Source organism: Patiria miniata, unplaced genomic scaffold (assembly GCF_015706575.1).
Source record: "Patiria miniata isolate m_02_andy unplaced genomic scaffold, ASM1570657v1 HiC_scaffold_22, whole genome shotgun sequence".
Lineage (NCBI taxonomy): Eukaryota > Metazoa > Echinodermata > Asteroidea > Valvatida > Asterinidae > Patiria > Patiria miniata.
Window position 1 is genome coordinate 10,398,430 of NW_024037061.1, and position 59,436 is coordinate 10,457,865.

The window sequence follows — 59,436 nt, forward strand, 5'->3', positions numbered from 1 at the left end:
TGTTCACAGAGGTTAAATAGCAAGCATTAATAAGGTAAAAGTACAAGTTTTTTACTGCATGAATTTGAGGTTTGTCAACAAAGAGGTTTGGCAACACTACACGAGGAAAGTCGGGTAGGCTTCGAAGTGCGCCACGTTAGGGAACACCACTAAAAATATTCAAACAAATTGTACATATTTTGAGAGAGATGGAGTCATGCATAGATACTACAAATGACCGCAATGAGAAAATATACAAATATTTCAGAATTGCATCAATACATTTTGTATATTAACATATATTTCAGATGACGCCAAACTCATAAACATTGATGATCGTCACAAAATCATTTTTCAGTTATCTATTTCTTCAAACTAAACCACCAAACTTTCGTAAAGGTAAACGACTGGAAAATTATTTCTCAACCCCCCCCAAAAAAACCATAACAAATAAAATAAAATAAACAATCTGTAAACTGTATTCACTTTTCACTGTCCCCGATTCTATAAACGTATTATCAAATGCACAACTCTTAATATAAATAATAAACTAAAGCAATATCTTTGATTTGATGTAATGGTTAACAACCAGACTATAAAGAATACCTCACACTCTAAAAAGTCCCGGGTCAGATTTGACCCGGAAAAGGGTCATGTGGGGCCTGACCCTTTTCCGGGTCAAAAAATGACCCGGGACATTTTAGAGTGCAGCAGCACAAACAGTGTGAGGGCAATCCCAACATGCCGAGAAAGTTACAAATCTCAGAGATGAAACTGGCCTTGGCAAAAAAAATCTGAAATTGGACCTTGGGTCCGAGCCGCCACAGCATCACGCAGTGCAGTGCAGCACAGCGCATCAATGTGGGACCCAGTGAATTTTTCCATGTCATAGGTCAGTATTTAACCTTTTCTCCAGCCGGAAAAGGCTCTGATCAGCGTTGGTCTTTTATGTGCCATTTTCATCGACTTTTCATGGACTTTTTTTGGAAATTATAATGAAAAAAAAAAACATTTTGTGGAAAAATCGTTAAATAATCATTTTTGTGGGATCGCAAAAAAATCTGAAATTTCATTGGAAAAGTAAAAAAAATCTGATTTCAGATTAAAATCTGAAAAGTTTCATCTCTGAAATCTAGTATTTGATTCTGTCAACAATATTTCCAGCAGCCCATAATAAAAGAGCCACTATGTGAAAGGATGCCCCTCTTTCCACCACCCTGACCCTTTCCTATCACCCTCTCCCCTCCCCTACTCCTTAATACTTTCCAGCGACCTAATAACATTTTGCCAACATGGTTTTTCTTGTTAGGTATCTAGCTAGGAGGCATGTTCTAATCATTCGGTGACCACGGGACTTAATTTCATGTCATAAGCTCCCGGACTATAAATGGAGTACCCTTCAATGCAAGTTCTACCCTTCACCATGTTCACGTGTACACGCCTGCATAGGTACTGAGTCCATCAACAAACCAGCATACATGTATATAAGGATGTAAATGCACTGTTAACTCTTAAATGTTCCTGTTGGATTCGACCCGGAATTTTGACTCGGAATCGGGCTTGGCCTGACACACTTGTGTCAAAATAACCGCTCTGGTGTCAAACGACGCTTTTGTCAAAAAAGATAATTTGTTCGGTGTCAAAACGTCATTTCTCACCCCTCCTCCCTCCACCTCTTTCCAATCTCCCTCTCCTCTCCCCTTTCCCTGAATACTTCCCAGCTACATGAAGTGCTCTTTCAAGACAATGCTGCTCTTCATGCACTGGCGCCGATTCCATCAACAAACCAGCATATAAGGCTGTAAATGTACCGTGCGCTCTTAAACGTCCTCGTCGGATTCGACCCGGAATCTGGATCAGATTCGATTTGATGTCTTGTGGGTCAAAATGACACTTCTCTTTGTCAAAATGGCAAGTGTCGGTGTCAAAATGACAAAAGGCTCTGAAGTGCGGGTAATGTGAAATATTACAAATCAAACCGCCCAGAGAAGTTCCTGTTTACATCGAACGCCCCGGATGTCGAAGCCGGCGTACAAATATGTCTTTCATGCTAAATCCACGGTGGATTGGTACATGAACTGCACTCGTGTATTCTTGTTCTTTGCTTGTAACTGTGTAAGAACCATGTCAGAATTGTCATCAGAAAGCGAAGTTGAAGCCGACTTTCGGAGGAAGAGTTTTTCATCTCTGACTTAGGATGAGGCGCATGCAAACAGAGCCGGCCAGATTGTTCCGTACATGAATGAGCCTGAATCGAAAGTGGGGACAGCAACAATGCTGATGAAAATGCCATTCCTGGCGTAAGTTGGGAAGATTTGAGGAAAATGTGAACCTGTTTGATTATTCATGTATAGGTACCCTACAAAATGAGATAATGGAAGAAGATATTTGATGTGTGTATAAGAAAGGAGAACTCAAAGACACCGAACCTTGCTTATTTTCACTGGGAAGGCTAAATTACTGACTTGGGTAGGCAATAGGTTACTGTGCTTTTAAGGATAATGATTATAGTCTGAACCATGTATTATGATCCACATTTTCCCTTAATAAACTCCTATACATTTCAACTTTCTAGGGAAAATTGTTGTTCCCCACAGATCGAGTAACAGAGGGCAACATAACTGAAAACCAGTACATAACAGAAGTTGACAGCGGAGATGATGGCCGAAACTATTTGACTGAACTCAGTGCTGATGACTGGGGTAAATACTGTGCTTAGACCAAGGCTGGTGAACATGGTTTAAACCAAGCACTGTAACATTATAGCTACTCTTTGGCAGCCACATTTCTATGCAGGCTTGTGTAAAAAAATATTTCAAAACAAGCCAGTTTTGTTTGAAAGGTACTGCTAATAAGTGTAGCTTCTTGGACTGGTTTCAAACAAACAATCGAACTGCTCATCAACAACAGTCGCAAAACTATCAGCATTGTTAGCTGACATATATTAGCTAATATCTGCAACAACTGTTATGGCCATTTCTAAAAAAGACAATGTTTCACTCTGCTAGTGCTATCATCGAGGAGGTGATGGCGGGAACTGCCCCTGACGCTCCCCCCTGCAAGCTTCCGGAAGCCAGCCAACTTGATCCAGGAGCTGACGTCTATACCATTCCTGCCCCAAGAACACAACCGAGCTTCGTTTGACAAGATCAAGTCCAAGGTCACTGAACCACTTCTGACGCAGTTATTCAAGTACATTCAAGATACGTGGCTTGACAGCAATGTCTAGCCACCACTGACTGGTCAATCGTCAAGCATAGCAGCAGGACCAACAATGATGTTGAGGGATGGCATCGGAGGCTCAATTGCAAAGCTGCTAGAGATGGACTACAACGGTACAAGCTCATCCCCTGCTCCACAAGTGGCCAAGCTGATCAACCTTAAGATGGTGCTTGTACGAGAGTCTAAGATGTGCAGAAACCAACGACAGAGAGCAAGACAAGTGGAGGGGCGAATCGTCAAGATGCTGGACTACATGCACAGGACACTCATGACATCGGCCCTCCTTGTAGCATGTAGCCATCTCCACAGACGAGCCATGTAAACTCAACCAATCCTCTGCAGGACCACTCAAAAACAAACGGTCATTTTCAGGACCAATCAAAAGCCAAACGGCCCTTTTCAGGGCCACACATTTTCACAAAAGAGAAGTTGATGTCCTTTGTATCAAAGAGGATGTGCAGTCCAATAATGTCTATCTACTGGATCAGAGTGTTAGATCTTGTGCTAGAGTATTTCTAATCAACCATCCACAACCTGTTGTACTTAATGGAGAAGAACCTCTGATGAGAAGAATGCAAGAAAAAAAATGTCATCTGGTAATGAGTACATGTTGTAGCAGGAACCAGAGGTTTGATTTGATTGTCAAATTTGTGTTGAATGTGTCAGATGATGAGGTAAACACCTGTGCCCTTTCAGCGAAAAGTGTCCAGGAGGAATGTGACAACAAAGGATTATTTCTGATCAACTTTTCTGCCATGAAAAGGATCAAGTCCACCTTGAGAAATCGGATGGGAGAGGCTACGCTACGACATCTGCTGATGATTGCCATTGAGGGTCCAGATGTAGCAGCTTTTGACTACGACAAAGCAGCTAACCTGTGGGCTTCCAGAAGGAAGAGACGACTAGAAATTTAATGATCTTTGTTACTTTCAATGTGGGGAGTCACTCTCAATGTGGGGGTGGCTGGGTCACTGAGTGTAGAATCATCGTAACACACAATTCTTATTAAGAAAGAAGTTGAGAAACAGTCGAGTTAATTTGGTCTCAAATGATACATTTCTTAATTGCAGATGTATTTTTTTTTATCTGCGGACAGGTTTACAGACGATACGAGAAAAAACTCATGGGTTAAATACATACATGTACATGTATTCATAAGTTAGCACAGACTGTATTGTGTTTTTGTACATTTTATTGTGATTTTCTTCCTTGCCAAGACAATTAAGAGAAAATCTGAGGAAGTAATTAAAGGCTTGAGAATTATGTTCAAACTTTGCCATTGCTGGACTTGTCATTTTGATAGATTTTTTTCACAGAAATGCAGAAAAAAAGGTAAGAAATATTCCCATAAATATTCAAGTATAAGCTTCAGAAATGCCTCAGAATGCACCACAGAGCATCTTGGGGTTCAAAATTTTTCGGGGCCCTTAGGCGGGCCCCGGACCCCACGCCGTAAGGGCTTTGCGCTCGCAGATTCATCTCGTGCAAATACCCCTACGCTATAATTTCATCCTGGCTAGAAACCTGATCCACAACCTGTTGTACTTGATGGAGAAGAACTTCTGACGAGAAGAATGCAAGAAGATATGTTATCTGGTAATGAGTATCTGTTGTAGCAGGAACCAGAGGTTTGATTTGATTGTCATTTGCGTTCAATGTGTCAGATGATGAGGTAAACACCTGTGCCCTTTCAGCGAAAAGTGTCCAGGAGGAATGTGACAACACAGGATTATTTCTGATCAACCATCCACGACCTGTTGTACTTGATGGAGAAGAACTTCTGACGAGAAGAATGCAAGAAGATATGTTATCTGGTAATGAGTATCTGTAGTAGCAGGAACCAGAGGTTTGATTTGATTGTCATTTGTGTTCAATGTGTCAGATGATAAACACATGTGCCCTTTTTGCAAAAAGGTTCCAAGGAGGAATGTGACAACAAAGCTCAAGTGGGCATGTTGGTTTAGGAGGAAAAGCCCGTTGCAAAGTGGTATCTTCTACCGGTATATCATGAATGCAGAATATACTACAAACCCTCAATTTATCAAAGACTTCACATATGATATGATGTACATGTAGATTTCCAATGCCCAGAATCCTACGTAATCCTGGAAAATGTTCTTGCAGAAGAAATGGAGAGCAAACATCCAGATTCTTTGTGATCCAAGCAACAAACGACAAAGAACAAAATGGCGGCAAAGGTTTGTTTCAACCTTTGAAAAATCCAATCACATTGTCACTTTTTCAAAAGTGGATATGTTGCCACCCCTAGCCACTGAAGCGTAGTAAAGCATGAATAAAGTCACTGAAGCATGGCGCAGCTGGGTGTCTCCTGAGCTGCCCAGCTGAACATGTGTTAGTCTTGAGAACAGCACCTTCCAGTAAACACCTTGTATTATTGTATCCGTTCCCTCGATTCCAAAGACTCAACCCAGCCAGCCTTGTTGGAATCTCCGGTAAGACAGCCAAATACAACATCTACTTCTGTCGAGGTTGAACCCTCAGTTGCTAACTTTGACATGCAACAAAAGTTGCTTAGTGAAAGCCAGCCAAATGTACACTGGTCGGAGAAATGTGGACATTTAATATTCCAATACATGTATTTAACAATTGTTGACTGCTGTGATGTGGGATATGCCGTTTTTAACACATGCAAAGCACCTAAGGAGAAGCCGGCTATGTGCCCATAAGGGGAGGAGGGCAATTACAATTAAAATGTGTAGCTCTTGGCTTGTGAGGGAGATACGCACTGGTAAAAGTAAAAAATAACAAAATGTCTTCAGTCCTCCAATTTAAAAAAAATGAGGCGGGGGGATGAGGACATGGCCCCCTTTGACGTGATGCCCCCCCCCCCCATCCACCAACAAAAGGGCGGGCACAAAAGTATTAACCTCATCTTTAGACACATTCACCACTTTCTACCAAACTGTCTCTTTCTTCATACACTTCTTTCCAGAGTCGGTTTTTCTTTGCTTCTGTCATTCAAAACAAAATTGTTATTATTGTTACTTGATGATTAAAGTAAGTTCACAGCTACGGAGAAGCCGGCTATGTGCCAGACTTTCTTTGTTTGGTACATGATGTGTCATGGGACAGGAGCAGTCTGCTCCTGCCTAGTTCTAGAGCCTTGTGTAGCATTTTCTGTGAAACATTCCATGGAGGAGCGTAGCACACAACAAGCTCAAGTGGGCCTGTTGGTATAGGAGGAAATGCCTGTTGCAAAGTGCCATCTTCATTATCATGAATACATTAATATATTACAAAACTCAATTTATTAAAAGACTTTACGTCCGATATGATGTAGGTTTCAAATACAAAGAATCCTACGTAATCTTGAAAAATGTTCTTGCAGAAGAAATGGAGGACTACATCCAGATTCTTTGTGATCCAAGCAACACGTAAGAAGAAACAATTTGGGAGAAAGGTTTGGTTCAACCTTTGACAAATCCGATCACCTTGTAATGTATGTCACTGTTCCCGCTGTGAATATTTTGCTGGCTCTGACAAAGTGTTCTGAAACAAACCTCTTCCAGCATTCTCCTCTTTATTGTGTAATACTGACATCATCCGCTACATACACTTGTAGGCAGAATAAACCAAGTCAGTAATGCATATATTGGTTCTCAATTCTCTACTTCTGTAGAGGCTGAAACCTCAGTTGCTAACTTTGCAACAAAAGTCACATAGTGAAAGCCAGCCAATGTACACTGGTAGAAGAAATGTGCACATTTAACATTTAACAATTGTTGACTGCTGTGAGGTGGATATGCCGTTTTTAAAGGGACACTGCATCCTGGATGCACCCAATTGGGCTAAAAAACGCGCTTTGAACGAACTGATGTTAATCTGAAAGAACATATAAAAGTAGGATATAAACATCCACACAACTATCCTTTAACAACTGGGCGTTGTTGTGTTATTCTTGTGTTAGGCATGCGAGAAAGACTTTCTGGGTCCACTTTTGCGACCCCAAAAAGTTGAGCTGCTTGGGTGCTAGTTGTGATTCCAGTCGGTGAGATATTCCTTGGAAAACATTCACCAAAAAAGCGTGTGCGTTCATCGGTTGAGTGAAGAATAAAATAGGGAAAAACACCGCCGCTGTTTTAGATTAATGAAAATAATGAGAAATATCCACAACTACCGAATTAAACGTGCATACTTCCACAGCCGCGTGCTGCGCTTAGCACTTTAGCTGCAGCAGCCGTTCAGCCTAGTGAAGTGCGGTGGGACTAGATAGGCCAGGTGAATGCGGTCATATGCAGCGCTAGCAGTGTATGCACGTAGTCATACATCAAAATGAACACGTGCTTAGAACATGCACTAGAAGGTGGACGAAGTAAAAGAAAAGTTGGAAGACCCCTTCAATCTTCAGCTAATAAACGGAGGTCGATTGACAAAAACGAGATAGCAAACATCTTAAGCTTGTGTGCGGCGAGGAATATGCCCGGTGGCTGGCTTTAAGAAATGAAAGTGGCTGCCTGACGGATTAGTGAAGCTGTTGCTAGACAGGTAAACCATTAGTAATTGTCAAAATTCGGAAATGTTGCATCCTGACGCCAATATTTTATCATGATATATTATCTCCATGAAGGTCGGGCACTGCCAAAAGGTAAAAGACATTAATTCGGCACTGAGAAACATTTTAAATTGTCTGAAAATATTTCACGATGGTTGGAAAATTTGTGTACGGATAACCGAAAATGTCCGCCGCGTCAAATGTAAACAACATGTGTTTTTTTCTTTTCTCAAGAACGGTAAGACATTAGGTTGGTTTCCTTTCAACCAGATGTTCAAAACAGGATAAGTAAGCAATCCAAAACATGAAATTTTTGAGAATTTCAGGACGCAGTGCCCCTTTAACACTAGCACCCAAGGTAGAGAGTTTTGGAAATGTCATCCAGTATACAGAGGTCTGTGGATATTTATCGAGTATGACATCATAATTATTAAAGACAAGACGGCTTACGCCATTTGACAAACTGTGCACCATCTTGTATTGGACGTGTGGGTACGCTAATTTGTGTACCGTACACCATGGACTTGTGGGTATACCAACTATACCATATACCATATTGTAATGGACTTGTGGGTTAGGAGGAAATGCCGAATGCAAAAGTGGTACCGGTACCTTCTATATCATCAACACACGAATATATTATAAACCACATATTTTTCAAAAAAATGTACGTCCTATATAATGAAGGTTTCCAATGCCCAGAATCCTACGTAATCCTGGAAAATGTTCTTGCAGAAGAAATAGAGGACAAAAATCCAGATTCTTTGTGATCCAAGCAACAAACGACCGAGAACAGAATGGTGGCAAAGGTTTGTTTCAACAAATCCGATCACCTTGACAAATACGATCACCTCGTCACTTTTTCAGCGGTGGATATTTTGCCGGCTCTGGCAAAATATTCTAAAACAAACCTTTTCCAGCATTCTCCTCTAATTGTTTAATACTGACATCATCCGCTACATACACTTGTAGGCAGAATAAGCCAAGTCAGTTACACATATATTGGTTCACAATTCTCTACTTCTGTAGAGGTTGAAACCTTGGTTGCTAACTTTGACATGCAACAAAAGTTACATAGTAAAAGCCAGCCAAGTGTACATTGGTAGGAGAAATGTGGACAGGGTTTCAATGAAAGTATGATAATTTAGCGCCTGTATTACACTGTGGATTGTATATAAACAGTATACTCAGTGTTGCCCTTAAGTGATTGTAAGAAAAAAATCACTTGGGCGGGACTCGAACCCAGGACCTCCAGCTTACTAGCGCAGACGTCTTACCACTTTCTGAAGAGTCGACTATGGGCATTTCTACACAAGAATGGCATTTCAATATGCTCACGTGCTCACACAGGGGGAAACATTCTCAAATTTGAGCCAGCAATTTCTGCAGCAGTATGGGTCGATTGGGACGAGCAGTGTACAAAAGGAAGAAAAGCTGGTTGCAGAATGGCCATAAACAAGTGTAAATCCCCAATCTGTCATTTTCAGATGAGCTCACCAACAGTCTTCATCCAATGAGCGGGAACAAACCATCACTGAGGGTCTTGAGCTGTGGAAGTCCATTCTACCTGAGCAATGTTTTGGAGGCAGAGGAGAGCAGGGACCGGCAGTGTTCATCACTGATGACTGTCTCTCGGAGAGAAGTCTCTTCACGCAGCCTTTTTTCATGCCACCCTTCTCCTTCGCAAGAGCCCCACCTGACTCTTTTGACGAATCGGTCCTCATAAGCACTCTGCTGTTCCCCCCGCTGCGTGATGACCTGTTGCAAGAGGTCATTGCGTTCCAGAAGCAGATCTTGGCCCGGCTTGCCACCGTTGAGGCAGAGGTTGCAGCCGCAAGGAAATCGTCCGATTTGAACACTGCAGCTCTGGCTGAGGCCATCAAATCATTGGCAGCCGCACAGCAGTCCCAACCATCCATCTGTCTCAAGTAGGGTCCCTCAGTCATCGAGACTGGCCCTGACACTGTACACATTGGACACGGGAGCAACACCCTTGCCATCTCCAAAGCATTGTACATGGATGCGTTCCACAAGTCGGCCAATGCCCAAACACTTTGCCTCAAACTTGTCACCATCTTCTACACCGCCGATGAACTTGCCGAGCGGTTGTAACCTTTGGGTTAACTATTTTTAAGCTCAATTTTAATAATAATTTTCCTTTATTTCTTTCTAGCTCTAAAACGCGGCAGAGAGGAGTTGCTTGAGTCAGACTCAGAGGATGACATGCCACTGGTGTCATTGGTAAAGCGACGAGGGGGAGTTCATGAAGGGGAGTCGTCGCCACCACCACCGGCATCTTCGCCTGCACGAGCCACACCAGCACTGGCTCCCGTCTCTTCGCGCAAGCAGTGTGGAGATGGGTCTGGCCTGCAAATCATGGTATCGAGAAGGAGCATTGCAAGAGCTTGTTTACCCATGCCAAGCTGATGGTTTATGCCCCAAGCATCAGTGCAGTTGAAGAGGCCTTCACCAGAGCCCTTGCTTGACCCTCTTCTTGTCCGGTAATTTTGCGGGTATTAATTTTTTCCCCAGAAAGCATCAATTGCTTGTTAGAAACCTTCGCTGTGTAAATGTAATCAGCAAGGTGCAATTTGACGCAGCTCTTTGCATGGGGAAGACCTCAGTTTTCTCAAAGTTAATAGGTACCAGTAAGGGACGACTACTTTGCCAGTCGTCCCATACTAAATCGGTGTTGACATAAAAGATATAAATTCTAGGTCTTTATGTCAACTCAGATTAAGAAAGCTTTTGTTTATTTTTTTTTACCTGGTCAGGTATTCCAACTACATTCAATACTTGACCGTTGACCAGCTTATTTGAAAGACGTGAGGTTTGGGCTGTGGCATTTCGGGTGCATCTGATGATCAGGGGCTACAACACCAACAACTATGCTGAGGCGGCTATGCGGATTCTGAAGGATTCCATTCTAGCGTCACCTACGTAATCCTGGAAATTGTTCTTGCAGAAGAAATGGAGGACCCTCATCCAGGTTCTTTGTGATCCAAGCAACAAATAAGAAGAGACAATTGTGACAAAGGTTTGTTTCAACCTTTGACAAATCCGATCACCTAGTCACTTTTTTCAAAGGTGGATATTTTGCTGGCTCTGGCAAAATATTCTGAAACAAACCTTTTCCGTCATTCTCCTCTAATTGTTTAAATACTGACATCATCCGCTACATACACTTGTAGGCAGAATAAACCAAGTCAGTTACGCATATTTTGGTTTTCAATTCTCTACTTCTGTAGAGGTTGCAACTTGAGTTACTCACTTGGAAATACAACAAAAGTTACATAGTAAAAGCCGGCCAAATGTACATTGGTAGGAGAAATGTGGACAGGGTTTAAATGATGCTGAGCTTTTAATTTAGCGCCTGTATCACATTGTGGATTGTTTATACACAGTATACTCAGTGTTGCCCTCAAGTGATTGTAAGAAGAGAATCGCTTGGGAGGAACTCGAACCCAGGACCTCCTGCTTACTAACGCCAGATGTCTTACCACTTGACCACCATTTTCTGAAGAGTCGACTATGGGCATTTCTGCACGAGAGTGGCGTTTCAATATGCATTCTGTCACATGCTCACACAGGGGGAAACATTCAAATATGAGCCAGCAATTTCTGCAGCAGTATGGGTCGATTGGGACGAGCAATGTACAAAAGGAAGAAAAGCTGGTTCCAGAATGGCCGTAAACAAGTGTAAATCCCCAATCTGTCATTTTCAGATGAGCTCACCAACAGTCTACACAAGGCCAACACAACAGCAGCTGGAATTTACTGATGTGCGATTTCCTTTACTTTGAAGACAGACGTTCGACAAAGAGTTCTCTGTTGGCTATGCCGGTGTTTACATGTATTCTAATTATTTAAGAAATACATTTTCTGAGGGTAGGGCCTATATTTAGATATGACCGGTTCATATCTGATTGATCCACCGAGAGCAGACATTCAACTTACTGTTTCCACATTATGTCTGTGCCTTGGCAGAGTCCTGATTACACAGACAGAAAACTGGACAAAATTCAACGAATCGCTGATGAGATGTATGAAAACGTAAGGATATGTTTTTTAATGCAAAAGGTTTGCTTTTAACATCTAGCCATTTAACGTGTACCGATAAATATTGTTGCCGTAGTTTTAATTTTTTGGTTGAAGTTTCTTAAAATGTATTTCGTTATTGTACTTTGCCAACTACAACTCCATTTTGTTAGAACTTTTTAGAATCTTAACCTGCTTTACCAATGACAAGGGTCGATACCAATGACAATGTATTGATATTTCTCATTTTGAAACATCGTTTAAAGTTGCACCTCTTATTACTAGTTTTAATGAAACTAAGAATCCTCTGATGTCGTGCTTAGAAAACACGCAGACTCTGCAAAAGCCAACTTATTGTCCCATGTTGCAATAAAAAAAGTCAAGAAAGCCACGGAAACACATGTTAATTGTTAAATTTTGGATTTATATAAATTTGAAATTTTAGGAATTCCATATACTGGTAGATATTGTCCACACATTTCGGGGCCTACTGTTTTAATTCATTTGTAAGTATGTTTTATATTTGTAAACATGCGAGCATTGTCCTACATGTATATTACGTTTTGATAGTATGAAAGTTTGTCATAAGCAACACAGTTGGGATATTTATTTAGACTTGCTTTTCTTTGTGTATCAACAGGATGGATGATTTGTTTACAATCCTGTCGATATCCCCCTCAGAGACCACTTGAACAAGCGTCTGTACACGAGAATCAAGTGGATGAGGTATGTAAAAGTTCTGTTCCTTTTTTTTCCAGTTGATCTACTGAAAAAAAAGAAGAAAAAAGAAAGACTGCCGACAAATTCAGACTTGCCTATCGCTGTCCGTGACATAGGGCTATGTTTTTGGGCCTTCCAAATGGCTTGAAGAATGAGATGAAAATGAAGATGATATATCCCACATCTACAGAGAGAACTCGGGGACCTTCAGATCACGCCTACTCACCGAAAGACCGATACAAGACATTTATAACATCAGAATGACGCCACCTGGCGTCAATATGAGAAACATTCTGGAGTCAGTTTTCAAGCGGTTGAGTTGTCGTGCAACAATCAGCATTTCCTTTGGATTTGTATTGCGCCATACGGAAACGGGTGAACTGAAGTACTTTCATATAGTGACAACAATGCTAGTTTCACGCGTACTCCGTTTACTGTTAGCTCTCGGCAAGATCTTGAACAGTGAATCGCTCATTTTGAGGATGTAGACATCTTGGAAATCCTGCTGCAACAATGCCTTGACACTAAATGGACAGTAGTCTCTCTCACCAATGTGGCAGTATGCATGAACAAAATGCCTCAGTTCTACGTCAGTGCTCATGTAACCCTGCCGGAATACATTGCCAAAAATCGAGTTGTTATGGGGCATACCCACAATGCCCACGACGGCCAACTATATGATGGCAACCTCCGTTTTTTTTAAATGCTTGCACTCCATCAAAAAGGAGATCTCGACGCACTCCAGAGATGCACTCCAGAGATGCACGCGGCATTTGGCAACCACATTTGAACAGGTTATCGGTAAGAAAGTAGACAAGGGAATAACCTCAGATGATCTGTCCAAAGGTGAAACTCGAAACTGATCCTGCCGACGATGCTCCCCCAGAAAAGAGTTCACCTGGGCCCTTTACCCTGTGCAACTACCCCAGTACCCTCTACATGAATTTGTACAAAGATCACTTTTCATACATTTGTGATCTGCATAAGTACAGCAGAAATTACGAGTGTGCAAAGTGCAGAACAGTTTTTACCAGATCATCCAACCTTCAGCGTCACCCACGTGCAATTTAAACGTTAAACACAAAATCGCAGGTGGAATGTCCCTGTAACTGCTGGTGAGTGAGTATAAGCTTGCCACTTGGTGGCACTCTCCACTTCTCTTGAGGGCGCTCTCCATTTCTACCATAGACACATGGTCCTTACTACTGATGACACATTGCTTGTCTTTGTTCTAAATTCTTGATTCCTACTCTTGCCAGTATAATTTGATCATCCCTCCACCCCAGGACCCGAGAAAGTTTGATTATTGGGGAATTTTATATGATTACAGTTTTTGTGCCATATAAGTGCCATTTAGGTGAATTTAGGGCCAGATTTTCATGACATTATTTGCATGAGATGATTATTGCTGCGTGCACTATCACTGTTCGGATGACCTTTGACCTTATATTTTCTAGGGTTTATTGCTACTTTTTCAGATGCACAGTATAGATTAGTGATTTTCCTATATTATAAGACTCGAATTATATTAGTTGTTTGCATTCTTCTAAGAGTTAGTTTTGTTTTGCTTTGTTGCAGTTTTTATGTGATCTGTGATTTGTGATCCGTGAAATTGAACCTGTGATTCCGTGAATACATGAACCAGAATAAACAGAATAAATCAAGGGAGCAGCTACAATGAACAAAGTGCATAGACAGAGTGGACATTACCAATTTACTGATTGAACTCTGAGTATATAAATCGAAGATGTCGGTCCGGCAGACGACCTTCAGAACGACACGATTGGTCGACAGGATGTGGTCCACGCCGAAACAAGAAACTATCCCACAAACTACAGACGCGCTTGGTCCGATGAAGAAATCCATAAAGCACACTGTGTGAATTATACAAACTGCAACGGCCACAGTACCACTTGCCCCCCAACATCTTCGAACTTCTGGATGAGGAGGGAATCCGCTTGGACGAAGACTTCAAATTTTTTCCGTATCGCTGTACCTGCAATTTTGAGTACTAGTTTGAACAACTGTCACAAAACAATGACCAGGCAACAAGACTGAATTGGGGGAACAGCAACCAGCTGCTCAGTGTGAGTCTAGCAAGTAACGTGCCAGATTTTGAAAACGCAACACGTGTTTCGTGTTCGAGGAACACCCTTCTCACCTGTATAGACGAGATCACCGTATTAGTGATACGGCCTACGTGGTACTTAAAGAGAAATACCAACGAGTGTTTGAGGATTTGGACGAAATGATCAATTGTCAGCAGCAAGAACTGGCACAAAACCAAACCCAAAAAACAAGATGTATACTTTAGCCTCATTGACGAGACCAACAAAGACCTTTACTACACAATCAAGAAAAACAACGTGGGTGGGCCATCCATCGTGTTCCAGCCACACATGAAAAAGGCAAGACCTACAACTGCAGAGGCCAGGAGCTGTGAGAAAACGTCGTCGGGTTTGACGTGAATGCACTTTACTTATGGTCTCTTATGCAGCCAATGCCAATAGGAACATTCATCAGAAGAAAGGAAGCTGACTATTTTAAGCCTGTAGGCGCCATAGGTTTGGAGTGAAAGCAACTGAGTGGTTGTTTTGGAGAGGGCATACGGAGGGTGTGTTTGTCTGGCACTAAGCTAATCGCGAAGAAAAATGCTTCGGCCAGAGAAGAATTCAAGTTGACAGATACTAACACGACACCAAAACCGTGTACCAGTATCACGGGTGTTATTGGCATGGGCACGTATGCGAACTCAATCTGCTTGCATTCAGTACTGTCAAAAACCTTTAATTTATTTTTGATAGTTTGAATGATATACATGTAATAAAAAGCCAGGGATTTTGTGTCATAATGTCACACAAACATCCAGTTCCTGCTTAGAGACCTTATGAGAATGCCTTGAAGGATGGTGAGGCAAGGCGCCTGAGTTGCCGGTAGTGGTGAGGCGTGGGGACGAGACGTCACCGTTAGAAGAGGCCCCAGAGCCAATGCATGTTGACACGTCAGTGGCAAAGAATGGAGCAGTGGTGGTGCTGTCACTTTATCTAAGTCCAGTTTCACTTTCAGAGAACGGGACGCTGGCATCACCACCGAGGACTAGCTCAGGAGGAAAGTCCACCAGGGCACTCAAAGCCCTGAGGAGGGAACCCCCTGCAGCCCCGGAGACAGAAGAACTCATATCAGATGAGAGTGATGCTGAGGTAGAACAACAATGTGACCCTTCCAGAAAGGCTCCGGTTGGGTTTCTGAACAGTGAAGCGTTGATACCGGGTCAGGTGGTGAAGCTGACTGAGATGTCCACCTTTTCAAGCTCCACAGGGCAGACAGAAAACGGGACGCCGGCACCACCACCGAGGACTTGCTCAGGAGGGAAGTCACATCAGATGAGAGTGATGCTGAGGCAGAGTGACAATGTGACCCTTAAAGAGAGGCTCTGGTTGGGTTTCTGAACAGTGAAGCGTTGATGCCGGGTCAGGTGGTGAAGGCGAAAGAGACGTCCACCTCTTCAAGCTTCACAGGGCAGACATACCCTTCATGAATCCAGAGAGAGGGAATACCAGGCAGTATTTCTCAAGGGGCTTCAAGCGGACAATTCACCGTCCAAACCCACCAAGGTGTTCGAGATTAAACTACAGTAGGAGGAACGAGGGTTGGCAGACATTGCCAGCACTACAACGTCTGGTACAAGGAAGAGTCCATCGCATCACAGAGACTGCCAAGCGTTCAACCTACTACCCGAATGGGACACCAGCGACAACAAAGGTATAGGACGTGTTCTTTGCCGTTGGACTGGAGGTTAGTCACCAAGGATGGTATCATGAATAAAATAATACAAGTTCCAAATTGGACTATAGATGAGTTCATGCTTTAGCTTTTCACTTACGGTAAGTAAAGCTTTCTTTTATATTAAAGTTTATCAATGATAAAGTACTTGATTGACAGTGAAATTCTACAAACAAAATGTTTTTGTTTAATTTCATCTTGCCGTACAAAAAATCAGTACGATTGGTGTTACTTTTGATAAGATTTCTCATATAATGTGGTGCTGAACTACATGTACTTTATAAAGGATAATGTAAATTCCAGGTACTTTATGTGTTCTTAAGAATTTCAGTGGTTTCAAACTTTATACCAGAAAACTTTGGAGATTGGTTTAATTTCAATTACACATACGGATGCATTTTTAGAGAAGAAATATTGCTTTAATTTTGTGTTGCTTGATTTTGATTATAATACATATATTTTACAAATGCACAAGCAACTTGATGACGTCTAGGAGGGTTGCCGGCTTGACTCGAGTTTTGAAAGAAACTTTTTAGAAGTGATATTTCGACGGCATCAAGATCACTGTACCGTACTAGTTTTGCACTCAAACAAGATTGCCAACATTTATTTTACTTCAGGGCGATGATTAGTGAATGAAGATTTCCTACCAGGCAATTTTCTACAAGAGGACATTGCGAGAAGTAAACAACAGCATTTACTGATGGCTTGAGATTAACAACTGGAGTTGCTGTGAAGGTAGTAAAGGCACCGTTCAAGCAACTAGTGTCCTTTAATGCCTATGTGTCTAAAGATGGGGAAGCAAAACAGATTCCACTTGCCTTCACCCTGATGTCAAGCACAGTGCATGCAAGTGCATACATGCAAGTGCACGAAAATAGGGGTGGGTGGGTGTGTGGGTCAAAATAATTTGAAAAAAATTCGCAATTTAAAAACATTGAACATTTTGAATGGCCCCTTACACAATAATTGGTAACTCGAATTTTTGGTCATGCCGGTAGCTCATGATGGAGCACCTATTGCCAATGAGGTGTTAGCTCGGCCTGAAGGCCTTTCATTTCTCCCTACACGCAAAATAGAGCAAAGGCTGTGACCTGGTAAAAACAACACAGAGAATCCCTCGCAGAAAAAAATTGTGATTTTGACATTACAGGCTCAAAACATCAACAATGTTACTAGTTTTCAGTCAACAAGGTTATTATTTTTTTCCGTCAAATGTTTAAAAAGAGTTCAGATATCAGTCATGGAAACCGACAACAAGATAAACGGTTGCTCTCACCTGAAAAGTTTGTGTTATTTTATTTACAGAAAAAGCTGTGTTGGTTTAGAAGTACATCACTGCAGCTGAAGAGGTGCATGTCATGAGTGAGGACTATTCTGCAGACGGTGACGAAGGGGACGCTGTGTTTTTGAGGAGTAGCCTCCACAAACAACTCAAGAGCCCCAAAGGAGCCAATAAGACTACCTTAGGTTCTTCATTGTTAGTGTAGAGGGGACAATTTTAGATTGTGCTCTGTTTCATATATTAAGTTAACCTCCCTCCCCCTGGAAAATGATTTTCTTAGTAGATTTCCCCCTGGTAAAACAACACTGTAATTAGACCCTTAAAACAATGAGCCTACTGATAACAGGCCATGTGCTCTGCAATCCTTTGCGAGACCCTATTCACTTTGCAGACCGGCAGTGGAGTGCACACTACTCACTTTTCCAAGTTTTCTATTCCTGCCTTTCCAACTTGGTCTGTTCATTCTTTGGTTGTTGAAGTTGTTGTGTATTTGATTCGCAACCCACTTATATATCGTGTTGGCCTTTAGTTTTTTTCGTTTTCTTGTTTTTCCTTATTCCATTGGTTTGAAAGTTTGTTAGGACTCTTCGGGTTAAGAACATTTTTTTTGTGGTAATTTCATCTTTTTAGGGACTTTTCTTTTTTTGTTGGAACCTTGTATTTAGGAACAATTTTCCTCTTTGACGCTTGGATTAATTTGGTTGTTGGTTTTTTTGGTTTGTTTTAGGAGCTTTGTTTTTTTAAGTTCAGTTCCTTGGTTGAATTCCTTTTTTTGGGGGGTACTATTCGACAGTGTTTTTTATAATTACATTTTAGAATAACAGTCTTGTTTGTTCATAGGTTCACGCAGTTGCTAGTCGCAAGTCATTTTTTTGTATTTTAAAACCTTCTAGTTTTAGCTTATCTGGGTTTTGGACAACTTGTTTTTCTTTTGTTTCAACTTCATTTGGCCGATACTTTGTCACACTTTGGATTTCTTTTTTTTTGGTTTGTTGCCCTCAGATTCGTTAAAATTTTTGTTGTTTTTTTGTCGAGAATTTAATATCAGTCGTTTGTCTCTATTTATTTATTCTCCTTGCGTTTTTTCCCTACTTGATCAAAACAAGTTTTTTTTAGCAAGCGAGTTTCCCAACTCTTTTTATCGTTTTAGCTTGATTTAGTCTAGTGTGCCACTTTTCCGGGCTACATTTTTTTTTTCTTTTTGGTGGAGAGTCCGGGTAGGGATTATTTTCTTCTAGAATTTAGCCAGGATTTTATTTGAATAGAGGCAGTTTTTTTCTGGTAGCTTTAAGGCCAACACAGTATCTTAAGTTGGGAAGCGGAGCAGTACCAATGACAGAGAAGCCAAAGATGTTGGTGCCAACACCCATGACACCAAGCACTCCTCCGAGACTAATGCCCTATTTCTACGGCGAGACCTCTCCTTCCCACCAAAGCCCTATGGTGAAGGAGACAGACAGCTCCCCAGCTCAGCACCATCAGCCAGCCTGTCAACCGATGACCACTTCACCCTTACACCTTGCCAACTTTGACCCCGTCCCTGCCAGACCGACAGCCCCCCACTCCTCAACCGAGGATGCTCACCACCCACCAAGTGAAGAGCGTGCAAACTTTCACCGGTAAGGAGAAACATGGTCCCCGCCTGGAAGATTGGATTCGGGATGTAAGATTCCTTCTCGAGTCTAAAGGCACTACCCCAGGAGCCCTCCAATTTCACGAGGTGGTACGGCACACCGGAGGAAGAGCGAGGGACGTCCTACTCAATCTGGAAAGTAGGACCCCCAATGGCGTAGACGCAGAGGTGGCTTTCGCCGAGCTCCTTGAGGAGTACGGAGAGGATAAGAATGCCCTGTCTTCCGTGGCAAAATTCTACGCCAGGGTGCAGCGAGGGAACGAGACTCCAATGGAGTACGCGATTGCATTGGAATCCACACTGAGGGAGGTCGAGAAGGCAAGGCGACGCCGTGGACAGAAGTCAACTGAGGAGGAGAGCCGTGACAGAATGTTGTCGACACAGTTCATGGTTGGTTTGAAAAATCTGCGATACAAACAGAGGTTGGCGCCAATGCAGCCCAGGTTCATGGCCTTCCGGGATGTGCGCCGGGAATTGCACATCATCGATGAGGAGGAGAGACAGGCAGCGGAGATAAGACGACAGCAGACATCCTTGTTTTCGATGAACGAGGTTGCTCAAAGCTTGGCCCAAGTAAAAGCCAGTAGTAAAGATGTAGAGAAGACAGCCCAACCTGTGAAGCAGGACATCCCGGTCCAACCCCTGCCAAGCAACTCCAACCCACCCCTTCTCCAGCAAATGTTGACGCAGCAATTGGATGAGATGAAATCGATGTGTCGTGAGCAGATGCAGACACTAGGCCAGGTTCTGAGCGAGCAGCGGCACCAAGGACAGCGACTAGGGCAGCTTGAAGCGGCAGTATTTCAGCCAAGACACGATTGAAGAACCTTGCAATGGAAGCGCGGCCCTCCTGTGTTACCTTCCACCAACCTGTTGAGGTTCAAGTCATGCCATCAGGGACAGCAGCCCATGTATCATGGATAAGTAAACTCTAATACGTTCCAGCAACTAGAATCCTTGCATGCCATGGTGTCTGAAGATGGCAAAACAAAGCAGGTTTTGCCCTGATCATGTCAAACAAGAAGAAACGAGATTAAAGGCAGGCTTATGGTATTAACGGCATGCATCCCTGACGACATCAAGGTATGAGAGTTCATGTTAGATTTTGAGGCTGGTCCACTGCTGACTGATCGTGCAAGACCTCTCCTGCACTTCCTAAGAATATTCTTGATTAACTTATGAGGATTTCCTACCAGGCAATTTTCTACAGAAAGACATTGTGAGGGGCAAAGTCTGGCAAACAACGGCACAGATCTACTGATGGCTTGAGATTAACAACTGGAGTTGCTGTCTGTGGTTAAACAGTGGTACACTGATGGAACATTCAAGGTAGTAAAAGCACCGTTCAAGGAACTAGTGTCCTTTCATGCCTTTGTGTCCAAAGGTGGGGAAACAAAACTGGTTCCAGTTGCCTTCGCCCTCATATCAAGCAAGAACAAAAGAGCTTATGAGGCAGTATTCATGACATGTTTGTAAAAAATGAAAGGCGTTTAAAGATCGATGTTGTTTTTTTCTGGAAAGGTAAAGCACAGTTCACAAGAGAGGCGGGAACGATTTGTGCGTAATACGAAACGAGAGTCCCTCAAGGAGCTACTAAAAAAAAAAAACCAAGGAGGGAATATCTTGACAGCCTCAATCGTTTGACCGACAGAGAATTTCAATCAGGATGCCGGGACAATGCTCCAAATAAAGACGTCTTACGGAAAATAAGTAGCGAGGCAAAAACTTGTACAGAGTCAGATAAGAATGAAGTGCAAAGCGTCATAGATATGTACTTAAAGCAGACTGATAATAACAAGAAAATTGGTGGCATCATTCGATTCTTTTCGGTTTGCCCACCTTCTATCATGCTTTTTTCCGAAGATAGCCTTAAAATCTATCACTATATTTGTCAAAAGGATGTGATTTATTTTGATGCAACTGGCTCTATAATGCAGAATAATACAAAGCTAGCCGGCGGAAAAAAATATCAATTGTACGACTTGGTAATTCGTCACCCTCTTAAGGGATCTCCTCCTCTTGTCCTCACATCATTACTAACCAACAGCCACAATGCAAGCACAATTTGTAATTTTTTGTATTCTTTTTTGCAATCCGAGAAAAGCCTATACGGACACAACAATGTCCAAAATCCCGTCATGATAATGATTGACGGAAGTGCCACACTTTTACTTTCTGTTCTGAACATTGTCACCCGCGAGACAGTGCAACAATATTTACAGAGATGTTTTAGAGTAGCTAACGGACAAGCGGACAGCGACGACTTAAACAAAACAATAGTACACTGTTGCGGCAGCCATTTCATGAAAAATGCTGCCAACATCTGCCAGAAACATTACAGGAAAAATGTCAAAGATTGGATGTACTGGCTCGGGCTTCTATTGAAATGCACCGATCTAAAGGAAGCAGAGGAGATCATAGAATCACTGACAGTACTAACCTGCTCAAATATAACAACCAATTTTGTCAGGATGCACTTCCAAAGGTTGAAGTGCAAAGTTGAGCAAACTCACGAAAACCTTTGTGACATTGTGCATGAGAATGAACTAGACGATTTTGAGAGAAACGACGAACAACAAGTAAAAGAAAATGAGGAAAACACTGACATCACTCAAACAGACTACATTCTAACAGCGCCAAATTCTCCGTTCAAGCAGCAGTTTGAGCGGGTCATTAGGAAGGCCTTGCTTAAGGTACAGGAACATAACAAACTTATTCCAGACGTCACAAAGCACAGCCAAAATGCTTACTTTTGCAAAGCATTTTTGAATCACCTCATAGAATTTGTGTTGCCCCACATACCGCTTTGGTCTGGTATTATGTCTAGGGATTTAGGAAGACATGGCACTTCTGAAAAATACCAAACATACACATCCAAGTACGAATTGTTGAAAAAATATAAATTCCGGAATATAACGTCGGACACAAGAACACAAGGTACTGTTGAAAAAAGTATGCAAGAAGTACAGAGAGTTAAATTGTTATATGGGAGATGCAGAAGACTCGACGAATTTGTGTTGAAAAATGAACAGGATCTCTTACCATTGCACAGAGAATTTGCCGAAGCCTTCTGCAAAAACAGGAAACGAGCGCACACAAAATCCACAAAATTAACGCAAGAAAAATGGTGTAAGAACAAGTACGCCCAACAATCAAGGTGTGTATTTGACAGTGCCTCCAAAGAAACTACAGTTCAAGAAAAAATATCAAAACATCCACTAAAACAAAACGAATGAACAAAATCGTCTTTCATGCGAACGATGCAAACACATCTGCCCATGTAAAGGTACATCCCACAAAGCCACGAGATTCTAACACTGCTGTTTCAGCACTAGGAAGAGGAATTTCAAATAATGGAGTCTCGTGTTGGTGGATATCGTGCGTTCAAGCCCTACTACCTTTCCTAGATCAGAAAAAAATAAATGTTCAAAAATTTCAAGGGAGTGACAATTTTTGTGGCGAAAAATTTGGGGAACTCTTTGAAACACTGACATTGAGGACAAACAAACCAGTGTCCTTTCATTCAGTTCAGGATATAATAGAGGAAAGTGCCATGAGAATGAACGCTAATTCCAATCCGCAACAAGATGCAGTCGAGTTCTACACCAAATTGATTGAACCCTTCTTATCAAATCTTCGACTTGATATGACCGTGGACTTGCTGGAAGAGAATAAACTGGAAGCAAAGGATCTGACCAAGGCCGGGTACTCTGCATAATATCGAGTTTTGTGAACAGCTCAAAAATGAACACAAGGTCAAAGTAGCAGTCCTTGGAGAGCCATCGGAAGAAGAACATTCAAGATTGCCGATAGCAGCCAAGCATTCAAGAGCTAGACAAGCAGGGGAAATATTAGAAATCAGAGAAAAAAAGAGAGGCAGCAGCAGAAGCTATTTTGAAGGACACAGAAAAGATGTAGAAACTGAAGCGGGGCCAACTAATTTATCATCAGAATCTTTTTGCTTTTTTTTTTTGGCTTTTCTACTGTGTTATTATTGTGCACTTATAGACTGTTAAGCTAGTTTTTAAATTTCACATGTACTTTATTTTCTTTAACTTCATGAATTTTTTGATTGATTTTTTCACATTGTTTTTCTTTATATTGCCCTTGGTTTCGGTTTTGCCATCAGAGGGATTGGTTGTGGCATTTTGGTCAGGCTAGGGAGAAGGTTGTCCTTGTTTTCTGTTCTGTCTTGGGGTGTTCCACTTGTGGTTTAGGCTTTTAAATTTCTTTTGTGGTTTGTTTTCAATTTTTTGTAACAACAGAGTCCCATGTTTCTATTTGAAGAAAGCATACACAGTCAATATGTTTCATTTGCAGCAAACTAAGAAGAGGAAAATGAAAAAAATCACAGTTTCTATATGAAAACCCAACCAGATTTGATATAAACACATTACCGCACTAGTTTTGGTCACAAACTTTTGGGTTAACATTTACATACTACATGCCCATGTTGATGGACCTCAGTACCATTGAATTCAACGCTGCTGGAATTTATTCCAATTACATCAATAAGCCATTTGCGAGTTGAATTTGAATAAAATCTGGAACACTGGCTTAATCCAATGCTTTGCATGTGTTAACTTTGCATTCTCCTATAAACCAAAGAGACTCTTAATGTATCACTTGATTCTGGGCAAGTCTTCATGCTAGCAACCCCCAGCTCTGGTACGGTCTGTGCTGTCTGTGCCATTCTCATCCACTGTGAACGATGTATTGGTGCTGAGCGTCTCTTACGTATAATGCAAGAGTTTGCCGCAAATCATGTGATTAGCAACAGTGTCTTTGGTCTGGAGAATTCAAACTTAAATTGTGTCAAGCATTCTGAGCAAGTCAGTGTACCAGACGTTTTTCAAATTTAAATCCCAAAGGGTGTAGGTCACTTGCAAATGAGTTAGTCATGCGATTCACTTCAGAATCAACTCCAAAATTACCCATCCATAACACTGCAAGAAAAAAACAGGTTTGGGGGGTAGGTTGGGGAAAGGGTGTTTAGCTGCCGAGAGGGAGGTTCAGCAGGCATGTGCTATTTTTGTTGCGGTTTGCCTTTTTTGCAGCTCCCCCTCCCGAGAGGGGGGGGGGGGGGAGGGGTGTTTAGACTGTTGCTTAGTTTGTTCATTAATACAAGTATGTATGAGGTGTAATAATAGTACATTATCCTGACAGAGTAAGAGTTAAGCGTAGACTACACAAACCATATGTAAACCATCGGTGATTTGCAGTTGGCATGGACACGAGATGATGATTGACCTGGCTTGACTTGGCTCTTGACTCCTTTCAAAATTTGGTCTGCTCGCATATGTGGTTAAAATTCCTGGAAAACAACAATAAAAAGTACACTTTTTTTTTAAGAAAGACGTGATGTATGAAAAAAAAACACTAAATAATGAACAAAAAAACACTTGGTAAGCATACAAGTTGGCAAATGACATCAAATGGACATAAAATTACAAGCGACTATTATTCACAAAGCTTGGAACTTTTCAGCATCATTTGGAACTCATTTTGGGACTACCCAATTTATGAAAGGAACACACCATCTTCCAAATTTGGAGCATTCCATTCTTGTTATAAAGCAAGCCATATATGTGAGGCGTTGGAGAAAATGAAAAAAAAAATTGGGGATTTTTCTTTTCTTTACATCTTTATTGATATTTGTAATCATTGATACGTCTACTAAACATACCTTAAAGAAATAGTATAAAAAAATGTGGAATAAAAGTGTCTAAGTAAAAATAATTCACATCTTTCATGTTCACGAATATAAAATTTGAAACTTTAAAGGCCTTTTACTTGCAGTATTTTACTTTTTCGACATGCCGATAAATGCTAACTTTACACAGCCATCAACAGAATGTCAGAACGCCTCAAATATTTCAAGGTTATTGGACAGTGCAAAACAAGAAGCGTTCTGTACAATGCTGTGGCATGCAACTTACTTTGCATGTTGAAGCTTGTTGGCTTGCGTCCGGCACTTACTTCCCCAGTGGCAGTCAGGCCTTGAGGCAATTTGACCTGGAATTGAGACATGAAACAGCGGTCAACATGGTGTAATGCGAACAACATGAAATCATCCAATCAAAGCAGATGCAATCCAAACCTCATTCCCAACGATCCCAGAAATTGTTCGTAATACGCGATCATTCGGTATAGCGATTGTTAGCTGCTGGTGTTCAGGTACTGACTTTTCAATAAATAGCGCCCTTCAGAACTTCACCCTGCACGCCCTGGTACTGAAAGATGACTTGAACACGTGCCGACTATTGAATTATGTAATTACACAGTCTTTGAGCTTACTACTGTACCTACAGCAATGGGTGGCTTTCCCCTTCTATTCCTTGCCACTTGCCACTCTTTTGTAAACGTTTTTCAAAAACAATGTTTGGTACGTTTTGTGCACAAAAATCGGGAGCCAAGCACGATGTTCGGTATAGCCGAATGTTCGGTATAGCGGTGTTCAGTGTTGCGACGTTCCACTGTACGTGCTGATGATTAACTAAAATAAGACCCATCAATAGGCAATGCCAAGTTGAGTGTATTCTTAAATTTCAACCTGTTCATTTTTATTTCTGTGAAGCGCCTCGAGCGTCAATTTTGACGGATTTGGCGCTATACAAGAATGAGATATTATTATTATTTTATTATTATGCCCAATGCGCGCATGTGGGCAACACACGTACACCTTTCCAATGCCATACTGCATGGTCCAGCAGCACGCGTCAGACGCATGTTGGGCATTAATCATGGCTGTGATTGGTCAAAGCATTGCAGGGTGAAGCTTATTGTATCGGGTCTGATGTCATCAACACTTGACTGGAATCTCTTCATCATTATTATTAAACTTATTTGCCATGGTTAGTCAGCGCCACAGTATCTAACACAGTTGATATCAGTTCATGTGCCCAACATTCACACTAAAAGCTGTGATGGGATTAAGCTTAACCATCCTAAGGTTCGTCCAAAGCCTAGCAAGGCATACGGTGATCGTGCTTTTACCCTATGGAACAGACTTCCAGCATATTTAAGAAACAATAACGAAGTGGGAATTTTTAAATCACAGCTTAAACATTTCTTTTTAAAAGGCATTATTTTTTTAACTACAACTTTTTCTAAACTAACTGGTTAAATTTTTATGTAGTTTTGATATTTTGTAAAGCGTTTTGAGATTTTTATGTAAAACGCTATATTAAGAATAAATTATTATATTATTATTATTATTCAACTTACGAGGCAGATCGGATTTTGGAATGTCCCTGCGGTACTGGTAAGCAAGTTCCTGGAAGTTCTTCAAGCCGCAGTGATAGCACAGAACGTTGGCCGAGGAGATTCTATTTATAGCTCCATCTGAGGAAATAACACGTGCACAATATTTAGGGTCTCGTAACTGGATTCTGTTGCTAACGCATGTGAAAAAAAAACTGTCTGTAGAAACAATTTCTAAAACCAGCTTTAACCCTAACACCTTGAGTGATTTTTTTTTTACTAGGAACCTTCCTCACTCTTGCAAAATCCAACACCATATGGTAAACTCTACACCCAAACTGTTGGACGCTGGTTATGGTGGTATGCCTAACCCCTAAAGCATAATCAGTTGACTAGTGCAGTACTCACTCCAACAGATTCCAACAAAACACACAGTTGGATTTTGAAGGGGTGGGGTGGTTATTGGGTTAAAGATTGTTTTCTTCCTTATGATACCATTTCAGGCGCACAATGGAATTATTTCACAACGTATTTGGTACCAGTCCTATCTTCACTTTGAGCAAGGACTTTCTCATAAAATGGGTAGGTTTCCAGGTACATGTATGTATATTATGTAGTTGCCTTCACCCTTTGTTATTGCTTTTATGACACTGGGAATTGATCATTTTTAAATATCCCTCTTTTTTTTTTATTGAGAACACACATTTTTTCAAATGTGAACACCAGGTTTTCCCAACGCAGGATGCAAGTTCTTGTCCAATTTGTAGGGAACATGCCATTCTGATACTGTTTTCTCACATGATGTTTTTTTCAGATGATGTGCTTTTTTGCTGACAAGATCAAGTTATTGGTTGACCAATTTACACTAACCAACTTATTCTGAATTTTGTCCAAGCCTGTAATGCAATACATGTATCTTCAATATGAAAGTCACATCCAAATCTGTGTTCATGTTACATAATATTATGTGCGTTTTGATATAGCATACTACATCAAATCCACAGCCAAAACCATCAATGCTGTCTTACCTTGGCAGACGTATTCCCCAGAATCTAACTTGACCATGCAGGAATCTAATACATCTTTCCAGGTAAGGTCCTTCCTTTTAAGGTAATCCTAAGTAAAAACAAACAAACAAGAAGTTAAACGATAGCAAAAAAATATATAATATTAAGGGCCCATCTCAATTCATATCCAGGACAGATTCAGACAACTTCTGGACATTGTATCGGGTTTAAGTTGCAGGATTCTCAACAATTTCCCCGCAATCTTCCTGCAATGAAGTTATCAGTATTGAAAAGTCAAGCAGCTGCAAATGACAATTTCCCTGGAACATGTTCGGGACAAATGCAGAGCTTCTTCCAGACAAAGTGAATGATTCTATCCACAACTTGTCCAGAACTCGTCCCTGATATGAATTGAGACAAGCGATTCCAGCGTTATGTAATCTCTAAGATATTACATACTAGGAGTTTTGGATAATTTCTCTGAATCTTTAACTAGATATCACGGTTACTTGGCTCCATTACAGAGATTACATTTACATTACAATTAATAACCCTGAAATTGCCCAATAAATAAAACTACTGTGTAATAGTACCGTCTTTGCGTTTCTCTTCATCAGAATTATATTTCCGAATCTAATTTGTCAGGTGTGTGTCCTTCTCAGAAGAAGTGGTTAAGTCAACATTTCAAACAGTTTGCTGCGTGTGTTGTCAAGATTTAAATCAAAAGCTGTGTCCTCTGTGAGTGATCTCTGTTTGCTATTTCCTGGTGTTGCAGCATTGTTAATGTTGCTAGCATCATGACTTTGGGCATGATCCCTGGCTACATGACATTACATGACATATGGGTTTATAGCTTCTGTCCAGCCCCCTCCCCACCCCCAACAACACAATGCTGGATGGCTCAGTAGGTAGAACACCAAAACGTCAATCCAGAGGCTGCAGGTTCAAACCCCGCTCTAATCAACTTCGTTGTGCAACTTTAAAAAATCACTTTAACATGAACAAAGAACTTTACTACCATGGAATTTGAAATTGGGAACACAGATCTTTGGAATGTTAGTGAAATTTGTCAATTATCTAAGCTTGTTTCTGTGAATGGAGAAAGTACAGGGCAGCCGTACTCCAATTTCCTGGTCACAGCTTTGTATTCTTACCTTTAATATTTCTGATTCGTAGGTATTTTTGAGAATGAGATTATCCAGGCACTTCTTTCCAAAATGCAAATCTGAAAGAAAAGAATAAAGTAAAAGTGAACAACACCACAATTTTGGTGCTTTTTTCCAAAACTTATTTCTTATTTGCGTTTAGCCTGCTGTGTCAATAAACGTCAAGTGTAACTGTCACTCCTACCCTGAAATTCATTCAGGCATCCGTTACAGTCTATCTTCTTACAGCCCCAGTAACGATGACAGAAGAAGTTCCCACAAACATCACCTGAAATGAAATGGCGGGAAAAAAGACGTGTCTAGTAAAGCTTAAATTTGAACAAATCCTAAAAAACATGACCGCAAAACAATGTTAAAATTTGTAAAGAAATAACAAATTGATGTCACATTTGTTAAAGAGGTTATGGAATGCTCGAAGACATTTCTGTCATTTTTCGGGTATATGTAGCCTATTATGAAATAAAAACGACTATTGTGTCTGTCATGAAATGAGTACAAAAGGTACTTTTGAGAGCTGTTTTTTAGGTCCTGTTTCGACCTGAAAGTGCAATTTGTGTAAAAGTCGTCGTTGGGGGCACCAAACAAAACATGGTAAATCGTGACGTAATAAACAGGACTCCTGATGCAGCGTAGAATACATGAGTCCTGTTTATTACGTCACAATTTTTCTCATTTTACGAAGAACCCGACGACTCTTGATTTCAATTATGCGCTCGCCGACCAACAAATTACTCGATGAATTTCAGTTTTATAAACATATAAACGCACATTACAAAAGAATGGGACTTTGGGGTCACGGGCCCACTTACACTTCTGCGACGGTACGCCGTACGGATTGTTAAAGTACTCGTGTCGTCTGTCTGGCATTTGCAAATGGCAACACCCACACATGAGATGATTGCTGCCTTGTTGACACTGAAACTGTGGCACCTTTGGCATCGGTATGTACTCCCCGTTAATGGTTCGCTTGTAGCCTCTGCAGTTGATGGCCCATGCAGGGGTAGAAGGCTGGGCTGTTGCGCCGGTGCTTGTGGCCGTAGATGTAGATGCTTGATCCGTTGTTGCTGTGTTGGAGCTTGTGGACGTAGAATGAGATGCTTGATTTGTCGTTGCTGCGCCTGTTTGGGGTTGTGTTGCTGAAATGGCTGTGCATGGCGCATCTGAAATAAAAAAATGAAAAAATGAAAAATACAAAAAATAATAGATAACTTCAACACAAAAACCACCAAGCACTGTATATCATCAGGCTCCGCAACACAAACAGCAACATGCTATCAAGTTAAAGCAAACTTGGCCATACATTGACAACTCATTGAAAAGGATGCATAAAAAGAACAACTTCATACAGTTGAAATTGAACAACAAATTGCAACTGTGGAACCCTGAAATTCCATTGCGTGATATTGACGAGTATGGACATTTCCAAGGTACATGTATAGTTGTGTGTACATGTTGTATATTTCAGAGATGCCACAGGGTCTGCTTGAAAAAAACGGAACTGGGTCTGCTTGAAAAAAAACGGAACGGCTGCTTGAAAAAAAACGGAACGGCTGCTTGAAAAACCGAACTTTTTTGTGTGTGAAAAAGCCACTCCGTGTCCAACACAAAGTCCCCGTTGTCATCTTTATCTTGTAGCCAAGCCAAGTTCTGTTTATTTTTTAATTTTGCTTCTATGGCCTTTAAAGCTGTCGGTTCGTTCAATCACTTTGACTTTTTCCATATTCCTAATATTTATTCTGCCTACCCGAATTTCCAAGGTAATATTCGACACGAAACATGCACGATTCCACAACACTGCTGTCGGTGTACGTGATCCTTGTACTACGCGATGCGCTCAACGAAAACATGGTTGGTACCCGCATTTTTTTGTATACACATATTTCACTGCGATCTGAAACCACCAATAGCTGAAATGATTGACTTGATTTTTCAGGCTGAATGCTACGTGTGCTTAGCACACAACACGCCTGCACGCGGTGAAGCACGCGCGAGGCGCCGTTGTATACTGCGTGCAAGTACGTTGGCTGCTTGTATCGCATGCAGGCTCGGCAACAACATACACAAAGACTGTTTTTAAGACTACTTCAACGAACAACGTTGTGCCATGCGTGCGCCTAAATGTACTACATCGAGGTAAAAATCAACGCATTTCCACAGTTTTTCTTCTCTTTTTCTGGTTAATTTGACGGCCGGAAAAAACGGAATTTTGTGAGATTTTTTTTAAAAACCGGAATTCCGGTTAAAACCGGAAAAGTGGCATCTCTGTATGTATGTTCAATGATCTTTCCAGTATCCGTTATCATTTCCTGATTTTATGCATCTATTATTTTTTATGGTAAACGCCTTCTTGAGCCCAAATGGGTGCTTACGCCTTCTTGAGCCTAAATGGGTGCTTACGCCTTCTTGAGCCCAAATGGGTGCTTACGCCTTCTTGAGCTCAAATGGGTGCTTATGCCTTCTTGAGCTCTAATGGGTGCTTTCTTTCTGCAGTGCTTGTAGTGTGTACTCAAAACAAGTAGGGCTAAGCGTCAGGAACCGGTTCTAGATAATGGGATCGGGTACCCGTAACCAACTTTTCAAATTACTTCTTAGGCAATGAAATAGAAAGGTTTTGAAGTCATCTGTGGGAAATTTTCAAAATGTAAACCAGACACTTGTACCGGTATCTTGCTGTATTGATACGCTGATGTGGTAGTATTATCATGCGGAACTTTGTAAACAATCTCAACAGCAACTTCCAAGATTTGGCATGTTTGGCTTTGGGTTTCTTCAACAGGTACCCCGGTACCACTGATCTCTATATAAAGCTTGGATAGCTAATAAAGAGCCGCACAATGAATGAATTTGACGCCATATTGGTGAGACCGGCTGGTGATCTACAAAGGACAAGTTGCCGTCTTTATAGACAGCATGATTTCTTTTGTAACGTCGCGGTTCACTTGACTTATTTTGGCCACCACCACTGACCAACTGACCAAGGTTTACTACAATTTTTGTAACGTCCTGGTTACTTTTAAAATGCTGCAAATCACTTTTTCGGCGTTTTTTGAAATAATAATCACTACGGAAATGTCTCCCTTTTAGAACACCATAATATGTGTACGAGACCAAAATGCGCGTCAACTGTTGATACAATGCGCGCGTATTTACGCGTAGAACGTTCGTATTATACGCGGCCATCTTCGTGAGACCGGGGACGAATTGGTCAATATGCAAAGTCTACTGTGTGAATGTTGTATGCATATCCGCTATCCAGTCTTTATATAGAGATCAGTGCCCGGTACCCGTGTTTTGTTTTCAATCGGGTAACCAGTTCCTGTACTATCCGTAAGTGCACACCCCTAAAAACAAGTGTTTTCACATTTGACTTCATGTTCTGTGCTTGGATATGCAGGGGGCATCTTACTGTTAGTAGCTGCTGATGATGACGGTGGAATAGGAGGATGCATGGTGATGCCAGTGTCGAATCCAGGGCCAAAGTAGCCGGGACACTGCATACAAGCAGCTACTGGAGCTACTGGCCTCGGGAGGAATAAACCCTGCATGATATTGGGTCTGTGGGGAGAATAAACAAAGTAATAAGAACACAAACAGTCAGCAAATGCGTATTTTGTTAAAATGCTGTGTATTTTTTTTCACTATTAAATGTTTATTTCAATTCATGCAGACTGAAAGGTTTACGAGAGCAAGTTACACCTGCACTGGATTTTTTAAAAAGTAGCACTGGATGTGCTAATTCCATTTCACCCTCAACTTTCTTGGCATTTTGCCTCAAAATCATCCTAAATCCCACATGCCAATGCCAATGGCACCCAACCTCGTCCCCAGGGTGTCGAGCAATACGCGCCCACCACTACCTGCTCTCTCACCCTGGTATTGGATCATTTGCATGTGCAAGATTTTTGCACACGTATGCAAATGAGGAACAGTCTGGTGCCTGGATATGCGTTACACATTAGCGTTTGTTTTTGTATGCGGTGTCTTGGGTAAAAACAGAGTCAATTCGTAGCAGCGCGAGCATGGCGTGAGTTACGAAACACGATTTTTGAAATCAAACTGTTACAATCTTATCAAGACAACATGCAGTATCATATTTCATATTAATATGAGCAAATTGGAAAGGAAATTAGTATTTTCGAGAAGGCGTGGACGAATGATCGCGAAAATACGTACTGCACGTTGTGAATATATAGCACCAAGTACACGATAAAAATCCATTACTAGCCAATTGCGGTATCCAATCAGGATACAGGAAGAAAGTTTCCTATCCAGGGTTTACTATTGGAAACGCAGTTGGAAATAAAGTAATCACTGGGGACGAGGTTGAATGGCACCTTCTTTGCACGTACAATTTTCAAGGGGAACCAAGCCCCAAGTGAAGTAATGCCATCGTCGATTGTTATCCCGGCCCCCAGGACCCGGGGATAGCGGGGACTGGGATGTCATTTTGTGAAGAGTTACAAACCTGTTACAGTCCCGGTTTAATAAGTCCCTGCTGGACCGGGTACTTGTTTTTTGTACACCCCAGCCCAGGTTCCCCACCCCCTTGGGCCGGGCATCATGTCGTCGCGTCAGTGCAACAAGGTTGTAACTCCTTTCTTCAACAAAGTCGTATCTCGTGCAAATACGCTCCATGCAACATTAGGTCGTATCTCGACGTCCATTGACTTTGCGTGTACATCCCGGTTATTTTAAGCGAGATACGACCATTTGACATTCTAAAACTCCTGTTTTGCGTCGTTCGTGCCATTTTAGGAGATACAACCTTGTTGCACTGATGAGATGATGTAAGAATCCCTGCACACTACCAGGGCCCACGCCCGGCCCTGGAGTCTAGGCTCCTGTGTACGCTATTGCTCTCCAACTTGCATAAAAACAGCACGAGTATGTATCAATCCGATACTATAAAACCAGTTTACCAGTTGCCAAAACAAAAAAAAGACAGATTCAACAGATTTTATAAATGGGTTTTTAAAATAGTAACGGCCGGCACAAATTGTAAGTACGTCTCACAATTAAACTTCCGAGGTAGTACCCCCGTCCGTTCCCCAGCCCTTTTGGGATGCTGTACGGCCTGGTATATGGCCTGGCACAGTTGTGAGTACGTTCTAGGTACACTCCCGGGGTACATCCCTGTGTCTTTTCACAGCCCTTTTGACGCGCTGCACTGCGCCGCATAATCCCAGCGTGGTCCCCGTAGGGACAGGACACATTGAGCTGTTACATCCCCAGCCATATCCTGGCTAGTGTCCCGCTTTGCCTGGGTCCTCGGGGGTGGGGGGGGGGGGGGGGGGGCTACAACCGACAAGTGCATAATAATGGCTTGTGAATCCTAGGGAGCGTCTCATTAGTCGGTGCACTCAGAACGTTCTGTTGACGGACAAGTTCCCGGCATGAACTGCATGTTGACAGACATGTTCCCGGGCAGGAACGCTCTGCGTTCCATTGGCAACAGGCCATTGTTCCGTTGGAACGGCACAATCCCTTTGCGAGAACGATCCAGTGGAACGATTGGGACTACGCGTTCTATTACGCGTTCCAGTGGAACGTTCCCAGCATTGCTTGTAAATCCTAGCATGTCGTCAATGTAGCTCCAATGGAAATACCGGTAATATGGTGGTCACTTGCCTATTAGGAATATAGCCATATTCATTTTGATCTGAATTGTAGTCCTCTTCATCTTCATCATAATCATCATCACTATCTTCATTATCCTCATCATCGTCAAATCCGGCTTGATGTTTCCCAGACAGAACCTAATGTATCACAAAAGGCAGATAATATAATTTACCAAATGAGGTCAATTTGGAAGGTACAAACAAAAGTCAATGTACTTTCGCTCCATATTGAGCACTTGTACCCAAGCTAAACAAATGAACATTAAGTTGAAGCACAATATGGGTCGTTCCACCGGGTTGGGGAACAATGCGCGACATATGACCATATTAAGAAAAGCATGAACGCCTTGCTAGCAGTTGCTCTACATAATATTTGTTGTTGGGTGTTTCACGACTGTAGAAAGTTTGAAATGATTTCGATGTATTTTGCCAAAAATATGAGCAAAAAATGTCATTTTGGATGTAACATTGACACCGTCTCAGAGTTACGTCCAAATGTGACATTTGTACCTTTTTAAAAATTTCTGCGAAACATCACCCAATTCACTTTGCGTACTTCTTACTATACATGCAACACAATAAGAAAAGCTTTTATGACGGTAGTCAGGTATCAAATGGAGCAGAAATGATAGCTTGGTTGTGTGGATGTAACATTGACACAGTGTAAAACCCAATGTCACACTTCCATTGAGTGATTTTTACACCGTTACATCCACACGTGAGGTATTGTTTCTGCTATATTTGAACCCTGACTATACAAAAACAAAAGCTTTTCTTGGTGCTTAGGTGTCCAGTTGTAAATATGCAATGTCAGTTTGGGTAATATTTTACATACGTGTAAAAAATGGCAAAAAAAGGATATTTGGATGTAACATTGACAAGGTGTCAATGTTACATCCGAATTAATACATTTTTGCTCATATTTTTGTCAAAGTACTTTCAAATGATTTCAAACTTTCTCAAATATTGAAACACCCTTAGACAAATATTATGTTGAGCATTTGTTTAGAATGCATTGATACTTTTAATAGTATAACCAAATATATGGATGTAACATGCACTGCTTCCCAACCCGGTGGAATGACCCATATGCTAAATGAATTCACATAAACAAAAGCTGAAATCAGGAGAAATCCTCACAAAAAACTCTTAAATAAGCATGATAAGGGAAAAATCCTGATAAAAAATCCTGAAATGAGGAAAAATCCTGATAGAAAATCCTGAAATGAGACAAAAATCCTGACCAAAAATCCTAAAACCAGGAAAAATCATCACTAAAAAGTCCTGAAATGAGGAAAAATCCTGATGAAAAAAAATCTTAAAATCCGAAAAAATCCTCAAAAAAAAAATTCCTGAAATAAAAAATCCTGATAAGAAATCCTAAAATCAGGGAAAATCCTCCAAAAAAAAAGATTCCTGAAATGAGGAAAAATCCTGACAAAAATATCCTGAAATAAAGAACAATCCTGGTAAGAAATCCTAAAGTCAGGGAAAATCTTCAAAAACAAAATCTTGACAAATCTTGTATCTATTGTAGAGATGTGCAAGAAACATAACCAGCCAAGTATCGAAAAATAGCATAAAATAAAAAAAAAAACCATCAAGACTGGTTTACCATCATATCTCTGGTGATCTTGTTCTTGGCATCCATTTCAGCTTTCTCATCATCAGAACGTTTCCGATCTGCCAAAAAAAACAAAAAAAAACCAATTCATTTCTTAATATGCATGCAATAATCTACTGGCTCTGCCTCAACATATCGACAGAGATTGACAGAGGATTTTGCAGGATTGAGGCGGTGGTCACCCCTCCAAGGACCGTGTCCAAGAAATAACGGTGGATTTTTCAGGATTGAAGCTAAATGCTATTTTTACACGGAGGCAGTTGGAGCAATTTGCAGGATTGAGGTTACACACTAGCAAATATGCGTATTAAGCATTTAGGGTTAAAGGGAAAATACAACATTTGCAAACATCAAAAAATAAAACTACCAAATCATTTTGAAATACCATGCTGGACTGTTAGTGAATGACAGTGTAAAGCATCCTGTAAAATCATGGCACCTTGTATACTGTCATTTTCAAGAAAAGTGGTATTTTTGTATCAGTTTCCAACGCTGATCGGCCGATCAGCGTTGGAAAAAAACTGGCTTTTTTTCAAATACTGGCCCCAATTGACCATCGCACTTGTTTGTAATCTATTACAAACCTATGAACGGGTACGAGCCAGCTAGACTGGTTCCCTGACCTTACAATTCCCCAATGTATGTAAACTGCTCTGTTTCTTCTTATATGGAGTCAGGGAACCAGACTACAGAAAAATGATTGTTTTTCTTGGTTTTTATAGCATTTTCGAACCCAAAACCTAAAAAAAGTCAGTGTGACTATATTTGCTATATATTTCCAACCCCCCAATTCCATCCATTTCCAAAAATTACAGCAAAAGCAAATGATGTATATTCCCTTTAATTACGTCCTTATTTTGAATGCTAATAATAAAAATAATAACGTGCTTATATAGCACTTTATTTCAACGGTCTCAAAGCGCTTTACAATTATTACCCCTGTTCATCAGGCTATGAGACCAGTTATTGTAGCAACTCGAAATCTGCGCATTCTGGTCTGTGCCTTCACAGGTACCCATTTATACTCCTGGGTGGAAGGAGGCAATTGTCGTGAAGTGTCTTGCCCAAGAACACAAGCACCATGTTCCTCGTCAGGGTTCGAGCCCACGTACCACGCCATGTGAGTCGAACACCGTAACCATTAGACCACAGCGCTCCACAATATAGTACTTCAATGGATCTTCCTAATGGATCTTCCCCGTTCCCGCGATTCACATAGGGTATACTTCAACACTAGTCTGTAAATGTTCACCTTCGTAAAATTCCAAAAGCCGCAGACTTTGTCGAAACTTACCTGGGTGTTCCTTGACAAACGCATCTACTAGGCCGTTGACAATGAAGTTGCGACTGATTCTCTCTACTTTATTCCTACACTGTTGATGAAAAGTAAAATATGTCAACTTCAACTGAGCTTTCATTAAGGCCGAGCGTCCTTATTCAGTTACTGGGCGCGCCTCGGCCCGCCGCGGCCCTTTGCGGCGGTTTTTTTTTACCCTCCCGAGTTCTCAGTGAGCCCGGCGCAGTGCAGCGCAGTGGACCCAGCCACAGCTCATTACCGATCGGCTATTGTGTTGGCATCATTGTTATGTTAATTGGGCACTCTACCAGCTAGCCGCTCGGCTCGCTGCGGCGGGCTGTGAAGATTAGTTGTCAGTGCGCCCCGGTAGCCCGAGAAGATTATCTCGTTTAACAACAAAGGCGATTAACTCCCCACGAACAAAAGCAATTGACCCCTTCTATTATACTGGAGTTTCAAAGCAGCACGTCTAAAGCCAGAATTGGTACCTTTCTTTCAGGATTGATAAAAAGTGTAACTCCCCCCGAACAAAAGCAGTTCACCCCTTCAATTAAACAGGTACAAGTGGAGTTTCAAAGCAGTACATGTTCATGTAAAAACTAGAATTGGTACCTTTTCTTTCACGATTGAAAAAAAGTGTAGGCCTACATGTACAAACTTGGTGAAAAGATGCGTAGGTGACATAGGTCTAGTGTATGTTTTCAGAAACAAAAAGTTTTATCTCAAAAACTGGGAGGATGGATGCTCGGAATAAAATAATGCCATCTTGCGGGACGAATTTAATAAGTCTAGTAAATATTGGGGAGGCTGCACGCGTGAAATAAAAAGAATAATGGGATCGGGTGGGGCGAATAAAACCCGTCAATATTTTTGGGAGCTGGATGCTCGGAATAAAATAATGCCATCTTGCGGGACGAACTTAATAAGTCTAGTAAATATTGGGGAGGCTGCACGCACGAAAACGCGATTAATGGTACATATGATCACTTTGTTTTTCATTTGAAACAAAAATTCCTGAAAATTTAAGTAGGGTGCATAACTAGTAACTTATTAAGTTTTAGCTAAGTGGCTATTAGACATTTTGAGAAAACAGAGAGACAAAGCACTGTAGCTGTACGCTTCGCGCTGACGCAAAGTCAATATGAATTCATGCACTTCTAAAATATCGTGCATGATTTGCGTCATGCGCCCTCAAACCAGAGCAAAATGCATTCTGTCCTGCACACGAAGCTCTCAGAGTGGTTTATATAGAGTCCATTGAAAGGACAACCACTTCAGAACCTCTGTAAAGATGTTCTACTTGAAAAAAAATATTTTCTTACAGCTTACACTGTCTGGTTCACTGCTTGGAAATACACTCAACCAAAAAAGAAAGTTCCCCTTAATACTTTTTTGTCTAACTGAAAAACTACTGGGCACATCTTGCTCAAATTACGACTGATCAGTGCTGAAATTCCTTAGCAATCCAGCCACACTCTTTGTTTGGCCCAAAACAGTGATAATGTGTACAAAATTATGCAATTCATGACAAATGGTATCGAAAAAAGTTGCACTTTTGTATACGTGCAAGGTGAGTGTGAACCACAACTTGCACGTATACAAAAGGCCAACTGTTTTCAGTATCATTTGTCATATATTGCATAAATTTGTACAAATTATCACTGTTTTGGGCCAAATAAGTCCTTACTTGAGAAAGAGGTGCTCAGTAGTTTTTGAGTTAGACAAAAAAGTATTAGAAGGGGGGAGGGACTTTCTTTTTTGGTTGAGTGTATAAGGCTACATCCGAATGATGTCTAGAGCTATTGTCTAGGTCTTTGCCCATTACAACTTCATGGGGACATGCTGACAATAGAGTGAGACGTAGCTGTTACTCTGGAGGTCTGTTTTGCAAATACTCTTCTGCTAAAATACTGGCATAATTTAGCACAAGTCGAAGAAATATGTGTATGCTAACCCCACACAGATTAGACGATGTAAACAATTGAAAGATGATACTTACAGAAGGGCAGTCCTTTGATATATCCATCCAGGATGAGTAACATGCCGCACAGAAGGAATGCAAGCACGGCTGCAGACTGCAATGAAAGAAGACAAACCACACACGTACATGAACTGCACAGAACCAATGCAATTACATAAACGCAATAACATGTAGAACTGCAGACTGCAGATTCCAAATAAACATGACATCACACTGCACAGCAAAAATACACAAGAAGGCTGAAGAAAGCCAGGAAAAGAAGATGAACACAACAAGTAAGATGTAGTACATGAAAAAGGAAAACAGTTGCTGTTAACTGTAAAAAAAAAACACAAAAAAACTAGAAGGCAGTGTTTTAATGAATGCCATCACAAGAGAGTCAAGCCATGAACTACATGTAGTCAATAAGCCATTTGCGAATAACCTATACCCTTTGAGATTTAAATTTGAAAAACATCTGGTACAGTCGGCTCCCGTTATAACGAGGTCCGATGGACTTTCACAATACTGTCGTTATAGCCGGAACCTCGCTAAAACCGAAGCGCAGTTTTCCCCATTCGTTGTGCACAAGGTGCGTGTTTTAATCGTGTAATGCACGTCCGAAGACGTGAAAAGACGGTCATTTGTTGGTATGTACGTCTGTTAATAATGTACATGTATATTAAATATTTAACTGATGGTGATGAATAAATGAAATAAATAAAATACCTTTGAGGGAACATTGTTCAATATTTGAGGACCTGAATCCGGAGGAAAAGGCATCATCGCTGAGAAGAATCAGGCAAGTAGGCCACTCGCACAAATCGTGCTGAGTGACATTTTGCTTTCATTTTGCATTTGCTGGAATCAGGCAAGAGAGGGCGCCAATACATGCATTACTTCCGGGTTTTAATGACTCCTGATCCTTAGATGCCTTTTGGTTGTTGACTTTTTGGAACAGTTGGGTATTATTGTTTCTGAAGGGATTCTTTGAAATTGTAATTATTTCGGTTATTTATAGCGCACATTCGTGCCAAGTGACATTTTGATTTCGTTTTGCATTTGCTGGAATCGGGCAAGAGAGGGCGCTAATATTACTTCCGGGTTTAAGTGTCTCCATGTGTAATTTCGCAGCAATTGGTGATTATTGTTTGTCGGGAGGGATTCTTTTAAGATAATAATAAATAAACAGAAGTAATAATTTTGGATTAAAATGTGTACAATGTATATGTGGTGGGGCGTTTGAAGATCTTGGAAACCTGTTTTCATTGGGATTGTTTTTTCGGCGGGGCCGGAGGGGTTCTTAATTTGTTTAAGATGTTTATTTTTTTATTCTTCGGATTCTTTTTTGGGGGTGGGAACCACGGTATGTTTTAAACTTTATTTTTTGAAGACAGACTGAATTATCTCTTTTTGGAAGTTGTGGTGGCTCTGAAAAGAGCCGTTTGTTTTGTGATGCTGTGTTCTTTACTTCGTATTTTTTTTATAGCCACAAGCCAACAATAGGGAGCAATTACGCACCCGATGTTCGGGCGGTAGTACTAAAGGCTATTCCTTACAATGTTAACACTTAACTCCTGAGCGCCCCCTATTGTTAGTTTGTAATAATATAGAAACGTGGTACCGCAGTCGTAAGCAAACTTCAAACCTGGTCACGCTAAGGGAAACCGCAGCGGGGGATTAGCGACTAGACCAGCGGTCCACTGCGCCGATTATCACAGTCCCATTGAATTTATTTATAAAGATCGGCGAGATGAAATAACGTTGGGTTGAAGTCTTTACAAAGGTACATTGATAGGTGAAGCTTAAGTGTGTTGCTTGAATTGGAAGACGGGAGCATGATACCCGTTTCGGGACAAAAGGTCTGTCGTTGACAAGCTGCAATGCCCGTAGTTTTGAAAAGATGTCGTTGTAAATGGGTTGAGAACAATGCTTTTCCTCGCATTGGGTCAGCCAAAATCGTCGTAATAGCCGAAGTCTCGTTATGTCCGTGCACGTAATAACCAAATATTTCCCCATAGTAATGTACACAAATTGATCGGGACTGGGAGAATGTGCTCGTTACATCCGGGTTATCGTTATGACCGAGCTCGTTATAACGGGAGTCGACTGTACACTGACTTGCTCATAATGCTTAGCACATTTTAACTTTGAATTCTCCAGACCAAAGACGCTGTTGCTAATCACATGATTCAGGGCAAGCTCTTGCATAGTTACGTATTAAAAAGAGACGCTCAGCATCAATACATTGTTCACAATGGGTGACAATGGCACAAAGACACCAGACCATGCCGGAGCTGGGGGTTGCTAGCATAAGGCTTGCCCCGAATCACGTGATATAATAACAGTCTTTTTGGTCGGGAGAATGCAAAGTTAAAACGTGCAAAGCATTGGATCAAGTCAGCGTTCCAGGTTTTATTCAAATTTAACTCGCAAATGGCTTATTGAATTGTGACAAAGCATTACTTTATATGGTTTATCCCGTTACTTGTGACAATGACATTGTGTCTTCTGTCTTCAAAAGCTCAATACCCCCAAACTTTTGTTTCTCCCAACAAACACACAGTCTCATTCATGTTTACCTTATGCAGTCATGAAAGATATCCTGGCATATGCTGCATATGAGGTTATCGGCTATTCCTTCCCCAGCGGCAACCTGGGCATCCCCTCCACCCGGTGTCGCACCCACTGGAGTGTCAACAGCAGCCACTGAATCACCCATCGCTTTGCCATTGCCAGGAGCAGTGGTTGCTGCAGTATCAGTGGCTGTTCCAATCCCAGAGGACGCAACATCCATTTGCTTCGCAGTCTCTGCATTGGGAACAGCTGCCGATGTGGTGGTTGGAACATCGGTACTGCAAGAATTGTCAGATAGATTTTCAGATGGAGGGACATCGTCTCTGATAAACAGAACAGTTGATTTTGGATGATACAAACTCAGCTGGACCAAGCCAAAATGCGTCTTACATCCAAATTTTGTATTAAACGGAGCACTGGTCAAATTCAATTTGCACATAAATGCATGGTCAGAACCGAGGCTGTTCATAATAAATAGAACATTGTTGAACATGTTGTACCTGACACTCAACAAAAGTGAACTGTATAAAACGTTCATAAAAGAAAATAACATCAACAAATCTTTTTTTTTTTGTATGTGAGTCATGTTTGTGAGTCCGAGTCTTATTCCGTTATACAGTTCTGCATCAAAATGGTGCTTATTTTGAACTACAGCCCCAGCAAAGATACCAGCATTCATGGGTTTCATTTCCATCCAAGTAAGTTATGACTTTGTTTTCTTACATAGGTCTTCGAACATGAAGTATTTATTGCAGTTTGTGATAAACACTGGTAAAGGGCAAAGAGCAAACACTCATTTTTATTATCAAATTTACAAAACATGTACCTTGGCTGTTTTTGAGGTTGTTAGAAGGGGTGGTGGGTTCGAATCTCACCCAAGTGAGCTTGTGAATTTCTATTTCCTTACAATCCTTGAAAAATACTGAATGTACAGTTTACCTTTTTGGTTCTGGAGGTTGACAGAGTCGATCAGACTGATTGCCCTGATCGGTGATGTTGTCCCGAGGTCTCTTGGTTGGCACAGCTCCAACCTCTGCGGGATCCACCCCGGACGCCGGTCGCTTTGTTGGCGTGTCTCCTGATCGGGTATCAGCCGCTGTCTTCTTCACTTCGTACTCCTCCGTGCACTCTTCATCACTTTCTAAACATTTCAAGCGAAAGGGAAAGAGAGTGCAAAACTACCAGCTCATTAATTAAGCAAACTTTTGTACTGTCGGCACTCCCACTTATTTCTTAACCGGTTCGCGTCGGATGACGTGTATACACGCAAAGGTTTTGCGATATTCGGAACGGATGACAGATAAACAGGCAGGGAGCGAGGCCGGAAATATCTGTCAGCGTCCCGCTCGCAGCGAGCGAGGCCGGAATAACAGGGTGTGCTACCCGCAGATGACAGCCTGAACCCAACTTGGATTGAGGTTCATGAAAAACAATCCCGTGCCTTGGTCCGGTCACTGTCTAAATAATTCGGCGTGAACTGGTTAAGAAAGTTTTTCACTTGAAAAATTGTTCTCTATATGGAAATGAAGTGTAGCAAAGTAAAGACGTACGAGTTCCGTGCGCCACCGAAAGAGGGCGCCCTTTTACCTAGCAACGACGTCCCATGGGCGGGACATTTTGCTGGTTGACGCGCACCGTTCCGTGTGTGTGACGCGCGTACACCAGGGGATTTGTACTATGTACACGCAGTGGCCGCGCTTCGCGGCAAATGAATTGCAGTCAGGCAAGATGGCGTCGGTCGGTCACCCCAAACTGTACTTCCTTTGCCGGTGAGGGGGTACGTGTGAACGGAGCGGATAGTCACATATTGTGCATCCCAAAGATAGGGGTCTTTCTATACATTTAGGGTCCAAAGTGTGACATTTTTCCTGTCCTGTCCGAACTTATTAATTTGTCATTAAAATATCATTAAGAATGACTTCAAAAGATGTTTTTTTTTAATTTTTGTTTGTTGGATAGGTAGTTTGCTATTCATAACCACTCTTGGAGAACGACTGCATTGAGGAGTGCATCAGAATTATACAATCATAGATGTCACGGGGGGAAAAAAGGACCACAAATTTACAGAATGTTATGCCATTGCTTGTGGTATATCCTCATGCCTTTGTTCGTGTGAATCAGCATAGCAGCTAGTACTTGAGTAAAAAAAATTAAAATTGAGCGGTTTCTGATTTTCGTCCATTTTTTTAGATACTTACCTGGGTCCTCATTGACGAGAGTTTCATCAAGGAGTTGGCTCAGGTCTTGAAACATGTACGCAACATCTAATTCAATGGAAGAAGAATAAGAAAATTGAAAATTTAATAAAGTATGAAAAACGATAAAGTAATTCAACTGTTGAAAAGAAGATTATTAAAATAAGAGTGAAAAATACAATAGTATCATCACCTTAGTTTCTAGGAACTCAAGTTTCGAAATAGAAAATCTTGAAGCTGAGTCCATCACAAGTCCAGTCACAAATAACAGGAGGAACAATGACAAAGGAATTATTTTGTAACAGTTCATTTGAATAGCTTGTGACTTGTGATGGACTTGTAAGGGACTTGCAGGGACTTGTGATGGACTCTATTAAAAAACTTGCAAATATATCAAAAAGTTTTTCTAAGCTACCTCAAGTAACCCAGGTATTAAAGTAATTTGATCTTTTAGGATTGAAAACTCCAGCCACTGGTTACATGTGCTTTAAATGTACACTTTGTGCCAAGTTACGGTTTCAGTCAAAATCAGTCAAGTGACTGTTTGTAACAATTAAGAGCTCCCAGCCTACACAATTGACTTGCTGCGACTGTTTATGTAACTTGATACATCTATGCTTTGACTTTAGGTGACTGATAAGCCAGCTCTGTCTACCACTTGCCTGCTTTTGTCTGTTGACTGAATTTGATTAGTGAGAGTGCTTGCTTGAAATATGATCTGACTGATGGTGACTAGCCTGTGTAAAAGGCATGGCAGGGGAAGAGGATTGATGTTTTGACTGTATGCGACTGTTCAGATAGCAGGAGGGTTCAAGGTGTTATGTCTGCACGACATAAAACCTTACAATTTTACGTCTATTGTGTGGTCCAAAAAACTCTAGATGAAGTATTTTTTACGGGTCGAAATGTGTACTCACTTTTAGTTGGGTCTTCTTTTTTGAAGACAAGAAAGATCTCATCACCGTGTTGAAGCTTGTGGCTTCTTCCTTTGGTCACTCTGGTCTTGCTGGCTGATGAACTAATCAATGTCCCGTTGGTACTACAAAGAATCCCAATCATATATTGTTATACTCTCACCACTGCAGTTGTTCTTGTCCATTGGACTCCTTACATGTTTAGGGACTAAGTTATATTATAAATATTTACCCTAAATTAATATCTGGAGTCTGCGCTCTAAACTTGCAGCGGCTTCTTCTGGACTCCTGGTTGTTCGTCAACTTCTCTTGGTTTGGTCCATGATATTTACAGGCATGCAACTGCCAATTTAGAAAAACACGAGGACATTCCAAACCACTCAAGACTTTGTACAGTGTTTTTCAAATTGTAATGGCATTCATGAGAAGTAAAAAACGAGGAAATCAGCGGATCCGAGGAAAAGTTGCATGCCTGTATTTACTTACAGGCGTATATTGTGTCCTTCCACGGGAAGTCACTGTATGGAGCAAATACAACCTAAAGATTCCTATTCCCGTATCCGGACACATATGGCATTAAAATGGCGACTGGAACTGTAGACGATATAACACTGCTAAGTCTCCACACAGCAAAAGTGGGGTGGTGAAAGCATCTGCTCCTGGTTAATATACCAACGCATAGAATGGAATGCCCTGCCCTGCCCAGTCCAAAGAACTGAACACAATGGGCAATAGAACACAAAAATGCCTTCACCACTTGGGCTCTCACTTTTTATTTCTTCAGCCAGGACTGCACATAATATACAGCTGCTGTAGGAATTTCACTACACACAAAAAAGTTGTTTTTTTTTACCATGTTTGAGAGTTCTGGAGGCGCAAAGTACCGGTATGCATCCAACATTCATTCCTTACTAGGCCCTTTTGGCCATGTTGGCTGAAGCATCCTCGATCTAGTCGGAGGATCAGATATTCACTTACTAGGCAAAGCCAAGGGTGAGCGTCTGATTTTTGCCATTCAGCCTCAATCCTCCGAAATCCTCCACAACCACCTGGAGGATTTTGGAGGATGGAGGACGGGCAAGGTTAGGACAAAAAAAAAATAAGTTGGTCTCTGGTCAGCGCGCGCGTCGATTTTTTTTTCCCGAAATGTTCCGCGGTAGCTCCAACAGCGCCCTCTATTTCCGCACCTCCTCTTTTCTTTTTTACCAAAGAGCACCAAGGAATGAAAAATTGCACCAAGGCAAATGATCGAAAGCACCAAGACAAATTATGGAGGACACCAATGTACATGAGGACACCAAAAAAGCAAAATAGTACCTACCTTGTCTGTACAATCCAAGCTTGAAGAAAAAAAAAAAAAAAAAAAAAAAAAAAAGGAAAAAAAAGCCACGTGGCCACGTCAATTCCGGGACTTTGGTCTGACCAGAGACCGAATATTTATTTTTTTTGGCCTTAACATCATTAAGAGATGCATTGATAGATTATTGGGGTTGCAAACATCCAAAATCCAATTGTTTACATTGGCCAGCGTGTCTTCTGTGTAGGCCTACATGGTATTTTTTGGGTCAGTTGTTGCCAAAACCAACCACTCTTCAGTTCAAGCTTGTTTTATACTCATTCCATGCAAAATAATGATGCCCAAACCCGACCCAAAACCGACATCTGGTCGGGTCGGGTCGGGTCGGTTTAGGTTTTGCGTAACTTACATTTTGGGTTGGGTCGGGTCGGTTTAGCCATCTTTTGAAAGAAACAAAAAACTAAATTAATCGGAAATAAACCAAAACAGTTGAGAAATTCAGGTGATGCAATATTATCTAATGTTTCGGGTCAGTTTGGCCTTGTCAAACCGTCCCGATGCACATCATTAATGCAGAATTCACGAGTTCAGTGCAACAAGTGATGCACTTGGTCCAGTTTGATGTATTGGCAACATCCACCCAACTAAAATACTAAAATAGCCTACTATTATTTTGTTTATCAAGGTCTGAGAATAAGAAAGGACATTAGGCCTACCTGGTATCTCTTACAATGACTGTACCATCCTCATTCCTCAGCAGGACACAGTGCTGACCTGATATCAACTTGTTCTCTGGCAGACTGAGGTTGCACCCTACCACAAAATCATGGGATGATTTAATAGACGTTACATGTACATGTAGCCTATGTGTAGGAAGTGGCTATCGTTACGGCAGCCGTTGTTTAGCGCCCTCTACGATACTTTTTTGATACACACGCAGGTATATAATTATTTGTTTCCCCACGTTTTAGCGAGCAGTGCGACAGCTCGGTCGATAGAGGGTAGGATTTTGCACCGCGAGGTTGCGGGTTCGCATCTCAGATTTGCACTCGAATTTTTTTTTCCTTTTCTAACCCGAGGCTTTGGAAGATTTTTTTAAAAGGGAAATAAAGTCCGAATTTCATAACGTTCAAATTCACTTTTTTCCGGAAAGATTTCTATATACGAAGTTCATTAATTTTTCTCTGTATTGACTAACAAGCGCCCAGATAGCAATTTCATGTCATCAAAGTCAATTTGAGCAGTGAGGAAATACAAGCATTTTCTTAGAAAACACTTTTTCAGTCCAATCTCATAGGGTTTGTACACAGAGTGTTGAGTGAACTTCGTATATGGAAATCTTTCCGAGAGATTTAACTTGACCTCACTGAGTTTACTCGCATTTAACTCGGTAAATCTCAATAAAGGTCAATCATTGCAAAAATGATGATAAGAAATGAATCTGGGACTGAATGGCAGGAGTTAAATGACAACCCAATGATAAAATTTCGGGCTGGGTAACTCCAGCTAGTACTAGTAGTACATCATCACCATCCGTCCCGTGTGTGTGGCCTTTATTTTGGAGGTAGTTTATTGTCCACATTTTAAATAGGCAGTGGATATTTTGCCGGAGACGGCAAACCTTCAGTAAACGTTAGTTTGCCGGATATGCACTGAACATGCGCAGTTACTGTTTTTTTGTACTTAACACATTTTTCGGTGACAAATTTTAGTCTGGCTCCATGCCAATATTATCGTTGTAACTTCCTATTTACAAGATGGGAATCAGACTAGCTGGAGTTACCCAGCCCTGAGTTTTATCATTGGGTTGTCATCTAGGGCTGGAGCGAGTTTTTCTCGTAACTTGTAGTATAGGCAAAAATTTTTGGAAAATGTTCAATTTTGTCCCCGTTACACACTAATTGCAACTGCAACTCACCCCAAACTTGCCTGGAATAACCATTACACAGGTCCTTGAAGTAAAAAACGATCCACGATGAAGATTCAGCCTACAATTGCAGTGAAAACAGGAGGAATAACCGCTAACCTGACAACTTTGCTGGCATGGCCAGGACCACAATTGGTTTGTGCACAAAAAAAATTGTGTACAATGAATGGCGGTCGATTATCAGGCACAGAGCGCTGTCAACTACTCGTTTTTGCCGGCTGCGCTGGCTGTTGGCGCATGACGTCACGCGGAAGCGTAATACCCGATAACTGTTTCATGCACTAATTTGAGGTTTACCACTCGCATCACAGCTTTGGTACTGGAACCGCAACCGATTGTGCATGAAACAGTCATTGGGTGTTACGCTTCCGCGTGACGTCATGCGCCAACAGCCAGCGCAGCCGGCAAAAACGAGTAGTTGACAGCGCTCTGTGCCTGTTAATCGACCGCCATTCATTGTACACAATTTTTTTTTGTGCACAAACCAATTGCGGTCCTGGCCAATCCAGCAAGGTTGTCAGGTTAGCGGTTATTCCTCCTGTTTTCACTGCAATTGTAGGCTGAATCTTCATCGTGGATCGTTTTTTACTTCAAGGACCTGTGTAATGGTTATTCCAGGCAAGTTTGGGGTGAGTTGCAGTTGCAATTAGTGTGTAACGGGGACAAAATTGAACATTTTCCAAAAATTTTTGCCTATACTACAAGTTACGAGAAAAACTCGCTCCAGCCCTAGATGACAACCCAATGATAAAACTCAGGGCTGGGTAACTCCAGCTAGAATCAGACCATTTTATAATTTCGGACTTTATTTCCCTTTAAAAAAAAATCCTCCAGAGCCACAAATCTGAAAAAGAAAAAGTAATACTCTGCAATAAAATGTTTGAGACATATTAAAATAATAAAAGAAGAATATTCTTATTTATTTGGGATGGGAAAAAAAACCTTTAAAAATGTGCAGTAGGACTAGGATTCGAACTCGGGACATCCCACTCATTAATGCTAGTGCTTAACCACTGCACCAATTGTACTACACAACTTTTAAGGGAATGTTAATGTTATAATTCAGCCCTATCTTAATAAGAGTACAGCGCCCTCTGTTGATATGGCTTGCCGCCGGCAAACCTTTAGTAAACGTTAGTTTGCCGGCGTTACCTCCGGCAAAATATCCACTATCTTTTAATTATGGAGCTATGTCAGGTAGGCCTACAACTTTCTTTCCAATTTAGGAACCAAAGGAGACTGAGTTGAATACCTAGCGCTCTTCCCATGGTGAATTTCTCTCCACAAATCGGCAGAGTGGGTGCGTCAATGTCCGTAGTGCAAACCAACTGCGCCCATTCCTCACCATCTTTCCTCGTTATCGACATTCCTCAGAAGATCTTGTCAAATACAAACCTGTCAGTCACTGCTTTAGATCATGGAGCTCAAATAAAATAGACAGACTTCTGTTTGTGACTTTCTGAGTAGGAGGTAAAGTTATGTAGTAATTCTGGGGCGTCGTTTACAGCACTTTTTCATGTGTAAACTTGTCCAGCGCGTCTGTGGGACGTCACATTCACATCAGTTCTATAATCCATAGATTAAAAGTAGTTCGTGCACGCCATCCCATAAAGCACCGGTTATAGCCTCTAATCCATCGTGACTGTGTTATGCCAGACCATGATCAGACACAGGTGTATTAGCTTCCCCGGCCCCTGCAATAATGTGCATAAAATAATCGTTTATGGTCATCGTTTTCAAACAGTGCAAAATATAAAAAAATGTACATTGAGGCTAATTTTGCTTGATCTCTGAATCTGGCACTAATTTATTGCGTGTGTATATTAATAAAAAGGAAATACCAATCATTTTTTTTTTTTTGGGGGGGGGTAAATGATGTGGCTTGCATTTAGAGTTGATATGAAAATCATTGAACAAAACTCATCGATCTTGATTATATTATCCCCCTTTTAATAGTTTAACTGAAAATACAGACTAGTCGGGGTCATTTACATTCAACAAGCAACAACCAACACAAATTTTTCTCTCCTAGAATAGTGTCGTTTTTTTTCAAGGTACATGTACTTGACTTAAAAATGTCAACCACCTCTACCCTCGGAAATGTGATCAGCCCAACGAATAATCCAAAACGTGCATCACGCACGTCGTACATGATCACTACAGCCGACAACTAGCCGCCCTGGAGGAAAGACTATACCCTGGGGTATCATGGGTAAAATGTCCTTGTATTCCATGGAGTGGAGACCAGAAGTACAACGGCTATCGCATTCGTCTTGCTTTCGCCGCAACCATAGCACAATCCAATGAAACTGTAGTCTGATGAACGATAATGTGAAGGTTCACTGACGCGAATAATTACGCAATTTTTATCCAAAGCGGGAATTTCCAAATACGCGCAATGGCTTTTTTGGTGCACTGGTGCTACAGAACTGACAGGAAAAATCGAGATTTCTCAATTGTCAAGTTCAACTTATGTCATAAAATACCACATACGATGTTGGAAAGCACGCAACAATGTATACATAGAGAAAAACGGAAAACCGCCATATTTTAACCATAAACTGCCAGGATTTATCGTGCGAAAGTGATGACGTTGCTGCACCTCAACTGGTTTCAACCGGTTCCTGTTGACACGGTAAGAATTACTGCAGCAGGTGTTCCAAATCAACATTTTTATTATTATTTAAATGTTTATATTTTATTTCTACGACAAATTTGCATTTGTGTGTGTTTTTCAGTCAGTCGAATTTCGTTGTACATAACATACGTTTTTTATTTGAATTTAATCTTCTCCTGTTTTTTTCCACCGTTAAGCGAGCATATATCTCAAAAGATACGCATCGGACGGGATTCGAACCCGCGAAGGCATATGCCCAATGGAACTTAAATCCATCGCCTTAACCGCTCGGCCACCGACGCGGCTAACTGTCAGATGGTGTTAATAACTTATATATGTAAGGGTCTATCATTTTGAAATATGCCAAAGTTTGATTAGCTCATATTCTGAATTGATTGCATATAAGGGTCTATGTATTTATTATTTTCCAATGATCACCAACTTCTGATATTAATTATTTTTCCAATGATCACTGAAATTCTGATATCTATTATTTTCCAATGATCACTAAAATTCTGATATTTATTATTTTTCCAATGATCATTGAAATTCTGATATTTATTTTTTTCCAATGATCACTGAATTTCTGATGTTTATTATTTTCCAATGAACACTGAAATTCTGATATTTATTATTTCCCAATGATCACTGAACATTCTGATATTTATTATTTTTCCAATGATCATTGAAAATTCTGATATTTATTATTTTCCAATGATCACTGAAAATTATGATATTTGTTATTTTCCAATGATCACTGAAAATTCTGATATTTATCATTATTTTCCAATGATCACTGAATTTCTGATGTTTATTATTTTTCCAATGATCACTAAAATTCTGATATTTATTATGTTTCCAATGATCACTGAAAATTCTGATATTTATTATTTTCCAATGATCACTGAAAATTCTGATATTTATTATTTTTCCAATGATCACTGAAAATTCTGATATTTTTTATTTTTCCAATGATCACTGAAATTCTGATATTTATTATTTTCCAATGATCATTGAAATTCTGATATTTATTATTTTCCAATGATCACTGAACATTCTGATATGGGCAGAATGAACCCTGCGAGACGCAAGGCCAAGTAAAAAAAAAAACATGTTTAGCATCCTGCCTTTTTGAAAAAAAGGAAGGAGGAGGCCCTCTTTTTCTCTAAAATGGCCGCCATTTGTTTTTTGAAGTGGCTGCCACTTGGACTCAGGAAATGACATACCAGCTTTATATGGGCTAGATGCAACATACAAAGAGGCCAAAATGATGTCACTGTTTTAATTTATAATTTTTTTTATTCAATTAAAAAAACAAAAAAAGGCAGCCTCCAAAAAGGAAGCTGGTGAGAACGCTAAACATTTTTTTTTTATTTGGCCTAAATGACACACTGGATCACAACATCTTACTTCACAAGCTAAATCATTATGGTGTACGAGGAAAATCTCTGGAGTGGTTCCCAGATGCAGCTACTTATCCAACAGGAAGCAATATTATGTCACTATGAATGGAAGTTCATCAACCCCACGCATGCTAACTTGTGATGTCCCCCATGCAGGGATCTATCCTCGGACATATCTTCTTCTTAATTTATATCAATGACATTTCCAAATCATTTTACACACTTTCCTTCATACTTTTTTGCTGACGACTCCAATCTCTTCTACTCGAACACAAACATACACACCATTATCAACACAGTGAATGCTGAACTTGTGTCTGAACTTGTGTCTGTTTGTAATTGGATTAAATTAAACAAACTCACACTGAACATAAAGAAAACCAAATGTTGTTCTACCGAGCGATATCTTAATAAAAAAATATTAAGGTTAGTGAAACCAACTGCATTAAGTTCCTTGGGCTGTACATAGATAAAAAGTTGACATGGAAGCCACACATTAATTCCCTATGTAATATAGTAGCCCGAAATATTGGTGTGTTAAATAGACTTAAAGAGTACTTTCCTCAGCGCATTTTGTTATCTCTTTATAATACTCTCATTTTGCTTCATTTAAATTACGGTACTCTGGCATGGGGAAGTGCATCCCATACTATACTAAATAGACTGTTTCTATTACAAAAAAGGGCCGTTCGTTTAATCAGCAATTCTCATTACTTAGCTCATACTAATCCCCTTTTTCTCAATCTTAGGACCCTCAAGCTGAATGGCATTTACTCTCTCCAACTTGGAACCCTCATGTATCAACTTGCCCACAATGAATTACCCATCTGCCTCGCTTCAATATTTTCCAGAAACCGTCATATTCATGCATATTCTACATGCCAGGCTTCCCATTTTCATCTCCCATTTTCCCGTACAAATACTTCACTAAAAGCATTAAAGTATCAAGGCCCCAAATTGTGGAATTCCCTTCATACAAACTTGCACAATGCCAAAACTCTTTGTCTCTTCAAAAACAAATTTAAAGATTCTAAAATCAGTTCTTATTGTTTAATGTAACCTTGTGTACTAATTTATGAAACTTATATTTTTCTTATGCCAAGCTGCCTAATCCTCTTTGCTATTGCTACACATTAATGTTCTTTTGTCATATATTAATTTATTTTTTTGATCTCATGTTCTCATTACGTACTTCCGCTGAAGACACAACTTATTTATTTATTTTTGTCCCTGTAACTGTTCTTGTTTTGTTTGTTATATTTCGTCTAACTTATCCAATTTAACTTGACCTGTACATAATCAAATAAGTCTCTTTATTTTCCAAACTTTATTGTCCATGGTTCCCATACTCGACAAGCTCTGCTTCCTACGGGTCCCCTCCACTTCACTGTCCTTACGTGTTTAGTACATGTATTTGTATTTCAGTGTTTGTTAATGCTGTACTTTTGTTCTCTGCCTGTGTATGAAGTGGAAATAAATTATAAAGAAAAAAACGTAAGCCATTGACCAAACTTTTTTTCACAAATGTTTTTAGTGAGCAACATTTGTGGGTCCACAATTTGAACAGAAAATCGCTAATCTGAACAGCAGCTTCCCGAAATGAAATCACAGCAACAGCGCCCTCAGTTGTCCGGAAAAGCGTGGACAGTTTTAAATGCTAAAAAGAAGTGCATTTTTCAATGAAATTAACCGGAAAAGTATCAAATAGTTTTCATACATGTATGAGGAGCAGAAAGTTGCACATGTCACGGTTCGTAAGAAAACTGACTCTTATCTTATGGACCCTTTAAGACGGAGTTAGATGGCAATGACTTTATAACAAAGAACACACACACTCTGAAATACATGTAGCTGCAACGCATAATATATGTGTCTATAAGAACATAAAAACAATGAAATTTTACAAACATACCTGCCAGCGGATACCACTTTATCGGAGCTTTCATAGAACTTACTTTTCCGAAGCCTACAGTGCCACTTTTTTCCATCATTAAATGAAAATAAAATTCAAATTTAACTTAATTTATACTGTAATTGTTTTGTATGTATTGTGCGCCATGAGCGTCTTGCTTGGCAGATATCGGCGCCTTATAAATGTTCATTATTATTATTATCTATAATTACACCTTTATCAGACAAATTCATTTACCTGTCTCCAGAAAAAGTATCATTCAGAATTACAAACATGACTTTTATTTGTTTTGTGCATTTACGTAACGTGACATGAATCCGCCACTTCAGCGAAATGGGTTGCTGCCGTTTGCACTTTTCTAAACACCAATTGCTGTGCACTTGTCTCCGAGTCACTGCAACATTTGGTCGCTTTAAAGTTCCAACTGGTTTGGAAGCTTTAGGTTTTTGTTTTTAATTATTTCCAGCACCAGTGAATACACATTTTGATGTGTACAATTGGATACCTGATAGGTCTTTTAAAACCGTACTTTGTCAAGTGCATTTTTTATAGCGATCTTTGAAACAGTAAGGTAGATACGACATTAATATTGAACTGTAGAATATAGGTTACAGGAAATTGCTGCTATTTATTTATATTAAAGATTGAGATATTAAGTTCGGTCTACACCAAGTTTACAACGATACCAAACTAACAGTTTAAAGATGCCGGGAACAAAACGCAGTTACTTTCCCTTGGTGGCTTTAACTTCGAACAAAAGAGGGTCGAAGCTTAACAGTATTCAACCCTTCCGAATTTCCAGAATCTGTCAATATACATGCATATCTAATGCCTTGTTCTCCATAACACCGTAACCCAAGATAGGCTTTACGTCTTGTGAGAAATGCTCCTTCCTTACTTTAGTTATTTAGTAAAAAGGTAAAATGACAAGTAGTGAAAAACGCTCACTGAGATCCGAACTCGGATCACCTGATTACAAGTCAGAAACCAGTCCACGAATCAGGTGTCAATCGTCTGCGATTTGAACACCATTAATCCTTGTAAGCTAAAGCCCTGGACATCATGAATATGCATAACGAAGAGAGAGCGCGCCCTCTTTTGATATTGTCCGATTGTCTGAAACAATGCGCGTTCTTCGCTCGTACCCCCGCCCTGCAAACAGGACGCTGGGATACTCTGATGAGCTTCACAGAATATTGTGAAGGAAGTGGCCTATGACCTATGAATAAAGCATCTGGCTGCAGCTGTTCAAGACCGCATTTAGACAATGTGCGCAAATGCTATCTGAAAACTTTCCATAGAATTTCGCACATTCCATACCGGCTGTGATTTCTGTTTCATCGGACCATGTGGACACAATTTTATGAGCGTCGCATAATGCAATCCGACCGTTCGTGATTCGAAACGGAGGCCTGAGCGAGTGACGGGAATTGTAAATTACAACACAGATAAGTTTTACAGAATTTTCTACATTATTACGCTTTTCAACGAGAAAAAAATCTCTAAACTGGAATAAAACTAGTAAGAGTAATAATCAGTCTTATCGGCCGTTTCAAACCTTGCAGAGTCATGGCCTTGATGACGCGCAAGGTCACTGGTCACGCAAAATCCAACCAATCAGAGCGTGAATTCATCGGAGTTATCCCAGCATCCTGTTTGCAGGGCGGGGGGTACGAGCGAATGCGCGTTCGGACGACCATAGACGGATGAGACATGTAGGTGGTGGCATTGTAGTCCTTTTATACCTTTTTCTAAAGATTTCACATCCAGGGTGATGTTTTTCTATAGATTTCACATGTGGGGTGATGTCCCTGAAAGGACATCACCCCACATGTTCAGCACGGGTTTACCAATTAAGGGAAAGCTGAATCAGAAACAACCATTGGAGTAACACCTTACGATTTCACCATCGGCCCGAGCTGTTGACGACCAATGTGATAACAGATATGCTTCGTATCATAATGTTTATCTTCGGATAAATATACAAAAATGTAGTAACCACCTTTTCCTACACCCTGGATTTCTGAAACTGCACTCGTAGATTGTAAAAAAAAAGAAATGAAAGGAATACAATTATTATTGTACATGCCTCTACGTTCTCACCATTGACTTGCGTATTATTTCGTAAATTCTGTATCCAGTTAAAGTATACAACTTATAAATACATCTGTTTTTAAAATACTTTTGATCTGTTTCTTTTTCTTTATTTGGTTTTCAGCCGACGAACGAGAATAATGTAAAGAATAAAATCGCTAAGATAATACGTGTTAATTATGATTCCGACACCGACTGTAATCTGTGAAAAGTTTTTACTATGCAGAAATAAGGTGTAAAAATAGATAGATGATCAATATTGGGGAATCTCCCTGTATAGTACGGTACAATTGAATGTGATGCAGTAAATATGCCAGCTCTGGTACGCAAACAAAATATCTCTGAAATAAGGATAACCCTGAATTAATTTTCAGTGACAGATTTTCCGACTTAATCTTAATGGTAAATAATTTTACTTTATGTAGCAAATATAAAATGCAACTTTCATGGCAGTTTTCGTCTTATTGTGTACAACTGCTTCATTTTAAAGAAATGTTTTAGGATAATGATTTGAAGAACTATCTAAATAACTACTATTTCATTGTGATTGAGGCTTTATGTCCATACTCGTTTGAAAATAAAAGCTTGGCGTTTAATTTCAAAAACGAAATCATCAGGAAGTTGTTTTGCTATGAACACCTTCCGCTATGCTGAAGGACACTGAAATAAAGACGAACATAGATAAAAACAAGCGTTTGTTCGGAATATTATCCTTCGACTGAATTTGTGAAAGTGAAAATCGTAGAAGTGGATGACTATATACAAAGGATAATAAAAATGGATTGAAATAATTAAATCAGAAACCTCAACATTTGAAGATTGAAGATTTGGCTGTATGTGTTTCAGTTTGATTCAGTTTGATTCCCTGAATAGAAATTTCACTGTAAACAAAGTCATTTTATCAGAGCACAGTGGCTGAAAACATCCCAATTGTAATTGTATTGTGTAAACTTATGGAAATAAAATAAACTACGAGTGAAGCTGAAATGAATCAGTGGTGTTTTCCTTTCTTTTTTTGACAGTATGTAGTCAGTCATGTATATATGAGGCTCACACTTCCTTCATTCATGATGGCCGGTTGTTCACTTTCCCTTTCAATTGTAAAACAATGATCATTCGCGGAATATGAAAACCGGTCGAGTTGGCAAACTGTGATTTTTTTTTCAAACTGGTGTTGATCAAATGTTCACTTGAGCGTCAGTCTCCATCAGTCACACATCTGATCAGCTGTTTCTCAGTTCTACCGCAGTTGCTTTATGTTCGAGATGGCTAACATTTCCACCGTTTTTCCGATTCTGAATGGCTCGGTAGAGCCGACCTCCCCGTCAGAGTATCACTACAAGGCTCGTGTAGTCCTAGCCGTCTTCTGGATACTGTTCACCGTCTTCGGTTTCACGGGGAGCAGCCTCGTCATCTGGTCGGTCGTGTTGTCCAAAAAGCTGCGCACGGTGACCAACGCCTTCGTGGTCAACCTGAGCGTCGCCGACTTCTGGACCGCCATGTCGTACCCGTGGATGGCCGTGGCGGGGCTGGGCGTCCACCAATGGCCCCTGGAGAGCGAAATTCCCTGCAGAATCGCCGCCCTGCAGTTCAACACGGGCTTCGGTGCCAGCTTGTACATCCTAGCAGCCATAGCCGTGAATCGCTGGGTGGTTGTCACCCAATCCATCGATACATACAGGTGGCTGTACACACCCAAGAAACTTGCCGCCATGATCGCTGCTACTTGGATTATCCCGTGTCTGCTGGTTTCTCTCCCACCGGCGTTTCAAGCCGGAAAACTGGGATTCGATGAGAGGACCCACACCTGTTCCGACGTCAGCAACGCTACTTACAACCTGGTCATGACTCTTGGCTTGTACCCCATCCCCATGGTCATCATCATCAGCTCCTACACGGCCCTGTATGTCCACATCAGACGTCACTTCAAGCAGCAGAAGAGACGCCACGCTCCCATGGGAAAGAGTTCTACAATCGTTGACGTGGAGCTCACTAGTGACAAGAGTTTCAGCGCGGATCCGACCGGTGCGTCGTCGGGCCCAACCATCGACTCCATGTCTGCGAAGAGCCTGAAGGCCATCAAACGCCAGCAGATGGCAATCACCAAGAACTTGTTTCTGATCTGCCTGGCTTTCACCGTGCTGGTCTCGCCTTACTTCATGTCTCTGGCCGCTCCGGGCAGCGCTGGCTTCACAGTCTACGCCGCCATCATCGCTACGGTCAACAGCTGTGTTAGTCCCATCATCTACACCGTCAACCATCCCCATTTCAAGGTCATCTTCCCCCTGATGCTTACCTGCCGCTACGCTGAGATTCCCGAACCCTCGGACTTTCTGAAATACTTCCTCTCACGGAAAAAGTAGAGAATCGTTGTTCAACTTTGGTGCCATCCGTCTCAATGGCCGTGGTATGTCAGTTGCATCCCGGAAGAGGATGATGGTGTTCTTCGGCAAGACATGTACTTCAAATTCTTATCTCAGTGCGTGAGTATAAAGTGGGTGCGGTTGGGTCCGAGCTCTATGGGTTGACGTAGCAGAGAAATGCCACTCGAACTGCTACATTTAACTGATCATGCAGTGTTTATAGTATGCATGCAACGATAAATTGTACACATTTTACCACATTATGAAAGCATGACAATTAACCTACACAATGTTTAACAAGGCAACAGACCAAGTTTATCGTGGAGGGGTAACTAAAATAAAATAAACAATGTTTAGAACTCGATCTATTTATTCCGTCATTTTTGGTAGAAGAATTTGTCTTAGTATATAGATTAATCTATTTTACTAAATTGGGTAAGACAATAGAGAAGTACATGGGACGATTTATTTCAATTTTTAAATGAACGGAACATGACACATTTTATTCTACTATAACCTCGGTCGATAACATTTATTTTGAAGCATATTTTTTTGCAACAGATATATATAGACTATATGTACATATTTAAAAAAGAAAAAGAAAAAAAAGTCCGTTCTTTTTGTAAATGGGCAGCGCTGTATCAGCAGCATTAGCTATATTAATGTGACTCGTTTGTTATTACTGAAAACTAAATGCAATACCAATAATTCGATACCAGAGAGGACGTACTGCTACCAATGAATGTACAATATGGGAAGAATCAGTATATCGTGCGTGCATAATTCACATTGTATATACAGTTATGCAGACTTTGAACCATTGGTGACTACTGAATGAACGGTTCGGGTCCAGTAAAATGCTGTTAACGCATGCGTTATAGCAAACGAATCCATGAGTAACGAGATTCAACAAATTGTTGTTTCCTCTGTTTTCCCTCAATGTATAGTATCCACTGAGCTGAAAGTTCAACAAGTTAGTTGTTGTGCACTAAACTTACGATTCTGAGCAACATTGTGCTACAAACGAGAAAAAGAAGAGGCAAATATAAATGTTCCTATATGCATTTAAAGGGAATGTACATCATTGGC

At 40.8% G+C, this 59,436-nt stretch overlaps 2 protein-coding genes, 1 long non-coding RNA gene, 1 other non-coding gene and 1 pseudogene across 4 annotated transcripts; 2 read left to right on the forward strand and 3 right to left on the reverse strand.

Moving 5' to 3' along the window:
• Positions 1-4,390: 4,390 nt before the first annotated feature.
• On the reverse strand, positions 4,391-7,915 carry LOC119730184. The gene is made up of 2 exons (XR_005271347.1): positions 4,956-7,915; positions 4,391-4,737 (listed from the first exon to the last, which is right to left on the reverse strand). It is a non-coding gene; the product is annotated as an uncharacterized LOC119730184 (long non-coding RNA).
• Positions 7,916-17,023: 9,108 nt separating this feature from the next.
• Positions 17,024-19,995, forward strand: LOC119730038 (annotated as a pseudogene).
• A 4,152-nt stretch (positions 19,996-24,147) lies between these two features.
• Positions 24,148-49,525, reverse strand: LOC119730728 (E3 ubiquitin-protein ligase CHFR-like). Its single transcript, XM_038203746.1, has 18 exons — positions 49,211-49,525; positions 46,748-46,844; positions 44,738-44,859; positions 43,824-43,889; positions 42,565-42,766; positions 41,631-41,903; positions 39,088-39,163; positions 37,086-37,164; positions 35,783-35,850; positions 34,178-34,305; positions 31,956-32,104; positions 29,359-29,709; positions 28,734-28,817; positions 28,538-28,608; positions 27,405-27,492; positions 26,401-26,517; positions 25,113-25,188; positions 24,148-24,487 (listed from the first exon to the last, which is right to left on the reverse strand). The coding sequence occupies exons 1-18, from the start codon at positions 49,323-49,325 to the stop codon at positions 24,451-24,453; spliced, it is 2,199 nt and encodes a 732-aa protein (XP_038059674.1). The 5' UTR covers positions 49,326-49,525; the 3' UTR covers positions 24,148-24,450.
• Positions 49,526-50,794: 1,269 nt separating this feature from the next.
• Positions 50,795-50,877, reverse strand: Trnal-uaa. Its single transcript has one exon. It is a non-coding gene; the product is annotated as a tRNA-Leu (tRNA).
• Positions 50,878-57,159: 6,282 nt separating this feature from the next.
• Positions 57,160-58,347, forward strand: LOC119730039 (melatonin receptor type 1B-A-like). The gene has a single exon (XM_038202828.1). It carries the CDS (start codon positions 57,241-57,243, stop codon positions 58,345-58,347), a length of 1,107 nt encoding a protein of 368 aa, XP_038058756.1. The 5' UTR covers positions 57,160-57,240.
• The last annotated feature ends 1,089 nt before the right edge of the window (positions 58,348-59,436 follow it).

What these genes read in the sequence shown, in the direction of transcription:
- LOC119730039 (XM_038202828.1), top strand. Translation starts at nt 57,241, where the DNA reads ATGTTCGAGATGGCTAACATTTCCACCGTTTTTCCGATTCTGAATGGC.
- LOC119730728 (XM_038203746.1), bottom strand. Translation starts at nt 49,325, where the DNA reads ATGTCGATAACGAGGAAAGATGGTGAGGAATGGGCGCAGTTGGTTTGC. An exon ending in ATCTTTCATGACTGCATAAG is followed by an intron (nt 39,164 to 41,630) that starts GTAAACATGAAT and finishes CTTTCATTGCAG; the next exon opens with TCTGCAGCCGTGCTTGCATT. An exon ending in GTTTGTCAAGGAACACCCAG is followed by an intron (nt 35,851 to 37,085) that starts GTAAGTTTCGAC and finishes TTTTTTTGGCAG; the next exon opens with ATCGGAAACGTTCTGATGAT.